Source organism: Sciurus vulgaris, assembly GCF_902686455.1.
Source record: "Sciurus vulgaris genome assembly, chromosome: 3".
Lineage (NCBI taxonomy): Eukaryota > Metazoa > Chordata > Mammalia > Rodentia > Sciuridae > Sciurus > Sciurus vulgaris.
This window is the reverse complement of record NC_136463.1, coordinates 72,064,175-72,136,263: the sequence shown is the minus strand read 5'-3', so window position 1 is coordinate 72,136,263 and position 72,089 is coordinate 72,064,175.

The following is a 72,089-nucleotide window of genomic DNA, read 5'->3' as shown; positions in this document are numbered from 1 at the left end:
CTCTTTCTACTGAGGATTGCTTTAGCTATTCTGGGTTTCTTATTCTTCCAGATGAATTTCATAATTGCTTGCTCTATTTCTCTAAGGTACATCATTGGGATTTTAATTGGAATTGCATTGAATCTGTATAGCACTTTTGGTAGTATGGCCATTTTGACAATATTTATTCTGCCTACCCAAGAACATGGGAGATCTTTCCATCTTCTAAGGTGTTCTTTAATTTCTTTCTTTAGTGTTCTGTAGTTCTCATTGTAGAGGTCTTTCACCTCTTTTGTGAGATTGATTCCCAAGTATTTTATTTTTTTCCCTGCTATTGTGAATGGGGTAGTTTTCCTAATTTCTCTTTCTGAAGATTCATCACTTATGTATAAAAATGCATTGGATTTATGAGCATTGATCTTGTAACCTGCTACTTTACTGAATTCACTTATGAGTTCTAAGAGTTTTGTGGTGGAATTTCCAGGTTCCTCTAAATATATAATCATGTCATCAGTGAACAGGGATAGTTTGAGTTCTTCTTTTCCAATTTGTATCCCTTTAATTTCTTTGGTTTGTCTAATTGCTCTGGCTAGAGTCTCAAGAACGATGTTGAATAGAAGTGGTGAAAGAGGGCATCCCTGCCTTTTTCCAGTTTTTAGGAGGAATGCTTTCAGTTGTTAACCATTTAGAATGATATTAGCCATGGCCTTAGTGTAGATGGCCTTTACAATGTTAAGGAAAGTTCGCACTACCCCATTTATTTCTAGTGTTTTGAGCATGAAGGGATGCTGATTTTATCGAATGCTTTTTCTGCATCTATTGAAATAATCATGTGATTCTTGACTTTAAGTCTATTAATATGGTGAATGACATTGATTGATTTCTGGATAGTGAACCAACCTTGCATCCCTGGGATAAAACCAACTTGATCGTGGTGCACTATCTTTTTAATATGTTTTTGTATGCGATTTGCTAAAATTTTGTTGAGAATTTTTGCGTCAAAGTTCATTAAGGATATTGGTCTGAAATTTTCTTTCCTCGATGTGTCTCTGTCTGGTTTAGGTATCAGGGTGATATTGGCTTCATAGAATGAGTTTGGGAGGGTTCCCTCCTCTTCTATCTTATGGAATACTTTGAGAAGTATTGGAATGAGCTCTTCTTTAAAGGTTATGTAGAACTCGGCTGAGAACCTGTCTGGTCCCAGACTTTTCTTTGTTGGTAGGCTTTTGATGACCTCTTCTATTTCATTGCTTGAAATTGATTTATTTAAGTTGTGTATGTCCTCCTCATTCAGTTTAGGTAATTCATATGTCTCTAGAAACTTGTTGATGTCTTCAAGGTTTCCTGTTTTGTTGAAGTATAGATTTTCAAAATTGCTTCTAATTATGTTTTGTATTTCACTCTTGTCTGTTGTGATATTTCCTTGTTCATTCCAAATTTTAGTAATTTGAGTTTTCTCCCTCTTTCTCTTTGTTAGTGTGGCTAATGGTTTATCAATTTTGTTTATTTTTTCAAAGAACCAACTACTTATTTTGTTAATTTTTCCTATTGTTTCAATTTCGTTGATTTCGGCTCTGATTTTAAGTATTTCCTGTCTTCTACTATTTTGGTGTTGGTCTGCTCTTCTTATTCTAGGGTCGTTTATTTGTTGATTTCTACTTCTTTTGTTGAATGTGACCCGTGAAATAAATACTCCTCTAAGTAGTGCTTTCATAGTGTCCCAGAGATTTTGATATGATGTATCTTTGTTCTCGTTTACTTCTAAGAATTTTTTAATTTCCCTCCTGATGTCTTCTGTTATCCATTCATCGTATAATAGTGCATTATTTAATCTCCAAGTATTGGAGAAGTTTCTGTTTTTTATTCTGTCATTTATTTCTAATTTCAATCCGTTATGATCTGATAGAGTGCAAGGTAGTATCTCTATCTACTTGTATTTGCTAACAGTAGCTTTGTGGCATAAAACATGGTCTATTTTAGAGAAGAATCCATGTGCTGCTGAGAAGAAAGTGTATTCGTTCTTGGTTGGATGGTATATTCTATATAAGTCGGTTAAGTCTAAATTGTTGATTGTGTTATTGAGGTCTATGGTTTCTTTATTCAATTTTTGTTTGGACGATCTATCCAGGAGTGAGAGAGGTGTGTTAAAATCGCCTAGTATTATTGTGTTGTGGTCTATTTGATTTCTGGAATTGACTAGGATTTGTTTGACATACATGGATGAGCCAATGTTCGGGGCATAGATATTTAAGATTGTTATGTCTTGCTGATTTATGCTTCCCTTAAGCAATATGTAATGTCCACCTTTATCCCTTCTGACTAGTTTTGGCTTGAAGTCCACATTATCTGAAATGAGGATGGATACTCCAGTTTTTTGGCTGTGTCCGTGTGCATGGTATGTTTTTCCCCATCCTTTCACCTTTAGTCTATGGGTATCTCTTTCTATGAGATGAGTCTCTTGCAGGCAGCAAATTGTTGGATTTTTCTTTCTAATCCATTCTGCCAGTCTATGTCTTTTGATTGATGAGTTCAGGTCATTAACATTCAGGGTTATTATTGTGATATGATTTGTATTCCCAGTCATTTGACTCATTTTTGTTGTTTGACATGATTTGGTTCCCCCTTTATTTGGCTATTCCTTTAGGCTACTTCCTCCCGTTGCTGATTTGCATCGTTGTTTTTCATCTCTTCCTCATGGAATATTTTGCTGAGAATGTTCTGCAGTGCCGGCTTTCTTTTTGTAAATTCCTTTAGCTTTTGTTTATCATGGAAGGATCTTATCTCATCATCAAATCTGAAAGTAAGTTTTCCTGGGTATGCGATTCTTGGTTGGCATTTGTTTTCTTTCAGGGCTTGGTAAATGTTATTCCAGGCCCTTCTAGGTTTTAAGGTCTGGATTGAAAAATCTGCTGATATTCTTATTGGTTTCCCCCTGAATGTAATCTGATTCTTTTCTCTTGCAGCCTTTAAAATTCTGTCTTTATTTTGTATGTTAGGTATTTTCATAATAATGTGCCTTGGTGTGGGTCTGTTGTAATTTTGTATATTTGGAGTCCTATAAGCCTCTTGTACTTGGTTTTCCATTTCATTCTTCAGATTTGGGAAATTTTCTGATATTATTTCATTGAATAGATTGTTCGTTCCTTTGGTTTGTGTCTCTAAGCCTTCCTCAATCTCAATGATTCTTAAATTTGGCGTTTTCATGATATCCCATAATTCTTGTAGATTCTGTTCATGATTTCTTACCATCTTCTCTGTTTGGTCAACTTTGTTTTCAAGATTAAATTTTTTTTCTTCAATGTCTGATATTCTGTCTTCCAGGTGTTCTATCCTATTGGTTATGCTTTTTATGGGGTTTTTAACGTGGTTTATTGTTTCCTTCTTTTCAAGGATTTCTGTTTTTTTTTTTTTTCAGTATCTCTAACTCTTTATTGAAATGATCTTTTGCTTCCCGTGTTTGCTCTTTTAACTGTTGATTGGTGTGATCATTTAATGCCTGCATTTGCTCTTTCATCTCCTCCTTCAATGCCTGCATTTGCTCTTTCATCTTCTCGTTTGTTTCCCTGATTGTTTTAATTATGTACATTCTGAACTCCCTTTCGGACATTACTTCTGCTTTGGTGTCATTGGGTTTTATTGATATAGTATCTAGGTTTGTTTGGGACATTTTCTTCCCTTGTTTTCTCATATATGTCAGATGTCAGTGGGACTCTGTGATATTGCAGATTTCCTCTATTTGCTTATATTGTCTGCATAGATTTCCAGTGTATCACCTCCCAGCCTTCAGTAGCCTGAAGTCTTGGAGTAACTTGATAATGCAGTGCTTCCGAAGAACGCTGCCCCTAGTCCACTACTGGTCCAGGGAGAGAGACCTGGAGAAGTCTCTGGCTGCCCTGCCCTGGTCCCAGAGGCTGCTTGAGGGTCAGAGTTCTCCGCTGGCTTGGAGACTTGTGGCTGGCTCTGTGTAGAAAGGCTCTCACTGGGCGGTCTGCTCCCAGAAGCTAGCCTAGAAAGGCGCTTCCCACCGGAGGGAGCCGGGCTGCTTGCGGAAGTCCCTGTCTGCCCTGTTGTGGTCTCTGAAGCAACCTGCGGGTGGGCTGGAGCTCGCCGCATGATGGTTCTGTGCAGAAAGGCTCTCACTGGGGGTCCTGCTCTGCAAAACTGGAGAATCTGGCCCTGTGTGTGGAGCCCACCGCCAGAGTGCTCAGGGCTGCCTGGGGGAGACTCTTATCTGCCCTGCCCTACTCTAATAAACCGCCGGAATCCAGGCCCGCCTCCCAGCTGAGCTTCACTGGGTTGGGGAGACTCACCCCGTGGTTCTGTTTTAGTCCGAGTCTCTCAGTGCCTCCCCTTCTTGAATCCTGGGTTCTGGAGTGACTGGAGATGCAGTCACCCTCTAGTCCGCCATCTTGGATCACCTCGTCAGATGATACATTCTTTTCAAACACACATGAAACATTGCCCAAACAGAAAAATATACACTATGAAACAATGCCTAACAAATTTAAAAGAACTGAAATCATACAAAATATATTCTTTTGCCACAATAAAGTTCTAAATAAATAACAAAAGAGTTGGAGAAATTCATAAATCAGTGGAAATTAATACACTTTAACTCACTATTAAATTGATTAGGAATTGTGGAAAAATTGGAAAGTACTTTGAGATAAATAAAAGTGATAATACAACCTACCAAAACTTAAGTGTTGAAACTAAAGCAATGTTTTGAGGGAAAGTTATGCCCATGAATGCCAACATTAAGAAGGAAGAAATACTTCAAGTCATTTAGTTAACATTTCATCTCAGAAAACCAGAAGGAAAAGAGCAAATTAAGCCTAATAAAGCAGAAAAGGGGAAATTATAGAGATGGGAGAAGAAATAAATAAAGTAAATTTTAAAATAAAAGAAAAATAATCAATGACATTAAAGGTTAGTACACTGGAGTAAATATCACCTTCAACAGCAGGTCTTTAGGTAGACTGATCAGTTTAAAAAAAAAGAGGACTTAAATTACTAAAATCAGGAGTGGAAAGAAATGATAGGATAACAATCCTATCAACCTTACAAAAATATAAAGGAGCATAAAGGAATCCTATATATGGCAACAATTTAGGCGGCATGCAGAAAATCCTGAAAATACAAAATCTATGAAAAATAGAAAGTGGATTCATTAGAATTTAAGATATTGAACTCTACAAATAAAAACTCAGTTTCTGATTATTTTACTTATAAAGTCTAAAAAATGTTTTAAGCATTAATCCTAACCTTAAGAACTCTTCCAAAAAGCAGAGGAGTAGAAGTCCCCTCCCAACTCTTTTTTTGAGTCTAGAACTACCCTGATACTAAAGACAAAGAAACTTTAAGAGAAGGTACTATAGGCTTTTCATCTGGGCAATACAAAAAAAGAAGTATTTTTTCTTTCTCTCCCTACTAGGTACAAGTATAAACCCTGGCATAATCCAAGAGGCTATCAAATGAAAAGTATAAAAGGTGTTAAGACACAGGTGGGCTGATCTGGTGCCCCAGAACAGGATCTATTTGGTTACAAGTTTCTCACGCTCCCCAACCCAACAGAGAAAGGCCACCCAGATACAGTATTTTATGAGCCCCCAATCCAGGAACAAAATAGGCACATTTATTCTCCAAATAACAGACAAATCCTTTTGGCAAAATCAGGGGAGCAACACTAAAGTAAAAGGAAGTCAGTTAGCAGTCCTCAAGAAAATAAGTGGACAGAGGCATGTATCTCTCTCCTGCTGGGCCTGAGGCTACAGGGCTGGTGGCAGGATGGACAGGTTGAAATATAAAAATGCAACATACAATTCATGAGCTGTGGCTGAAGCATTCTGAGGAGGAAATTAAAAAACTGTGTGTGTGTATATATATATATATATATATATATATATATGTGTGTGTGTGTGTGATTTTATTCAAAATGAAGAAATATTCAAACCTTGAGACACTGGAAGTTAGTGGACAAGCTAAGCCAGTGGGAAGGAAGGCATACCAAAAATAACAACAAAAACTGATGAAACAGAAAATAGAGAGAGAAATCCATGAACAAAGGCGATCCTTCAAAAAAATTAGTTGGTTACAAAACAAAAATATAGACCAAAAATCACCATTATAAAAATTGGAATAGAAGATACCACTTCATATATTACACCTATTAAAACTAAAATAGAGGGATAATATGAACAACCTTATTCTCAAAAATTCTATAGTTTAGAAGAAATGAACCAATTCCTCAGAAAACACGTATGACTGAAATTCAATCAAGATGAATTAGACAATCAAAATAGCAATCAAGCATCAAGGAAATTGAATGTATGATTTAATAATGCCTCAAAAAACAAAACAAAACAAAACAAAAAAAAACCCTTCCAAACCCAAATTGCTCTACTGGGAAGTCTACCAGAAGATATAAGAGAATTTAACATCAACTTTACTCAATCTGTTCCAAAAATATAAATGAGATAAGATCCATGTCCCAAATCATTCTAAGAGTCCAATATTACCCTTATATCAAAATCCAAGGTAGTACAAACAAAACTACAGAATAACATATTACATAAAAATTATATGTAGAATTCATCAGTAAAATATGGTAAACCAACTCCAACAAAGTATACTAAGATTTATTACAGTCAGGTGCAGTGGCACATGCCTGTAATTTCAGAGGCTCTGGAGGCTGAGGCGGGCAGATAGAGAGTTGAAAATCAGTCTGAACAAAAGTGAGGCAGTGAGACCCTGTCTCTAAATAAAATAGGTCTCAGCATGTGGCTCAGCAGTTGAGGTCAAGTGCCCCTGAGTTCAATCCCCAGTTACCCCACCACCCCCCAAAACAAAAGATTTACATGTTGAGCATGATCAAGTGAGATTTAATACCAAGTAGGATTTCCTAACTAAAGCTATTCAATATTTGAAAAATCAATCAATATACTAACCAAATACAATATGGTAAAGACAAATAATAGAATCACAATTCTGAGAAAAATTTTCAGCAAGAAAAATGGCAGGGAATTATATCACTCTGATAAGGAGCAGCTACAAAACTCTACAGCTAACATCATGGTTAATGGAAAAAGACTGATTTGTTCCCCTTCAAGACAATGAATAAAGCAAGAATGTCAACTCTAAGCCATTCTATTCAACATAATGCCTGAAATTCAAGCCACAGTAATTAGAATAATAATAATGACATTTGGAATACAAATTAGAAAGAAGGTTATAAAACTATATTTACTTCCAAATGACATGAGTGCCTATGCAGAAGTACAAACAAATCAACAAAAATACCTTAAAAGTAAATGATCTTAGCAAAGATACAGGATACGAAATCAACATGTCCACAAAAAGTCAATCACATTACAATAAGCTGATAGTGAACATTCGCAAGCAGAAATTTAAAGTAAAATAAATTCAATTTAAAACCAATCCAAAGAAACTTAAATACTTAGATACACACTTAGCAACAAAAATAGTGTCTACCTACTACAATTTACAAAATGCTGATGAAAGAAATCAAAAATAACAATTAGTGTGAATACTGTGTTCATGATTATTAACTCAAAATGTACATGTATCAATTTTCCCTAACCTGGGGAAGATCTATAGGTTTAATGCAATTCATATCAATATCCCAACCAATTTTTGTGCATATACATAAGCTTATTCTTTTACATAAAAAGACATTTTCATTTAGTAAGTAATCCTGCAAAGAACAAATTGGTAGGAGTTATTGTTATTCCACTTAATATTGAGTTTTCCTACATAGATAAGGTAGCTCTCAGTATTATACTGGCAGAAATACAGACACAAACCAATAGAATACAATAGACAAATATAAGTTCAAGTTATCTTCGAAAAATTAGTACCAGTTAAATGAAGGAGATACAGCTTTTGCACAAATGGAGAAAGAGCAATTGACAGATGGACATTCATAGATGAAAAAAAAAGTAAAACAAACCTCACACCTTTTACAAAATGTATTTTGAAAAGGACTGTAGATATAAGTGTAAACACAGAAGTATAAAACTTTTGGTGGGACAAAGACAAAAATCTTTGGAATCTAGATCTAAAAAAGTATTACCAAACTTCACGATTAAAAAAATGTCCCATGAAAGAAAAATAAGGCAATCCTTAATCTAAAAATTGTATCCAGAAAATAGAAAGATTGATTTAAACTCAGCAGTATCTAAATTAGAAAAGGGGGAAAAGAAATGAACAGAAATTTCAATGAAGATTATGTAAAGATAGAAAATGAGCATATTAACAAATATCCAGTATTATTAGAAATTTAGGGAATTGAAATGTTAAAATGTAAAATAAAAAACAATAACATTAAATTCTTGCAAAAGATGATGAAAATTAGATCGCTCTTACATTGATGGTGGAATCTGCATTCTAAATTGTAATATGATAGTTAAAATAAAAACATGCAACTACCAAGTGACCAAATCATTGCACTTCTGGACATTGATCCCACAGAAATAAAATCTCATGTCAATGTAAAAATATGTACATAGCCATTTTACCTTTTGTAACAGAAAGTGAATGTTTAAACAACCTAAGACACACACGATCACAATGAAACTGGGAGATGAGTATGATCAGTGAATTATGTGAAGGTAAATATTCTGTTTTGGATATTATACTACAGTTTTACAATAAGAAGATGCCTATAGACACAATATTCAACAAAATATAAGCATTGTAATATGGCCCAACCAAGTATAAATTTTCCAAGAAATGCAAATTATATTTATTATCAAATTTAATTAATGTAATAGTCCATATAAATAGAAGAAAATAGAAAAAATATGACATCTCAATAGATGCAGAAAAATTATGTGACAATATCTAACACAACTTTATGATAAAAATCAATAAATGGAAGGAAATGTCCTCACCCTGATAAAGAGCATCTACAAAAAAAAAACAATCAACACCATGTTTAATGGTGATTTCTACATAAGATCAAGAAGAGTGCAAGGATGTCTGTTCTTGACTCTTCTACTCAAGATTATAGTGGGGCCTTTAGCCAACACAGTAATTAAAGAATAAATGATCAAGAATGGGAGAAGAAAAGTAAAACTATGCTATTTGTAGAAGACCCAAAGTACTACGTACAAAATCTACAGCAATCCAATGGAACAAAAATACTAGAACTAACAAATGAGTTCAGCAGGTCTTCAGGATACAAAATCAATATTTAAAAAAATCAATAATGAATACTCTACAAATAAAATTAAGTCAAGAGCTTATGTGCAAAAGCATAGTGGCATCAAAATTATTGAATATTTAAGAATAAACTTTACAAAAGAAGTCAAGAACTTTTATATAGTTGGCTTCAAATAGTTGGAAGAAATTAAAGTTACAGTAATCCCCTTTGGTCTGTGAAAGGTTCCAGGACCAACAGTAGATGCCTAAAACCATGAATAGTACCAAGCCCTATACAGTCTGCATTCTTTATACTTATGTACCTATGACATTTTAATTCATAAATTAGCCCACAAAACATTAACAACAATAATTCATAATAAAATGGAATAATCATAAATTGCACTACAATAAATGTTATGTGAATGTTTTGGCTCCATATCTTTCTTAAAATATGCAATTTTTGTTTGTTTGTTTGTTTTGTTTTTTGATAGTGGGGATTGAAACCAGGGATGCTTTACCACTGAGCTACATCCCCAGTCATTTTTAAATTTTTTATTTTAAAACAGGATCTCATTAAGTTGCTTAGAGCCTTGCTAAGTTGCTGAGGCAGGTCTTGAACTTGTGATCCTCCTGCCTCATCCTCTAGAGTTGCCAGAATTATAAATCTGTGCCACCACGCCTGGTCAAGAAGAGACAATTCTAAGATAACTATGAATATTGATTTAGAAATGAACTTAAAGCATTTCAGATCTACAAAGACTATGAGAATGGGGTTTTTTTGGTGGTACTGAGGATCAGACTCCTCCAGGGTTCGCTCACATGCTAGACAAGCACTCCACCTCAGCCCTGCATTCTGTTTTTTGAGACAGGACCTCCCTAAATTTTCCAGGTTGGCCTAAACTTTACTATCCTCCTGCTTCAGCCTCCTGGATATATGGGATTACAGGAGTGTGCCACCACTCCTAGCTAAAGTAGGTGTCTTTATAAACTGCCAATCTGAATATGCTACTCTCCTCTTTTTATTTTCAGGCTGCAATTAACCAAGGATAACTAAAACTGAAAAGTGAATTTACAGATAAGAGGAGATGCTATTTAAATAAATAGAAAAAAAATCCTATACTTATGGATATGAGGGTTTGATGTTAATATAGCAATGCTCCTTATATGGCTCCATAGATTCTAACCTATTCGAATCCCAGCTACCTTTTTTTGTGTACATGTGTGTGCACATAACAAGAAGATGATCCTAAAATTTGTATGAAAATACAAGGGATCCTAAATTACCAATACTGTCTTGAATAGGGAGTAAAATGTTAGGAGAATCATATTCTTATTTTAAAACTTATTACAAAGCTGCAGAAATCAAGGTAATGTGGTACCAGCAAAAAAAGAGACACAGATCAGTAGAAGGTAATGAAGAGTTCAAAAATAAACTTTTACATTTATTATCAACAGATTTTTCAATAAGGGTACAAGAAAATGTAATTGGAGAAAACATACTCTTCAACAAATGATGCTAAGACACCTAGATTTACTTTTACATGTATGTAAGGAATGAAGCTGCAGGCCTACCTCACACCACACACAACATTAACTCAAAATTGCAGACATGAGCATAAGAGCTAATATTATTAAACACTTCAGGGGAAAACCAGGAGTAATCTTCCTGCCCCTGGATTAGAAACAGTTTCTTAGTCATGACAACAGAAAACAAAGATGATACCAGAAAACAATAAGTAAATAAATAAATAAAACTAAATAGTGCTCCATCAACATTAAAACTTTGTGATTCAGAGGATTCCACTGGGAAAATGAAATAGTAATTTAGAGAACAGGAGATGACTGCAAATCATATTTCTAGACTATATATTCAAAACAACTTTTACAACTCCATAAGAAAAAGATAAATAACCTGCTTTATTAAAAGAGTGACTGGGCATGGTGGTGCATACCTGTAATCCCAGTGACTCAGGAGTCTAAGGTAGGAGGATTAGAATTTCAAAACCAGCCTCAGCATTAAGCAAAGCCCTAAACAACTTAGTGAGACTCTGTCTCAAAAAAAAAATTAGAAAGAACTGGGATGTGTCTCAAAGGTGAAGTTCCTCTGGGTTTAATCCCCAGTACCAATAAATAAATTAATCAATTAAATAAAAAGATCACATGTGGAGAGTGGTGACAGAGGATGGGAGAGCAGTGACTGAGATTGGGGGTCTCATGTTTGTGGCATGCCTGGTGCCTGGGAATGTTCCTGTGGAAAGGCACAGGATGCTTAGCTGCACTGGCAATGCCCTGCATGAGGAGGCTCTGTGCAAGAGTCCTATCTCTGACCTTGATCTCAGGCACACAGCTCTTGGAATACACTCTCTTGATCTCAGGCACACAGCTCTTGGAATACACTCTTATGCTGGACAACCACAATGTTTCACCAGCTCCCTTTCTCCTGAGCCTGCCTCTTTACAGTAACTTTTTAATTTTAAAAAGTGGGCTTTATTTTTTTTAGAGTAGTTTTAGGTTCATAGCAAAATGAAGTGGGAAGTACAAGAAGTTCCCATATACTCCTGACCCAAACACCACTGTCCACATCCCACACCAGAGTAGAACATTTGTTATAATCTGTAATCCTACACTCTCACTTTATTATCCACCAAGGTACATTGTTCACATTGGGGTTCACTCTTGGTGTACTTTCTGTGGGTTTTGATCAGCATCTAATGATGCAAATCCATTATACTATCATACAGAACAGTTTCACTGCTCTAAAAATCCTCTGTATTCTATTTATTCCTTCCTCTTGACTACAAATCTGCAACTACAGATCTTTGTACTATTTCTATAGTTGTACCTTTATTAGAATGTCATATAGTTTGAAACATACAGTATGTGATCTTTTTAGATTGGTTTCTTTCATTTAGTTATATGCTTTTCAATTTCCTGCAGATTTTATCATGGCTTAATAGCTCACTTTTGCTTCTTTTTTTTGTTTTTTTGTTTTGTTTTGTTTTGTATTTGACTTTTATTTGAGTAGACATTTGAACAAAATTTTAGAATAATATTAGGTATTTATGACTTTACAAATTGTACCTGAACTTTTAACATGGACTTTCTTGAGAGTCACACAAAGTTCCTAACATTGCACTTTGCAACTGTGGATTGCAACTGCAGAAAAGCTACATAGATGTTCTAGTTTCTGTAACTTTCCTGAGTACAAAGAATAATGCTTGCAAAACCTTTAACCTGATAATAAGACACATATAAATAAAGATTGCTGGCGTAACTCTTTAGATCTGCATCTCCATTAAAGAGTAGAACTCCACCTGATTCCAGCTTAATCTTCAAAATCTGTGTTTGTGAGTATTTATTTTTCTAATCCCCCTTCGCCCCTTGTTGGAACTGTAAGTTTGACCACATTGGGTGCTAGGCACAGCAATCAAAGATCTAAATAATTTCTCTGCATACTATATGTCAATGACCATAAAAAGATAGTACATAAAAAGATGCTCAATACATTCTCTTTAAAAAAAATTCTAACCAAAATCAAAAGCACAATGAAGCACAATTTCAAACCTTCCAGGATGCTATAACAAAATAAAAATTAATAACAATTGTTGACAAGAATGTGGAGAAACAGGGACTCATGCATTGCTGCTGAAGTTACAAAATCATGCGGCTCCTTAGAAAACACTGTGGCAGTCTCCCAAAATTAAATATTGATTAACGCTATTTCCCAACAATTCCTCTCTCTAAGGATAGAGTCACAAGAAATAAAAACTTCTGTTTGCACAGAACCTTGTACACAAATATTTAAGACAGTATTATTTATAATAGATAAAAACTGGAAACAATATAAGTGTTCATTTGCTGTGGTCTGGATATGGTTTGAGTGTCCTGTTAGCTTTCATCTGTTGAATTTCAAATTTTCCATTTGAGGTATTAATTTTAATTTGACTATGTTATTTAGAGTGTGGGATCTTGAGGAAGTGTTTAGGTTCAAGCAAGATTATCAGGGCAGAGACCTGTAGGAAGCCATCCACATTTAACAGAATTAGGCTTGGTTGAGCCATGGGATACAGAGGTCTGACTCCCAGGAACTGGCAGCCATGAGAGACTTTCAGATAGCCGGGGAGTAGGTGGCCCTGTACAGAGATGGATCACTGTCTGAGGAAATGCTAATTCTCTAAACAAAAGGTTTCCCTAACTCCACCCCTTCCTGTTCCTCACAGAAGAAGCCCCTCCCAGTCTAGGCCCCTTTACCTGTGCTACTATAAATAAAGGTGAAGGTGGACTTCTGCATGTTGTTGGAGGCCAGATCTGGTATAGCCCCGTCTGCCACACCTCCTTCCATTTGAAAAAATTATTTGCTCTTGTGTTTATTTGATAAGTTTCTTGGTGATTAATTGATAGCCAACACCATCCAGTCCTCTGACAGAAACTCTTTCCCTCCACATAGAGACCCATGATGGAATTTTGTTGGCTTTATGAGGGGAGGAAGAGAACCCAGAATGAACACAGAAACATACACACACACACACACACAAACATACACACACACACACACACACACACATACACACACCCTGTCTCTCATCTACAATGCCCTGAACCACCATCAGACTCTGCCAGCAAGAGGCCATCACCAGATGTGGCACCTTGACCTTGCACCACCAGAATCCTGAGCCAATATAAACTTCTTTAGTCTCTTCTCTTTATACTTACCCAATCTATAGCACTGCATTACCAGAAACAAGAAATGAACTGATACACCACCAACTGAAGATGGAGCAATCAAAATGTTGTGTAGGAGCAGAGTTTAATATTATTTGACCATAAAAAGGAATGAAGCACTTTACATGCCACAACATAGACCATGGAAGAAAACTATGTGAAAGGATCGAGTCTGTTTTAGTCAACTTTTTCACTGGTGTAACTAAAATGCCTGACAAGAACAATTTTAGAGAAGAACAAATTTATTTGGGTTTCATGGTTTCAGAGGTCTTGGTCCATAGACAGCAAGAGGCTCCATTCCTCGGGGCTCCAGGTGAGGCAGACCATCTTGGTGGAAGGGTGTGGCAGAGGGATCAATTCAAATGATGATCAGACAGCAGAGAGAGACAGACTCCACTCCCAGACACAAAATATATGCCAAAAGGCATGTCCCCAATGCCCACCTCACCCACCTCCTCCAGTCACACCTACTCACCTTCAGTTACCACTCAGTTAATCCCCATCAGGGGATTAATTCACTAATTGAGTCAAGGCTGCCATAACCCAACCACTCCACCTTGGTATGTTCTTGTGTTATCTCACACATGAGCTTTTGAGTGACACCTAGTGTCTAAATCCTCATAAGGACACAAAAGACAACATAGGATTTCATTCATTTAAAATGCCAAAGTAGGCAAATCTATAGAGAAAGGAAGCAGATTAGAGATAGCCTAGACTGGGGATTGAAGTAAAAGCAGGGTAATTGCTTATGGTACAGCATTTCTTTTTGGAGTAAAGTGAAATGAAACATGAAAATGTTCTAAAATTTTATTTTAATGATATTTACATAACTCTGTGAAAGTGTTTTAAAAACTCGATGAATTATAAACTTTAAATTGATGAATTTTATGATATTGATTATATTTTAATTAAACTGTTTTTAAAAATCAAAATGGCCATTACTATTAGGTTCCATGAAAACAGCAGTACTATTCAAGTGATTTTAAACTATCAAATAAAATACATTGCAGTAATATCCTAACATTTGTGTACTGCTGTTCATTTTACTCTTACCTTAGAAAAAGTTATTTGGGGTATGGCATACAATTTACTAAGAATCATCCTGGGTTTGCTATTATATCTGTATTGATGATGTCTGATGGTGGATGCACTGAGAGAGATGCCTCCCTTGAAGTCCCAGCTGCCTTTTGACCCATTGTGATAATTGTAATCTTATGGTTCTGCAGTATCCCACTTGACTGCCCAGGGACAGGGACTATGTGCACTGCTGTCCTTCCCGGGTCCAGTGTTGCTCCTCCTCTTTCTGACGTCTTGCCTGTCTGCCAACAGCCCTATGCTGATGGCTGCTTGGAGCTGCTGCCTCACTCTTCAAGAACACCCTGTGTAATCAATACCTCTGACCAGGGACTAAGGGTATACATTCCTATTTCTGTTCGTATCATATTTCTTCTTTCCTTTCATTGCTTCTCCTGGTTTTTAAAATGCTTTTATTTATCCATCAGATTTTCTTCTTACTTATTGTTTGTTTTAATATTAGCTCAAATTCCATTTTATCACAAAGCTACCCTTGTTTAGTACAGTCTATAATGAGTCTGCAGTACATTATTTTTATTGCATACATTGTGGATTCCACTGATTTAACACTGACTAAATAAACTGTCACATTGTTAGTTTTACAGTAGTGTGTCAAGCACTGTGCTAAAAGTTTTACATCTGCCTGAATATTTAACCACTTGAATTAATCTTGGTTTCCTTGTCATTAGGCAAAAAAGTCATTTGGAGAACTTGCTTTTTTTTTTTTCCTATGATTCTGTGTACATAAAAATGCACACCTCCCAAATTCTATTACACCAGAGTTAGGGTTTAGTAAATTCTGGTGAATTGCCACTTTTTCTTTTTGTCTATGATAAAAGTACTTAAGATAATTGTTTCATTAAATATAATAAAAAGTTTGCTTTATTCACTGTTGTATTAATAATTTCAATATTGTTTATATTTTTAATTAGTAGATTTCTGTTTTAGAGAAGTTTTAGGTTTTCCAGAAAAAATGAGCAGTAAATACAAAGACCTTCCATAGAACTTCCCCCACAACCCCTTCAACTTAATTTTCCCCTATAATTAACATTTTCATTAATGTGAGGAGTCACTATTTTTAGCCTAACCTTATTACCTAAAGTCTTATCAATAACTAGCTTACATTAGGGCTCACTATGTTGCACATTTCAGGATTTCCACAGATGAATACACTGGCAGGAATCAACCATTACAGTATCATACAGACTACATTCATTACACTAAAAATCCCCTGTCCTCCACCTATTCACCTTTTCCTCCTACCCCTCAAATCCCTACTTTTGCTTTTTTCAGACTATTATACAGTTGGAATAATGCAGTGTATAGTCTTTGGGGATGGTCTTCTTCCACTCTAGAGTTTTACATTTCCTCCAAGTCTTTTGTGGTTTGATAGTTAATTTCTCATTGTCATTGAGTGATATTTCATTGTGTGAATGTACCACAATTTGTTCATACATTCACCTATTAAAAAGATATTTTGGGAACTCAAAAAACTTTACACCAAGAATACAAATAACCCAATCAACAAATGGGCTAAGGAAATAAACAGATACTTCACAGAGGAAGATATACAAGCAATTAACAGATACATGAAAAAATGTTCAACATCTCTAGTAATAAGAGAAATGCAAATCAAAACTATCCTAAGATTTCATCTCACCTCAATTAGAATGGTGATTATCAAGAATACAAGCAACAATAGGTGTTGGCAAAGATGTGGGGGAAAAAGGTACACTCATAATTGCTGTGGAGTTGCAAATTAGTGCAGCCACTCTGGAAAGTAGTGTGGAGATTCCTTAGAAAACTTGGAATGGAAACACCATTTCACCCAGCTATTCCACTCCTAGGCCTATACCCAAAGGACTTGAAATCAGCATACTACAGTGATGTAGCAACATCAATGTTCATAGTGGCTCAATTCACAATAGCCAGATTTTGGAACCAACCTAGATGCCCTTCAGTTGATGAATGGATAAAGAAACTGTGATACATATATATACACATACACACACACACACACACACACATATATATGTGTGTATATATATACATATATATTGGAATATATTATATATATAGGAATATATTATATATATAATGGAATATTGCTCAGCCATAAAGAATAATAAAATTATAGCATTTGCAGGCAAATGGATGAAATTTGAGAATATCATGCTAAGTGAGATAAGCCGATCTCAAAAAACCAAAGGATGAATGATCTCACTGATAAGTGGATGATGACACATAATGGCGGGTTGGAAGGGGACAAGAATGGAGGAAGGAGGGACTGTATAGAGGGAAATGAGGAGTGGGAGCAGAGGGGCGGGGGGTGGGAAAAAATAACAGAATGAATCAAACAGCATTGCACTATGTAAATGTATGATTGCACAAATGGTACGCCTCTACTTTGTGTACAACCAGAGAAACAAGTTGTATCCCATTTGTTTAAAATAATAATAATGAATACATTTTGATTGTTTGCAACTTTTGACAACTGTTAACAGAGCTTCTTATACATGTTTCCATGCTGCATACATGTTTATAACATCTATGCCTGTCTCTCTTTAAATGTACATTTTTAACTTATGTGTGGAAATGCCAAGGAGAACTTTTGTTGGATCATAATGAAAGAAGATGCTATGCTTTCTAAAAACCCAAAAAACCATCCTCCAAAGTTGCTACACCACTTATATTCCTACTAGCAGTGAATGAGAGCTCCTGTAGCAGGTGTGTTCAGTGTTCTTGATTTTTGCCTTCCCTGCAGCTTTGATTTTCATTTCCCTGATGACATATGGATGCTGAACATCCTTTTGTATCCTTATTCATCATCTGCACGTCTCTCTGGTGAGATGTCTGTTCAGATGTATTCCCTACTTTTTAAATTAAGTTAACTTCTTTCTCAGTTTTTAGTATTCTTCATATACTTGGACACCCATCTTTTATGATGTATATGTTTTGCAAACATTTTCTCCCAGTCATTAGTTTGTCTTTTATTTTCTTAATTGTCTCTCACAGATTAGGAGGCTTTGTTTTAATGAAGCCCAGCTCACCATTTTTTTTTTCTTTCCTCAAGCATGCTTTTGGCATTATATCTAAAAGGTTGCCACCAAACACACAGTTATCTAGATTTTCTCCTGTATCACCTTCTAAGAGTTCTATAGTTGTGCATTTTACACTATGATCCATTATGAGTTAGGATTTTGTGAAGCATCTTTGACCCAGCTATCCCACTCCTCAGTTTATACCCAAAGGACTTAAAATCAGCATACTACAGTGATGCAGCCACATCAAAGTTTATAGCAATTCAATTCACAATAGCTAGATTGTGGAACCAACCTAGATGCCCTTCAACAGATGAATGGATAAAGAATGTGTATACACACCATGTGGTATGTATACACAATGGAATATTATTCAGCCATAAAGAAGAATAATATTATGGCATTTGCAGATAAATGGATGGAATTGGAGAATATCATGCTAAGTGACATAAGCCAATCCCCCAAAACCAAAGGCTAAATATTTTCCCTGATAAGTTGGTGATGATATATAATGGGAGTGGGGGTTGGGGTTGAGAGAATGGAGGAACTTTAGATTATGTAGAGGGAAACAAGAGGGAGTAGGATATGAAAAATGGTAGAATGAGACAGACATTATTACCCTATGTACATGTATGATTACATGAATGATATGAATCTACATCGTGCACAACCATAGAAACAAAATGATGTACCTCATTTGTGTTCAATGAATCAAAATGCAGTCTGTAGAAAATTTTTAAAAAACTAAATTAAAAAAAATCCTGTCTAAATGTTTTTCTTTTTTCTTTTCTTTCCCCTTCCTTCCTCTCTTCCTTCCTTCCTTTTCCTTTTTACAAATGAGTGCTCGGTTGTTTGCACACCATTTGTTGAAAAATCTCTCTTTTGTCCATTGTATTGCTTTCGTGTGTTTGTCAAATATCAATTGCCTACATGGTTCTCCTTCTGAGCCCCTCTACTTCACTCCACTGATCTCTTTGTCTTTATTTCTTCAGCAGTTCCACACAGTCTTCATTTTTGCTGGATAGTGTTAGTTCTCTGACTTTGTTCTTATTCTTTAAAATTGTATTTGCTCTTCTGGGTTGTTCCCTCCCATATAAAGTTTGGAATCAGGCTATCAAGATCCATAAAATAGCTTGCTGAGATTTTGATAAGGATTGCATTGAACCTATAGATTAGTTGGAAAGAGGTTACATCCTAATAACGTTGAGTCTTCCTATCAACATAAGTGGGAAAGCTCTCCAATTACATAGTTCTCTGATTTTTTTTTCATCAGAATTTTATAGTTTTTCTAATGTAGTTCTTTATGTATTTGGTTAGCTTCGTGTCTCAGTATTTCATTCCTGGATGCTAATGGAAATAGAATTATATCTTTAACTCCAAATTCCAATTGTGCATTTCTGGCTATTAAAAATCAAATGGTTTTATATCTTAATCTTATATCCTGCACACCCTGCTAAATGATTTATTAGTTCCAAGAGGACTATTTCACTGTTGCTGATTAATTGTGATTTTCTTCTTAGAAAACCATATCATCTTGGAATAAAGGCAGATTATTTTTCCCTTCCCAATATGAGCACTTATTTTCTTTTTCTGGTTATCAATTATCTAGAATTTCCAAAACAATGTTGAATAGAAGTAGTGAGAAGGAACATCCTTACTTTGTTCCTACTGTTATATAAGAAGTGTCCAGTCTCTTATCACTACATGTGATGTTAGCTATAGGATTTTGCAGAATTTTAAATCTAGTCAAAGAAGTTCTTTTCTTTATCATTAAATTAATCTTGTTATCTTTTTAACAAGCTAATTATTATAAGAACTTGCTTTTATTATGATATATACCAAAACGACCCCCAATTTTTATTGTCACACAAAACTTACAGTTTAATAAAGTCTAATTATTTTCTAAATTACTGACATTTTTCTTTTCTCCTTCCCACTGGTCAAATTAATTCATTAAATGTTGTAAGATCCTTCTGTTTATTCACTGTCATGGCTCAGTGAATTTCAGTGATTTTTTTTTTCTTTGTATTTTTCTAAAACTGAAATCTCAAAGTTAGAATTTTCCAGTGCTGATTCTGAACATCCTAGTCCCAAGAGATGCATCTCAAAGAATACTGGGTAAGTCTCTCGTGCTTCTTGAAAAGACCTATGGTTGTTATACAAAAGGCTCTGAGAAATTCAAGCAGCAAAGAATTTTGAGTAATCCTGACGAATATAACTGAAACTTATTCTTCCCTTTTTAGCATCAGACATTCCACAGAGTTAGTCATCCACAAAATATGCCATCAGTAGCTCTGTCCCTAGTGGTTCTGCCCAGGTCAGGAAATAAATAAGACACAGATACATGTCTTTCTCTTATAAATACATCATCAGGCACATAAGGGAGATCAGTGCTTCCTGCACAGCCAACTTCTTTCTGAAATTATAGGTTAGTTTTAGTTCTCTTCACGACAACAGGATGTGTTTTACAACTGTTGATGCTGATGAATTGTGAATAGTGCATTTGATAGAACTGCTTTTTGGAAAATACTGGGTCCGCTCATGACAGAGGTCCTCAAGATTGGGATCATGTAGACTCAATGACAGCAGTGTCTCTGGGACCCACTCTGCCCATCTCTGGCTTCTCTGTAAGAGAGCCAATTTCCATCATCCCCACAGCTGTAGAGATTGATGGGTCTGCCTGCACCTTCATTCAGATGCCTTTACCACAGAAGCCTTCCCTTGGTCTGACTCAGCAAATGTGTGTTCCAGGGTTGGGACTGAAGGCTCCCCATCATCAGAATAGACCCGAGGAGCTACCATGAGGGAGACAAAAGACTGAGTTGAAACATTATATGTTGGGCTTTTTAAAGAGATTTTGTAATAATAATTTTAAAAAGAGAACTATGCTGTCAGTGTAATATCTAACTTTTCTTTTTCCTTTTTAACTCTATAAAAATACAAGATACCTTACAATCTGGTGATTTCTGGTAGAGTATGTATTATGATTTTAAAAAGTTTTAAGTGTTCTTTAACATACGGAGGTTATCATGGAAGTATTTATGGCAAATTATAAAGTAAGAGCCTCACTCTTTGGCGGGTTAGCTTAGTTATAGTGTCATAAAACAATAAAGCATAAAATTGGAGGGAAACTTAGAGGTCATTGGCCTGCCTTTCAAAGCAAAGGGGGCTCCTCCAAGCTTTCCTATGGAGGACACTGCGTCCAGAAAGTCTGGTCAGGGGCTCTCAGGCTCACAATAGCATGTTGAGGTGGCTGATCAGGAGGTTAGACCCTGGTCGTAAATGAACTCATTGCTCATTAGCACAGCTAGTTATAATAGTAGGTAGTATGAAACTCTAGCCTTTCCTTGAGGAATAGAGTCCAAAAAACACCTTCACAGAGGATTCAACATGACATCTACATCTACCCATACAAAACCTTCCTTAACTACCCATGCAAAGTCAAAACCCTCTTCCTTTTGATTCCCATGTAATCCTGCCCCTAGATAATAAATTCTCAAGATTGCAAAGCCTTTAAAGTCCTCCTGATCTAAGCACTTTTCACCTTAGTTTTGATTTATTAATACAAAATCTGAAAATTTCTACCTTAAGATTTCATCTCACTCCAATCAGAATAGCAATTATCAAGAATATAAGCACAGAAGAAATGTCAGAAAGGGAGTTCAGAATGTACATAATTAAAACAATCAGGGAAGCAAACGAGGAGATGAAAGCAAATGCAGGCATTAAATGATCGCACCAATCAACAGTTAAAGGAGCAAATATGGGAAGCAAGAGATCATTTCAATAAAGAGTTAGAGATATTGAAAAAAAAATCCTTGAAATGAAGGAAACAATAAACCAAGTTAAAAACTCCATAGAAAGCATAACCAATAGGATAGAACACCTGGAAGACAGAACCTCAGATATTGAAGACAAAATATTTAATCTTGAAAACAAAGTTGACCAAACAGAAAAGATGGTAAGAAATCATGAACAGAATCTACAAGAATTATGGGATATCATGAAAATGCCAAATTTAAGAATTATTGGGATTGAGGAAGGCTTAGAGAAACAACCAAAGGAATGAACAATCTATTCAATGAAATCATATCAGAAAATTTCCCAAATCTGAAGAATGAAATGGAAAACCAAGTACAAGAGGCTTATAGGACTCCAAATATACAAAATTACAACAGACCCACACCAAGGCACATTATAATGAAAATACCTAACATACAAAATAAAGACAGAATTTTAAAGGCCGCGAGAGAAAAAAATCAAATTACATCCACGGGGAAAACAATAAGAATATCAGCAGATTTTTCAATACAGACCCTAATAGCTAGAAGGGCCTGGAACAACATTTACCAAGCCCTGAAAGAAAACGGATGCCAACCAAAAATCTTACACCCAGAAAACTTACTTTCAGATTTGAGGATGAAATAAGATCCTTCCATGATAAACAAAAGCTAAAGAAATTTAGAAAAAGAAAGCCGACATTGCAGAACATTCTCAGCAAAATATTCCATGAGGAAGAGATGAAAAACAACGATGCAAATCAACAACGGGAGGAACTAGCCTAAAGGAATAGCCAAATAAAGGGGGAACCAAATCATGTCAAACAACAAAAATGAGTCAAATGACTGGGAATACAAATCATATCACAATAATAACCCTGAATGTTAATGACCTGAACTCATAAATTAAAAGACATAGACTGGCAGAATGGATTAAAAAAAAATCCGACAATTTGCTGCCTGCAAGAGACTCATCTCATAGAAAGAGATACCCATAGACTAAAGGTGAAAGGATGGGAAAAACCATACCATGCACACGGACACAGCCAAAAAGCTGGAGTATCCATCCTCATTTCAGATAATGTGGACTTCAAGCCAAAACTAGTCAGAAGGGATAAAGAGGGACGTTACATATTGCTTAAGGGAAGCATAAATCAGCAAGACATAACAATCATAAACATCTATGCCCTGATCATTGGCTCATCCATGTACGTCAAACAAATCCTTCTCAATTCCAGAAAACAAACAGAACTCAACACAATAATACTAGGCGATTTTAACACACCTCTCTCACCACTGGATAGATCATCCAAACAAAAATTGAATAAAGAAACCATAGATCTCAATAACACAATCAATAATTTAGACTTAACCGACTTATAGAATATACCATCCAACAAAGAACGAATACACTTTCTTCTCAGCAGCACATGGATCCTTCTCTAAAATAGACCACGTCTTATGCCACAAAGCTACTGTAGGCAAATACAAGAAGATAGAGATACTACCTTGTATTCTATCAGATCATAATGGATTGAAATTAGAAATAAATGACAGAATAAAAAACAGAATCTTCTCTAATACCTGGAGATTAAGTAATATGCTATTATACAATGAATGGATAACAGAAGACATCAGGAGGGAAATAAAAAAATTCTTATAAGTAAACGAGAACAAAGACACATCATATCAAAATCTCTGGGACACTATGAAAGCAGTACTTAGAGGAAGATTTATTTCATGGGGCGCATTCAACAAAACAAGTAGATATCAACAAATAAACGACTTAACACTACAGCTCAAAGCCCTAGAAAAAGAAGAGCAGACCAACACCAAAATAGTAGAAGACAGGAAATAGTTAAAATCAGAGCTGAAATCAACAAAATTCAAACAAAAGAAACAATCAGAAAAATTAACAAAATAAATAGTTGGTTCTTTGAAAAACTAAACAAAATTGATAGACCCTTAGCCACACTAACAAAGAGAAAAAGGGAGAAAACTCAAATTACTAAAATTCGGAATGAACAAGGAAATATCACAACAGACACGAGTGAAATACAAAACATAATTAGAAGCTATTTTGAAAATCTATAATCCAACAAAACAGAAAACCTCGAAGATATCAACAAGTTTCTACAGACATATGAATTACCTAAACTGAACAAGGAGAACATAAACAACTTAAATAAATCAATTTCAAGCAATGAAATAGAAGACGTCATCAAAAGCCTACCAACAAAGAAAAGTCTGGGACCAGATGGGTTCTCAGCCGAGTTCTACAAAACCTTTAAAGAAGAGCTCATTCCAATACTTCTCAAAGTATTCCATAAAATAGAAGAGGAGGGAACCCTCCCAAACTCATTCTATGAAGCCAATATCACCCTGATACTTAAACCAGAGAGAGACATATCAAGGAAAGAAAATTTCAGACCAATATCCTTAATGAACTTTGACGCAAAAATTCTCAACAAAATTTTAGCAAATCGCATACAAAAATATATTAAAAAGATAGTGCACCATGATCAAGTGGGTTTTATCCCAGGGATGCAAGGTTGGTTCAACATCTGGAAATCAATAAATGTCATTCACCATATCAACAGACTAAAAGTTAAGAATCACATGATTATTTCAATACATGCAGAAAAAGCATTTGATAAGACACAGCATCCCTTCATGCTCAAAACACTAGAGAAAATTGGGGTAGTGGGAACATTCCTTAACATTGTAAAGGCCATCTACACTAAGCCCATGGCCAATATCATTCTAAATAGTGAACAACTGAAAGCATTCCCCCTAAAAACTGGAACAAGACAGGGATGCCCTCTTTCACCACTTCTATTCAATATCGTTTTTGAGAAGCTAGCCAGAGCAATTAGAAAAACCAAAGAAACTAAAGGGAATTGGAAAAGAGGAACTCAAACTATCCCTGTTTGCTGATGACATGATTATATATTTAGAGGAACCTGGAAATTCCACCACAAAACTCTTAGAACTCATAAGTGAATTCAGTAAAGTATCAGGTTACAAGATCAATGCTCATAAATCTAATGCTTTTTTATACATAAGTGATGAATCTTCAGAAAGAGAAATTAGGAAAACTACCCCATTCACAATAGCATCGAAAAAAATAAAATACGTGGGAATCAATCTCACAAAAGAGGTGAAAGACCTCTACAGTGAGAACTACAGAACACTAAGGAAAGAAATTAAAGAAATCCTTAGAAGATGGAAAGATCTCCCATGTTCTTGGATAGGTAGAATTAATATTGTCAAAGGGCCAAACTACCAAAAGTGCTATACAGATTCAATGCAATTCCAATTAAAATTCCAATGGTGTACCTTACAGAAATAGAGCAAGCAATTATGAAATTCATCTGGAAGAATAAGAATCCCAGAATAGCTAATGCAGTTCTTAGCAGGAAGAGCGAAGCAGGGGGTATCGCAATACCAGATCTTCAACTCTATTACAAAGCAATAGTAACACAAATGACATGGTATTGGTACCAAAATATACAGGTAGATCAATGGTACAGAATAGAGGACATGGACACAAACCCAAATAAATACAATTTTCTCATACTAGACAGAGGTGCCAAAAATATGCAATGGAGAAAAGATAGCCTCTTCAACAAATGGTGCTGGGAAAACTGGAAATCCATATGCAACAGAATGAAACTAAACCCCTATCTCTCACCCTGCACAAAACTCAACTCACAATGGATCAAGGACCTTGAAATCAGATCAGAGACCCTGCATCTTATAGAAGAAAATGTAGGTCCAAATCTTCACCTTGTTGGCTTAGGATCAGACTTCCTTAACAGGACTCCCATAGCACAAGAAATAAAAGCTAGAATCAATAACTGGGATAGATTCAAACTAAATTATTTTCTCTCAGCAAAGGAAACTATCAGTAATGTGAAGAGAGAGCCTACAGAGTGGGAGAATATCTTTGCCACTCATACTTCTGATAGAGCGCTAATTTCCAGAATCTATAAAGAACTCAAAAAACTCTACACCAAGAATACAAATAATCCAATCAACAAATGGGCTAAGGAAATGAACAGACACTTCACCGAAGAAGATGTACAAGCAATCAAAAAATATATGAAAAAATGTTGAACATCTCTAGTAATAAGAGAAATGCAAATCAAAACTACCCTAAGATTTCATCTCACTCCAATTAGAATGGTGATTATCAAGAGCACAAGCAACAATAGGTGTTGGAGAGGATGTGGGGAAAAAGGTACACTCATACATTGCTGGTGGGGTTGCAAATTAGTGCAGCCACTCTGGAAAGTAGTATGGAGATTCCTCAGAAAGCTTGGAATGGACCCTCCATTTGACCCAGCTATCCCACTCCTTGGCCTATACCTAAAGGACTTAAAATCAGCATACTACAGAGATACAGCCACATCAATGTTCATAGCTGCTCAATTCACTATAGCCAGATTGTGGAACCAACCAGATGCCCTTCAGTTTATGAATGGATAAAGAAACTGTGGCATATATATACAATGGAATATTACTCCACCATGAAGAATGATAAAATTATGGCATTTGCAGGCAAATGGATGAAATTGGAGGATATCATGCTAAGTGAGATAAGCCAATCTCAAAAAACTAAAGGACGAATGATCTCGCTAATAAGTGGATGAGGACATATAAGGGTGTGTAGGAGGGGTTAGTGTTAGGGTTAGTGTTAGGTTTAGGTTAGGGATAAGGAGGGTGGTAAGAATGGAGGAAGGAAGGACTGTATAGAGGGAAAAGAGGGGTGGGAGTGGTGTGGGGGAAGGGGAAAAAATAACAGAATGAATCAAACAAGATTGCCCTATGTAAATTTATGATTTTTAATTAAAATAAATTTTAAAAAATGTAAAATGGAAAAAAACAGAATATAAGAAACAATAAGTGCTGATGAGGATGTGGGGGGAAAAGGCCCACTCGCACATTGCTAGTGGGAATTCAAATTGGTGCAACCACTATGGAAGACAGTGTGGAGAATCCTCAGAAAACTTGGAATATAACCATCATTTGACCCAACTATCCCACTTCTTATCCTATACTCAAAGGACTTAAAATCAGTATACTACAGTGACACAGTCATTTCAATGTTTATAGCAGCTCAATTCACAAGAGCTAGATTGTGGAAGCAATCTAGATGTCCTTCAATAGATGAATGGATAAAGAATATGTGGTTTATATACACAATGGAATATTACTCAGCTGTAAAGAAGAATAAAATTATGGCATTTGCAGGTAAATGGATGTGTTGGAGAATATCATGCTAAATGAGATAAGTCAATCCCAGAAAACCAAAGGTCAAATGTTTTCTTTGATAAGTGGATGCTTATACATAACAGGGGTAGGGGAAGATTACACAACAAGGCTAAGAGAGGACTGGAGGAACTTTAAATTGAGCAGAGTAGAATGAGGGGAGGGGAGACAGTTGAGATGGTAAAGAAGGTGGAATGAGGTGGACATCATTACTTTATGTACATGTATGATTGCATGCATGGTGTGACTCTAAATCCTGTACAACCAGGGAAGTGAAAAGCTGTATTTCATTTGTGTGCAAGGAATCAAAATGCATTCTGCTGTCATGTAGAACTAAATAGAAATAAATTTTAAAAAATAAAAAAAAATCTATTTTATGTTTCAACTTGTACTTATAAACACTGTTAAACTCCTTTAAGTAATCTATAGCTGTGAAACATAGTGATATTTATTCAATAAAGGTTTATCATGTCCCTACCAAATATTCAACACTGTACAGGTCCACAGTATAGAATATAAAAAAATAGATATGTCCCTGTATTCTTTTGGCAATTTAATTTTATGTTCCATTGTTTTAACTGAGATATATTGGTGAAAAAAAATCACTGATCAAAAACCATGCTAAAGCTATCTATGTTTTGACATAAAGTATCTTATGATTGTTCAGAATCACTTAGCATTGCAAATATACAGTGGTGGAAAACATACAAGCTCATGCAAAAACAAAAACAAAAAAGACAACCTGAGTTGAGGTCATAGGGACTACGGGGAGGTGGTTTAAGCTGAGCAGGCTTTTGGAGAATACGTGATGCTGTTCTACAGCAGCCTGAGATCAAAGGGCAAGTATCCTCTTCAACAAGGACTTCAGGAGTAGAGGGCATGGCCTCTGTCTTCATTTCTAATCCACCACAGTGTAGTGTTTAACACAGAAAGGGCACTCAGCCTGTGTTGAGGGATGGATTAATGATGGATAGATGAATGAATAGGAAGATAAGAGAAGGGAGTTTAATTTTCATTAGACCTCAGATTCTCAAGAATTTTCAGTTCTAATATCAAATTTGTCTCTTAAGTGATTAAGAAAAAAATAATATTGTGCTCCTAATTCTTATTCATAAAGGAAAAGTAGAACCCAATGGAAGATGTAAAAAGTGAGGTCGTGGGGAAAAAGAGATGGTGTCACCTTAGAACCAAGGTGTCACCAAGATTGGTTTTGTCTTGGACTGTCATCCCCATCCACATTGTTTCTATTGTTTCCAGGAAAAAAATCTTCTGTTTTATTCTTCAGTACAAAACCAGAGCACAGAAGAATTAGGAAATACTGAATGAACAATTATTGAATGATGACCCTACTCAGTCCCTTTTCCATCTGGCTATTTCCTACACACATTTTGAATCTTAAACTTTGTTGTCACCCACTCGTGAAGTCCTTTATAACCTCAGGCTAGAAGGAACACACAGGAATTACTTCCATCAGGATAATTATCTCTCTGTGGTGTATTATCTGTCCCCACAATTAAAGGACAGAAATTCATGCTTACTCCACAATTATTACCAATTACCATTACAGAGCCCAGCATAGACTTAGTACCAACAAGTATCTATGGGATGCAAAAACCGATCCTGCATAGAGACTTGGCACATATCTGCATAGTTTGTGTTTCGAAATAGTGTAGAATGGAAAAAAATAAAAAATAAAAAGATCTTGGCTGAAGTGACCTGAGAGTTACTTGCTGCCCCCCCACCTCTGCATGGAGGTGGACTGTAGAGTTCCTCTATGCAGAAACAGGGTCATTCTTTGAAATCTCCCCTGATCTGCTTCAATGATCAGACAGGCCCTCACTTGAAGCCCAGAGTCCTACTATTCTGGCAATAGATCATTTGTCCTTTATCTCTGTCTTTACAAGGACACTGTTATTTCGCTCTCTGATACTTAGAGGTCTGAGTCTTATGTCATGAAATAACAATTCATAACGAACAAGATCAATCCTAGTAAAACAAATAAGACACTTCAAATAACACAGGAGTATCCAGTGTGTGGTCACAATGCATTCATATTTTTCCATAAACATTTGCTGAATGCATGACAGTGCCAAGGGGTGAACTAGACACTGCCCATGAATGAACACTTTGTTCTTTAGAATTCTTTGGAGAGGTAGATAGAGATCATTACTCCTGATTTAAAGTTAAGAAACTGAGGTTAAGTCAAGTTAAAAAAAATGGCACTGGATTCAGAACTCTATTTTGTATGATCCCCAAACCTGTGCTCTATTCACCAAAACCCTCTCAAAGACAGGATCAGAAAAACAATTATTCTTTTAACCACTACAAAACATTTTTCATTAAAACCACGAATTATATCCTGATTTGAGCCAACTCACATCATTCTTAAATCTCCCATCTCATTCTCTGTGCACCTCTAAGTCCTGCAAAGTCTCACTCAATATGTTCTGGGAGTGTTTGAGGACAGTCCCACCATACTCATGTGCCACATACTCCTGAGTTACTGCCATCTTCTGCCAGAGTTTCCCTTAGTGTGCTGGGGAGAAGGTAGCTTCCTTTGTCAGTACAATCACACTACTTGTGCTTCAATGTTTTTGTGAAACTGTAATGAAACAGTTCTCAACCTTAAGTTCAGAACCCCACACTCTATGAGTCCTGTATTAGTGAGTTCGGGCTGCTCTAACAAAATACCCTAGACTTGAGTCCATTTCGTTGCTACAGTAAAATACCTGAGACTGGGTACTTTATAAAGAAGAGAGATTTATTTAGCTCATAGTTTGGGAGGCAAACAGTCAATGAACAGACAACCCCATGTGTTTGGCCTCATGGTAGATGATATCACTATGATAGGAACACCTGTAGGAACAAAGGGATCACATGGTGAGACATGAAGTCAGAGAGATCCAGACTTACTCTTTTTATAATAACTTGCTCTTGGGAGAATCCCAAAATCCCACAAGAACTGCATTAACTCTTCTCAGGGCAGCAACCCCATTACCTAATTATCTCCCAGGAGACCCCCATCTCTTAAAGATTTAACCACTTTAACACTGCACACTGAAAACCAAGCTTCTACCATATAAGTCCTTGGGGACACACTCAAACCATATCCAAACCATAGAAATAACTTATAAATGACAAAAACTTATTAACTGCTCATCTAGAAGTCAGGAAGTCCAAGATGGAGGCATTGGCAGGTTCCTTGTATAAAGAGGGCGCCCTGCCTGGTTCATGAATGGAGACTTCACTGTGTCCTCACATGGCAGGGGGTGGAGGAGCTCTCTGGAGCCTCTTTTATAAGGGCACTGCTCCCATTCATGAGGACTCTGTGTTAATCACCTCCCACATGCCATTGCTCTGCAGGGGTAGGATTCAGCATATGAATTTGGGGATGGGACACAAACATTTGGTCCAGAGCAAGACCCAAACTCAAACCCACAGGGAGCACACCTAGGAGACATCTAAGTTACCCTATGCCTGTACCCCGATCTGCCCCTTCCTGTGTCACTAGAATAGCCTCACTGTGGCTCTATCTTTTCTTCCTTCTTCAGTAAACTCTTCAGTCATCCTGAAAATAGATTGCTCTTGATCCATCCCTGTGGTCCCTTTCAGGGTCCATCATCTTAATTTAGTTGAGGTTCCCACCTAGGTTCTGTAAATACTGCCAAGCCCTGACAGGAAAAAATCTATTTCTACCACACTCTGAAAGGGCAATAAACTAAATAGCTACGTTTGGGGTTTAGCCCCTGGACTCCACTTCTTCCTTCGCAGGGAGACCATGCCATGGCTTTGGGAAGTGATAAGCTTCCAAATTGTTCCAGCAGTTGAGTGGTGTGACCTTCTCCCTCTTGTCTAGTAGCCCATGGGCATCTTCATGTGATTGCTACTGTTCCACAGGGCACTCTTCTCTATCTCTGCTCTGGGAGACATTTTATATGTTGGCAGCCACCTGCAGTCAGGAAGAGTCAGTGTGTAGAATTCATGAGTGGCCCATCATGTCCACTCTGTATCAATCCCTTTGAGCATGACTGTGACATTGCTGGCACCTGAGGCAGGTGGGTAGGAGCTCCCAGCCCTTCTTCTGAAGCCCACTTGAAAGACTGGAGCACTGGGCCAGCAGCCTTGCAGAGGGAGCAGATGAGAAGCTGTTCTGGGAATCAGTGAGAAGATCTGCAGGTGCAAGGAGTGAGGACAGACTGCATCCTGCCAGGAGAGGAAGTGTGGGACCAACTCCTCCCCCACAAGTCAGTTACCTAGTGGAGCAGAGTCAGGTGCTCATACATTCTGTTTACCCTGATAAGGTTGCTCCTTCAATCTGGGGGCTCCTTCAATGCTGGTTGATACTGTCATGAAGACATTGCTGCTGATGACAACCAGTGACACAATGTCTGTGGGAGCCCTATGGCATCTGAAACTCTTGTGCACATAAGCACGCAAGGGTGCACACAAACACACACACATTTTATTATTTTCAGCATTAATGAATCCCTGAAATAAATAATCTATGTTCTGAAGCTTAATTTGAGTTGGAGATGTTTAGAAGTCTATAACCACTATCTAAGAAACCCATTAAATGTTCCTGATGCATTTATGGTGTTTATTTGAATATTTAATAGGAGCTGCTGGAAAATTTTTTTATCATGCATGACTCAGACTGGTAGGTGGCTTGCTGTTCTATTTGGAGCATGAAGTACTTAGTGATCTTGCTTTACATAAAATGTTTTCCTAGAGAAGATATATTTCATCCAAAATGTCCTGGGGTGGGGACTGTGATGTAAGAGCATGGTGTGGGAATTCAAACTGAAAGACAGGAAATGGTTGGATTACTGATAAATTCTTGCAGATAATCACCTCTCCAGGGACCATTTCTCCCAATTCTCAATTGTACATTTGTTTGTGCCACAAAGGTGCAGGGTCCCTTATGAAAAGAGGTTCCCTCTTGTAAAAAAAAAAAAAAAAAAAACTCACTGGAGTTGGGCAGAGCCATGCAGTAGCCCTAGAAAACCAGAAAAATGAGACAAGGTATGGGGGTTGGGGTCTGGGAGAGACAGGAATTACGATTTCTTTGTACTATCCTTCTCTGTTACTTCATAATAGGAACAACAAAATCCAAAAGCTATCAATACTAGGATGTAGGTGTAGGGATAATGCGGGAAGAAGACTCCTGATTCTGCCCTTTCTGGGACAAGATTCAGGAATCGGAACTGTAGTGCCTAGTGCCTTACATTTTATAGAGTGTACCTTTTATAGAGTGTGCTTGGGAACCTGGCTGCGTTTAGCTTGTTGTGCATGAATCTGCACAACACATAACTGGGAAAGAAAGGCGGTAGCCATGGTCGGAATAGGTGGAGATCTGGGGAGTTCTGGTTATGTTTGCCCATTACGTCATGACTGATGATTAGTGTGCTTGGCAATCACACGGCTCTGTTTTAAGAAAGGAACACTGAGAACACAGATTTGTGGAGGATGGAGCATCTCAGTGTTTGATGATCATGCAAACATGATTCTCATCTTGATCTTTTTGAGACAGACATATAAAGAAAACAAATGCTTGAGGAGTGTGGATGGATGGAAGGTGTGCTGTGGTTCCTGGGGCTTACTGGAGAATCCAGTGGAGGCACCATCAGGGCTGGGAGGTCAGTGCTGGTATTGGGATGAGCAGCGTGTTTCTCCTGATGGGAACCCTTTCTTGCACCAATGAAGCAGACAGCTGCTTGGAAGAATATTCATACCAAAACCTGCTGGGGAAAGACCCAGACCTCAACAGATTGAAACATAGAGCTTCCTGCAGTCATGGGGCTTCCTTCCCCACATCTGCTTCTTCCAGATGTTCTTGTGGGATCCTCATTCCTCATTGTTCTCTCAGTACATACTGATGGTTCATGCCTGGCCAGGTCCTGTTCAGGACATGGGACAGTGTGACAATACAAAATGCCTGTCCTTTTGGACTTTCTAGTCTAGGAAGGGATATTTTTTAAAAAAGCAAGGAAATGAAAGTATAAACATGACATTTTAGATCAAGATTAGTCCGTTGAAACAATGAAATAAGGTAGCATGACTTATATGCAATCTTCCCAAAGTCCTGAGTGTCACGGTGGACTTCTTCACATTGCAGATTAAATAACTGCCAACTAAATCATTGTATTTTACATTACACTAAGAGACTATGTAACATGTGGTGCTGGGGCAGCCTGGAGGGCTTCACATAACAGATGGTCTCAGGTGATTATTCCTATCCTGTGTGCCCTGGCAATGTTGGGGAGGGGATGGATGGCTGTTCTGCAAACAAACAAATCAATTTTACAGCAAAATAAATATGTGTGTTTGTATATATACACCCACATTACATAAACAGGATTATTTGTATGTATTTTTATATTAACTTACACTATAATCCTTAGACCTCCACTATATTGGATTGATTTTTTAAATTACAATAAAAATTCTGACAAAGGAACTTTATATAGTTCTCTTTTGTGGAGGTTAACAAATGTCTGTTTAGTTATTAATGCATCAATAATGGAACACATGATTGGGGTTCTTGCTTCCAGCTGCAGGGTGTAGTTGCTACTGTTTCTGAGATCTCAGTAACTCTTTCTCCATTATACCCTGCAATCCCCCCAAGTCTTCCCACCCAGAAAATCCAGAACCCCGCTGGGTGTTTGTTTCCAAATGCTCTAAAGACCAGGGCTCAGCCTTTCCCTGCCGCATCTATTTCCTGCCACTCAAACATTTGACACATTTCTGTTGGAGTAGAGGATCCGACACTTGACACAGTTCTGTTGGAATAGAGGACTCAACACTTGACACGGTTCTGTTGATCATCCTCCCTCTTGGGGGCCGTAGGCGTGGCATGTCTCTATGTGTAGTTGCTTTTTTTTTTTTTTTTTTGTGGTGCTGGGGGTCGAACCCAGGGCCTTGTGCTTACAAGGCAAGTACTCTACCAACTGAGCTATCTCCCCAGCCCTGTAGTTGCCTTTTAATATTAATAATCAATATATCATTAGAAACTTATTGGAAAAACATTGGGAAAGTTTTACTGTATTGGGACACAAAATAGTGCACAATGAAAATTTAGCATGGATAAAAAATATATGAAAATAAACAATTGTAGCTGTGCTTGAGTTAAAAGGAGACTGTGATTGCTTTAGTATAATAATAGATGGATACAGAGGCATTCCTCTGAGCTTGGATGTGGTATTTAGCCTTTGTTGCTTTCTTAGTTTTAATAGTTGATTCTAGAGATACTTTACATAATAAAAATATTTAGGTTAATCATAAATATAATTTGTATTTTTCCTATGTTTAGTCTAATTCTTTGAGAAACAGAATAAGATTGTAGTCCGCCATTATATGAAATAGAATAGACTAAATATTAACTACAAGTTGATTTCTTTGCCCTTTAATAATAGTAGAAACTTTTCACTGTTAAACACTGGAGTTCATGGTGGGGGTGGTTTCTCAGAAAATCTAGTGATGTGTTTGTTCTGAAGGTTGAAGGCTGGCAGATCATGGTGCCCTCAGTTTAGCTGGGAGACAAGGTTGTTTTAGTTTAGCTGGGAAATAAGATTGTTTTGGTCTGGGCTGTCATACAGAGAGAATGTGTACTTTGAGAAGAGGCATAGATTGTACTTTTGAGGGTTTTTCTTATTTTAAACTAACCATAAAATGATATAATCATTACTAAAGAAAAATACCTATAAAAAGGCTGGCAGAAAAAATAAAGACAGATTCAGCCTCAGAACACTTAGTGTCTCTGTGTGCTGTTTCTCCACCACGCCGATGCCTCCCATCCACCTAGGACCCCCAACCCCTGCTAGGGCTGGACCCCGGCATAGCCCTTCATGGTCACCCTATCACAATCTGAGTGGGAACCTTTAATCAACAAGATGCCACAGTCTATGTAGGTCACCCTGGAGGGTTAGGGTAGGAGGAGACATTCCATAGGCAGCACCCAACCTCCAGTTCATGCAGTTCCCCTCCTGATCCTACCCCCGTCATACCCAGAAAAGGTGAAGCCAGGTCTGTCCATCCAGGCCTCAAGCACCCCTCACCTGAGCTGACCCTCAGGCAAGATAGCCTATAACATCACCACTCTTTAGAAGCACATTGATCCCAGGAGGCACATTGTGAAGAACCCCTGGCTCCAGGCCCAGACGGTTTTTGGTCCTTCTGCAGCCCACCTGCCTCCCCCATTTGCTTTTAAACTTCTTGAGTCCTTCTCTTTAGTGACTTTGTTGATCTCCATGCACCTAGAATTTTCACAGTGTCACCTCCATCCTCCAGGTTACTGAATACATGCCAGTCACTTTGGACCCCAGGGAAACCAGGGAGGGTCTGTTCTCCCTTCCCTTCCCAAAACACCAGGCTCTCGAATTCGCCCACCATTCCCTAGCTAGCTGCATGGTTTGCATAAAAATAGTTTCTTGACAAAGAATAAAGCATTAAGAACAGAGATCAAAGACTTCCCTACTATATTTAAAATTAGACCTGTTCTATTTTATTTTATCATTTTTAACTACCTAATTCCCTCAAGAATTTTCATCACGTTCTTTAAAAAGGCAATGGGAATTTTAAAAAGAGTGATTATTTCCCATTCCATAACCTGGGATAGTATTGGGAGCTGAGCAAACCTGATTCCCTTGCTGTGGATGTCATACAGTGCTGACAGCATAATAAACCCCATGGCTTGAAACCTGACCTGACAGACAGAGGAAGGCCACCCGGATACTCTAGGGTCTCGTTGACCACATAGGGTGATTTCAATGCCAGTGGATATGCCCAGATTTATTGCCTATAGCCTGGAGGCGAGGACCACAGCTTCAGGCATTTTATTGAGCATTCCCTTGGTATCCTTTCGAAAATTCCAAACAAAATTCAAAGGACAAACATGGAAAAATGCATGTGGAAGTGCTGTGTCAACCGTAAAACACTAAATAAATGCAAACTGCAGTTAAGAGTTATTATTACTGATCATACCCTGGAGAGGTCAGGTCTTCTCAACAGTCTGCCACTTTAAAAAACACAGGCTAATTTGAGACCCAGAGGCTTGCTTGGCTATTTGGGCATGCACAGCACTGGCTCACCAGTACCACTTCCTGTTTCTTCGGTAAGGCAGAGTTGTTCATCTCAGTTTCCCAACCTTGAAGCAAGTGTTGCCACCCTTATCCCCAGGGTCCTCATGGTCAATGCTTGCTGTGAGCTTGCACAGGGCCAGTTCTGTTCTTAGGGAGCAGGGAATGAATGCATTTTCACCGGAACCCTCTGAGTTGCTCCCATTATTACCATATCCCCATTCTATAGAAGAAGGAACTGTGAAAGGTAGCACTGCCCAAGGATTAAATGGGGAAATACATGTGCAAGGAGGAATGACTGTCAAAGGAGAACTCAAACTCAGGTGTAATTTCCACTGTCATCAGAGCTGCTCAAGTCCCGTGTGTGGTCGGATCTGAAAAATATTAGCAGATGGCGTAGAGCAAGGTGATCTCTCACCTAGGCCTCTCCACCCATGAGAAACTACTAACCCTTGCCTCCTGACTTTTGACATCTGCTTTTTTCTTTCCTATGACTTGTATACAACATACATACCCCAGAACACCTTACCTGTGCCTGAATTAAGTACTCCTCCTCTGTGCTTCTAGGTACCTGCAGAGCACATTACAGGGTAATCCAGACTGCAAAACCTAAGAACAGTTATGGTTCTCTGTGAATGTCTGGAAGCCAAAGCTCAGCACAAGGCTCTTCTCAGAAGAGATGTTATAGTCCACTTTGTGTTGCTATAACAAAGTACCTGAAGAGAACAAGAAAAGGCATTTATTTTGCTCTCAGTTTTGGAGACCCAAGACATGGCACCAATATCTCTTGCTCCGGTAAAGGCCTCCTTGCTATTTCACGGCATGGCAGATGGCATCATGGCAGGGCTATACAGGAGAGGGAAAGAATCATGTAGCAAGACTTGAAGTCAGAGAAAGCTGAGGCTCCCATACTCACTTTACAATGACCCATTCTTGCAAGAAAAAAAGCACTCTTTGAGACCAGCATTAATCCCTTCTGGGGTCAGTGTCCCCATGATCTAATTACTATGCTCCACCCCTTAACGGTTTCTCCTCAACTCACCACTCTGTGGACCAACCTTTCAGCCTATGAACCTGTGGGAGCTGCACTCAAACTACATCCAAATCATTGAAAATTATTTTTTACTTAAATTAACTGATGCTTGGGGGAATAAAGAGGATATAGTTTTAATTCTTCATAACTTTTCATTGATTAGCTTGATATACATTAGCTTGATATACGTTGAGCCATTGAACTCTGAATGTGTCCTATATAGACTTTTTTTTTTTTTTCCCAAGTGGTGGTATTTTTTTTCCAGGAGATACAACTAGAAAAACAATGACAGAGAACATTTGCAAATTGCTTGAAAAACATAACACGAGGAGAATTGCTATTGCTGGCATGAACCACAGACGTATGAACCACATTGCTATGGAAACTAAAGGAAGTACAAAATTAATTTAGACCAATCATACAAAGTCACAGTTCTCCTTTGGAAGAACGATAAAAGACTATAACTCATTACAATGCATTGAGTTTCTCATTCTAAAGAAAATATTTCTCTTCTTTGCCTTGTTCTTCCAACTGTCTCCCCATTGTAGTAGGGTCAGGTATTTCCATTTGAGAGAACACAGCTAGACAAGTGTTGCTGAATGGTACCTGTATACCTCAAACCTGGCCAGGCTCTGGAGCACACAGAGATAAAACAGAAGATCAAACCCCCTTCTTTAGACAGACCATAATGGTTGACAATCTGTTTTCCTGCCACCAAAATTCCAATATGACCAGACACATGCCTGTAATCCCAGTGACTCAGGAGGCTAAGGCAGAAGGATCTTGAGATCAAAGCTAGCCGCTGGGAAAGTGAGGTGCTAAGCAATTCAGTGAGACCCTGTCTCTAAATAAAATACAAAATAGGGTGGGGGTGTGGCTCAGTGGTCAAGTGCCTCTGAGTTCAATTCCTAGAATTGCCCCCCACCAAAAAAAATTCCAGCTTTGCCCAGGCATAAGATGACCATAGGCATGGGTACAGCATGTGTTATCTCTAGCTCAGAGAATTCGCCTGGTTTGGTCTAAACAAATCATGATGATCAATGCCCACACTAGAGACTGAGTTAGGCCTAGGTTTCTGGTTATAACTTAATTATGAACAGTTCAGTTGGATTTCTGCTAACGGTTTTCCTCAATTAATAATATGAAGGGCACAGGAGAAAATCTTCTTAATTGCTTCACTTCACTTGAAACTGGTCTCAGAATCTACTCCAGCCATTTATCTTGTGACATTGAAGAGGGACATGATCCACCAATGCTATAGTTTGGATTGTAAAGTTCTCTAAAGTTCCTTGTTAAGGCTTCTCTCTGGCATGGTGCTAGTAGGAGGTGGTGGAAATTTCAGGAGGTGGGCCTTAAGGGGAAGGTCTTCAGGTCACTGGGGTTGTAACCCTTGAAAGAGATTGTGGGACCCTGATCTCTCCCTTCCCCTTTTTCACTTTCAGACAATGAGGTGAGGATTTTGGCTCTACTGTGCACTTCTGTCATGATGTGTTACCTCACAATAGGCCTATAAGAAACGCAGACCTTAAGTTGAAACTTCCAAAACTGTGAGCCAAAATAAACCTTTCTTCTTTTAAGTTATTTATCTTAAGCATTTTATTATAGTGACAAAAAGTTGGTAACACAACCATTTAGTGAGGCAGAGCAGAGAGATGCAAGATGCCTCCTAGAGCCCTTTAAAGATGTTGCTGAATTCCCACTGCTGTTAGGTGAGATAAAACTTTCCTTCTGTGACTGCTTTCATTGGGTTTTCTACAGCTCATTATTTAAAAAGTACCCTGAGATCAAATATGCCTACCTTTAGAAAAGAAAGTGTATAATCCTCCAAGGATCTACCAAATGTAGCTTCGCAATTCAAAGTTTCCAGAATATCATATTTCCACCATAAAATCAAGTTCTAGTTTAGAAGTTTCCCCTAGTGGATTGTGTCTTTGCTACTCTCCTTCAACCCAAAACGCCTGTGCATATTTCTAACATAGTACTGATCATACTGCCTTCTAATGCTTTTTCATATCTATTTCTTCCACTAGATAGGCCATAAACTTCTTGTAATCATGGATTATTTTTTCGACCTTGAATTCCTAAGGTAGTTCCTGATACCTAGTATATGCTTAGTAAATATTTGTGGATAAATTCTTGTTCAGTCTTTAAAACATACACATCTATTGGTAGATCCCCTAAAATATTTATCATAGTTTCTGTTAAATGAAGGTAATTTAGACATTTATGTACATCCTTTCTTCTTTCTTGATCCTATGACCAGGGGGAGCAGGTTAAATTGGTTTGATTTTTCATCTACACTTACTAGCAATTCTAGCTTGCAGAACTCTCTAATACATAATCTAACATATGTGGGAAATAAAAAAGAAAATTCAAAGAACCCACCCACTGCTGATGTTACTTCCCAAATCTTAAAATATCTTCTGCTCTTCTTTTTCTTTTTAACTTTCAAGTTCTTTTACGGTTGGCTGTTAATTATTTCCAAGGGCTTTCATTGTGTTTACAGGAAAAAAGTCAGGAAAGAGATAGAGAGATCACCTTGTTCTAGAACCTGTAAATACTTGTTTTTTTACATATTTTTTATTTTATCATCAGTAATATCAGAAAAAATATATTAAAAGGAACTTTAATTTGTGTACCTATACTGGGAAGACAAGGGCACCAATGTCCTTAGCTCTTTCTTTGAGGTGGTGACAATAACGTTGAGGTTTTATAGAAAGGGGAATGAGAGCAAGGGTTGGGGATTTGCATCACTGGGGGCTTTCATAGTGGCCAAAGAAGATGTTGATCAGGTGAGATCCATCCATTGTTATCTCAGCATTGGTCAGGTGGGGTCTTATCCTCCAATTAGAAAGTGGCTGTTACCTCAGAGGATAACTTCAAATATTTATTGGCTCAAACTGTTTCTGAAATCCAAAGAGACTGGGATCAAAGGAGTTAGAGGCAGAGATGCCAAGTCTTTAATTCTGCTTGTATTCACCCATCATGCATTTGCATTTAAAAGTAATGAGTCTAAATCCTCCCCTCTTCTTCCACCTTTTGTTCATTCCTCAACTGAGGAAACTATGGTGTCAGCCAATCTAGCTTTACAGGCTTCTTGTTCCAGTGATAACCAGTCTTTAAACAATAACTGAAGCAAATAAATGAAAAGGGTTAGATGTTTAAACCTAAAAGTAGAAGTACCATTATAAATTATAAAGCAGAATACAAAAGGGAGTCAAACTCTAAAGATATTCAGTTAAATAAATCACATAGGGGGTTCTTTCTCTTTTTAAATACCTCCAAAAATATGGACTACCAATAAAGAAAAAGACACATTTGGGATCAGAAAAAAATAGTCATTTTCTTGAGAAACTAAATGAATTTAAAAAACAAAATAAAATAAAATAAGATCCTTTTAGTTTCTTTCTACCTCCCTGCAATCATTTGGAGACCCCAATGGAAAGGCTGGAAGGTCACCAAATGGGTGTCCTAACTCTCTATCTAGGGGCTTGCTGGGCTCCATGGATCCATTCTTTGTATGGGTGAAGCTGTTGCATTAGTATTGAAGGTCAGAAGTGAAGTTGTAGGAAGGAGTGAGGAATAGCAGTGAAGCAATTCTATTCAGGATTTATGCTCTAAGATTCACCTATGATTTATGCTCTGACAGAGTAGCCCAAACAGGGAGGGTGCTATCATCATCCCCATATGGTGAGTTGTCAGTATCATCAGTGACTTTTTGGACTGCATGCTCCTTGGGTTTAGAGGGCAGACTTTATTCTGACTTGTATCTCCAGACCCAAGCTCCAGGTCTAGCACAAAGTAGGGTCTATTGCACATATTACCTTTTGCTAAAGTGGAAGTTTCTATTGAGATACCATGATAGAGCAGATACAGACATTACCAAGGAGCTGTCCAAACATGTGCAGAATTTGTGAAGAACACTGGTTATATGACTCCTGAGACTTCAGTCCCATATTTAGATTACTGATAGCTTGATCATTAAGAAAAGAGGGAACTTGTGTAAAGGATTTATTTGTAGACAGCTTCCAGAATATATGAGTCCAGTTTCCCACCCAGAAGGAAAAAAAAGAGAGAGAGAGAGAAGCATTAGAGAAATATACCATTTGAACTTGCCCAATGGAACAATTGGAGAAGGAGGATACAGGCAAACAAGTCTCAATAAAATAAAAAGCTGGAGATAACCCTTGGGTTAGTGGGGACTGAGAAAGTAAAAGCAAACAAACAAATAGAAAACATTTGAATATGTGCTACGAACAGTCATGCAGGTCCAGGAAATCACAGGGGAAAGACCCCTGGCAATGTGGTAGAAGTAGTATCAGGAGAAAGTAGTTTGAGAAAAAGATTCAGTGACCCACCTTAAATATCTTCCAGATCCAGAGCATAAGGTCAGTTTACGCCATGCAAATGACAGAGCAGCACTCCAGCCTCCTTTCCTCCTCCTCCTCTCAGGCCCCATCTTATATCAAGGTGGTGGAAGAAGGGTGCTTAGAAGGGCAGAAGGCATGAATGAGAATATGCCTCACTTTAAGACAGCAGATATGCATCTGCAACTGGCTCTGGGAGGGAGCCGAGGAGACATTTTATTTTAAAATATAGTCAGAAGTTTTGATTAATACATGAGATTGTAAATTTTTAATTACTGAAATAGGCAGTGTTGGGTAACTTAGAATGACTGTGAGGAATCTCATTAACAGAAAGTGACAGAGAGATCGTGGGCTGTCCCAGTGGCGGGTGGAAATAGCTCCATTGCATAAATATAAAAGGGAAGTAAAAGAAAAAAGACTGATGCTGAATTCTGATCATGATGAAACTCAGATTTTGCCATTTTGCCTTGCTCTGCATTCTGTGCCACTTACTCAGGGCCTGCCATGCTTGAGCCACCACACTAAGAGCACACGATGTGAAATATCATTGGCTCCTAGAAACCCTTCTTTGTCAGGGACAGATCCCAATATCAGAGAAGAGTCAACAGACTCCATGACTTTGTGTAACTTGCCTAAGATCTTACAGGTAAAATCTTACAGGTAGGAAGTGACAAAGTAAACCTTCAGACCCAGGTTTCTTTGACCCCAAAAGGCACCCAGGAGGGACTGGCCTCCCCACTGCCTTCCAGGAAACTAGTGCAGGACGCTTCTGAACCACTGGAGCTGTGATGGTTAAAGTGTGGAATGGGAGGCTCCTGCCGTCGACTTCATAAGAGGAAAACAAATTTCTGAGCAATTTCATTTGTCTCTGCCCTCATCAAGTGAAATACAAACTTCCCTCCAGGCCACTATGTCCTGCCACATAATGAGCATGCTAGCCAGAGTGGTTTGGAAAACAAGAAAATAAAATCAGTGTTATTAAGAATATACAGACTGCCAAATAAGAGAAGAGATGAGAACATAACAAATGTGACTTTGCTTAAAATGAAAGCTTGTTTCGGGAAGATGTTAGGACGAAAGGAAGGAAGGATAGAATGATACATTATTGCAAGGTGGGGAACAGCAGTATCCATGGACTCCGCATCCATGAATTCAACCAACTAAAATAGAAAATATTCAGGAAAAAAGATTGTGTCCGTACTGAATAGGTACGGACTTTTTTCTTAGTCATTATTCCCTAAATGATATGCTATAACAAATATTTACATAGGGTTTTTATTAAATTAGGTTTTATAACCCATTTAGAGATGACTTAAAGTATAGGGGAGGATTATATAAGCTATGTGTAAATATCATATTATTTTATATGAGGGACCTAAGCATCTGCAGGTTTTAATATTTGCTCAGGGTCCAGGAATCAATCTCCACAAATATCAAAGGATGACTATATTTTGTCATTCTGATACAGGTAAACAAAAATACATGCTTATGACTCTTTAAAAAAAAATTTTGATTCCAGAATTAAGACCAAAGAATTTGGGAAGATCAAGCTAGGAAGACTGCAGGATTGATATCAGTAGGTATAATGCCATTCTTTTTCATCCAGCCAGATTCATTCATAATAGGACTAAAACAGGTTGATCAGGATTACATTTTTTCCTAACAGATTGAGTTGGTGTAGTGTATTTTTGGTTGTCAAATATTAAGGATTTGTGGGTAAGCATGACACACACCATGATCTCAGTCACAGAAAACAGGGTGTTGTGTATGTATATGCAGGACCTGGAGGGACACTCCAACTAAGTGGTGGTGAAAGATAACTCTTTTTTTGCTTATGTTTTCCTGTTTCCTTTAATGCACAAATTAACTCTTAAAAAATTAAAGCTAATTTTTAAATCTGGGGGAAAAAAAGGACACATATAGGTGCCATAGAACCTAGGTTTTGTGTTCTTAATACACAAAAGGAAAAGGGAAATCCAAGAACACTAAAGAAAGAAATTGAAGACCTTCTAAGATGGAAAGATCTCCCATGCTCCTGGATAGGCAGGATTAATATTGTCAAAATGGCCATACCACCAAAAGTGTTATACAGATTTAATACAATTTCTATTAAAACCCCAATGACATTCTCCACAAGAATAGAAGAAGCAATCATGAAATTCATTTGGAAAAATAAGGGTCCCAGAATAGCCAAAACAATCCTTAGCAAGAAAAGTGAAGCAGAAGGCATCATAATACCAGACCTCAAACTATACTTCAGAGTCATAGTAACAAAACTGGCATGGTATTGGCAACAAAACAGACACATAATAGAAGACACAGTGACAAACCTGCATAAATACCTGTATCTCATACTAGACAAAGACACCAAAAACATTCATTGGAGAAAAGCCTATTCAACAAATAGTGCTGGGAAAACTGGAAATCTACATGTAAAAAAATGAAATTAAGCCCCTATGTCATACCCTGCATGAAACTCAATTCAAAGTGGATCAAAGACTTAGGACCAGACACCCTGTGCCTAATAGAAGAAAAAGTAGGCCAAATCTTCACCATGTTATACTTTCTTAAAAAGACTTCTCAAGTGAAAGAAGTAAAATCAAGAATTAATAAAGGGGATTGATTCAAACTAAAAAGTTTCTTCTTAGCAAAGGAAACAATCAAGAACATGAAGAGAGAGCCTATTGGGAGAAAAATCTTTACCACAGTACTAATTGCCAGGATATATAAATAACTCAAAAAATTCAACAGCAAAACAAAAATAATAATAATAACCCAATCAATAAATGGGCTAAGAAACTGAACAGACACTTCACAAAAGAAATACAGCTGATCAACAAATGCATGAAAAAATGTTCAACATCTTTAGCAGTTAGAGAAATGCAAATCAAAACTATGCTTAGATTTCATCTCACACAAGTCAGAATGGCAATTATCAAGAATATAAGCAACAATTAATGTTGGTGAGGATGCGGGGAAAAAGGTACATTCAAACATTGCTGATGAGATTGCAAATTGGTACAACCACTATGGAAATCTCCGTATGGAGATTCCTCAGAAAACTTGGAATGGAACCACCATAGGACCCAGGTATCCCACTCCTTGGTTTATATCCAAAGTACTTAAAATCAGCATATTACAGTGATGCAGCCACATCAATATTTACAGCAGCTCAATTCCCAATAGCTAAACTATGGAACCAACCTAGGTGCCCTTTAACAGATGAATGGATAAAAACAAGTAATATATACATATATAATGGGATATTACTCAACCTTAAATAAAAATGAAATTATGGTATTTGTCTGTAAATAGATGGAGTTGGAGAATATCATACTAAGAGAAATAAGCCAATCCCCCCAAACAAAAACCTAATGTTTTCTATGATATGTGGATGCTAATTAAAATGGGGGATTGGTGGTGAGGGAAAGATAGAGTTACTTTAGATTAGCTAGAGGGGAGTGAAGGGAGGGGGCAGCAAAGATAATAGAATGAAGCAGACATTATTTACCCCATGTACATATATAACTACATGACTGGTGGGATTCTACATCATGTATAACCAGAATGAGAAATTATACTCTTTATATATGATGTATCAGGTGCATTCTACTTTCATGTATAACTAATTAAAACAAATTTTAAAAAATAATAGCAAAAAATAAAATAAATACTAACAATAAATATGGGGAACAGATTTTTTAAAAAAAGGATTTTTGTAGGACATGAAAATACTTCATTTTCACCTAAAATTTCACCACTGCTTAGAAGAATGTTACAATTAGTTTTTAAATTTTCTAGGTATCAATTCCTTTTGTATTAGCTATGGATAATAATCTCTACCAACAGGGTTTCTGCTTAGAGAAAAGAATCTGTCCAGTCAGATTCCAGTACTATACTATTACAAATGCAGTGGACATAGTTGCGCTGTGAAGTGTGCTATGATTATCTCTTTAAAATAAGGTTAAAAGGGAAAACTCTCGTGTGGCCTTGGTAGTCAGCGTGAAGTCACAGGTGGTGGTTTATTAGAAGATGTGTGCTTCCCTGCAGATAATGTTGTCTTAAAACTTTTCATAAGCTTGTAGTTTCAGGCACAATGGAATAATGGGAACTGGATTTACCCTCCTGCTTGATAAAATAAATAACTACATTTGAAAAAACAGATGAATTTTAAGCAGGGCACTTCAAAGCTTCCAGATGCTGGCCAGTAGACAATGAAATCTGGATTATACAGTAGGTAGAGTAGATATTTGCTTAACTTTTTAAGAAACTGTCAGATGTTTGCAAGATGGTTGTACTATTTTCTTGTTTTCCATCTAGCAGTGTATTAGAGTTTGGGTTTCTCTACATCCCCACCCTCTCTTGGTATGGTCAGACTTTAACCATAAGAATAGGCCAGCAGTGACATCTTGTTGGGGTTTAGTTTGCATTCCCCTCATAGAGCAATTTTTGGTGTCAATGCTAAATGTATCTTTACCTACCCAAGGTCACACAGATTTTCTTCTTGTTGTCATTTAGCAGTTTTGTACTTTAGGTTTGATTTGCATTAGATCTATGATCCACTTTGAGATAAACGTCATATATGTGAAGTAAGGATGTTTTACTCTATTGTTGAATTCCATTTGATAAGATTTTGTTTAGATTCTTTGTTTATGGAGAATACTGGTTTATAGTTTCCTTATTTTCAAGGCAAAATATTTTATTAGAATAAAAAGTTGATCAATTTCCTGCATTCTATTTCTTGAGAATAATAATTTAGTTCTAAATTAAATTCAGATGAAGACTATCGTATTATTGGTATTTCTATTTTAAATTTTTTCTGGAACAAATTCTGTGTCAACTTTCCTCTCTTTCCTCTCTTTACCATGGTTTAATTATAGCATGTTTAAATTTGTTCTAAATTAATGCAAGTATATATCCTGAAATATGTTAATAAAATTGAATTCAATGTGCTGGAGTAAAGTAGTAATTTTCTTTGGATGGAAGGCACAGTATAAATCTGGATTCCCCCAGATTGACATTTACACTTAACAAACTAAGTGTTCAGTAATGAGTGGCTGGTGCCGGAGTTTTGAAAAATGATCTGTTTAGAGCAGTATGTGTGTGTTGCATTCCAGCAACACACAACAGAATAACAGATTAAACAGATTCCTCCGTAACAGAATAAACAGATTCTGGAGAGTAGAATCCACACTTACCTAGAAGCCAGACTTCTATCTGCAGAATTACAAAGGGAGGAGCAGCAACGTAAAGTAAGGTCAATGTAATGTAGATAAATCAAACTTGAAATAAGGCAACAGTGAGTGCCATCTCTTGATGCTCAGCATAATGAAGAGAGGCATCCAAGTTATTTATTCTTGTTCTGGATTATTTCTCTGCTAGTGAGCTGGTGATTGTCCCTGCCCTGTAGAGACGAGCATACTCAGATTTCATCCCAGAGGGTGCTCGATGCCGTGGAAACAATGGTATGTGTGTCCTCCATGCCATTGCCATCAGGCAAGCAACTGCACCACCCCAAGTGCCTCTTCTCAACTGACAACTGGAAGCCATTCTCCGGCCTCACTACCCTGGGTCTGGTATATAGCCAGCCTTCATAACCCCCACTGCTGCCTAGTAACCATGTGTATCTACCTCACCATATAAGTCTGCATAAAGGCCTCCTGACACCTGCCTGCTCCTTCATGACGTTGTGCAGGAGAAACTCCAGAGTCCCTCCATCATGAACTAGGGATCTCTGGCCTCCAAGCTCACCTGTCACCTGTTACTGGTTGAGAAGCCCAGACCTATCTCCATGGTGGGCCACTATGGAGATACTGAGATGTGGCCCCTAGTTTTAAAGTGATTTTTATGAGCAGTTCAGAAACAAAATTCTGGCGGAAGGAAAAAAAAATGTATAGTTTTGTAGATCTTTACCCTAGAAATAAATAAATCAAGCTTCCCTCCTTGGGAATAGCATGAAAAATGCCTTTGCTTTAGTGAAACCTTGTAATAGCAGTCTTGGCTTTTTGCCATCAGCAGATGTTTATAAGCTAAGGTCTCAGACAGAGATGAATTGATTATTTTTTTTAACTTCAAAAGCTTCTTAAAAGATAGCGTGTCTGAGAGTTAACTGGCAAAACAGGATTTGTCTTTATTTCTAAAGTTTTATTATTTAATGACACCCAATTTAAAGCCACAAGTAATTGTTTTTATGTTTCATTGACTGCCTTTGATTACCATGCTAATTATATTGTAAACAGCCACTGAAGTCCTCAGAAAGTAGTGACTCTATGTTATTTCAAGGTAAAGGACTTGTTTAGAGAGCGTTAGAGCAGGACTCAACTCTCCAGTGTGTAAAAAAGCAAAACCATTCAGGGAAGACCCTGCACACTAATTTCATTCTCACATTTGCAAGACTAACAGCCAGGAGATTACCACCTATACAACTATGAAAATCCAGCAGCAGTGTGTGTGTGGGGGGGGGTGCCTGTGTGCACATGTGCATGTGCATGTGTGTACCTGAGTGCATGAAGGGTGAGGGAACAGGTGCCAGGGCTTGGAAGACTGCTCTGAAAGCCGTGGTAGTCCACTTTACCCCACTTTGGATGCTCATTCCACCCCTTCCCCAAGGAGTCTCCGGGCTCCCATATCACTTCTAAGATTCCCTAAGTGAGTCACGGAGATGTCTCCAACATCGGTATCGCAATATCCACAGGGATGACAAACCAGAAATTGAAAGAACAACCTCTTTCCTGGACTTCTCAGTCCCAGTCCTAGGTTTGGAAGATCGAGTTTGGATTTCATCCCTGCCTCCCTGCTCTGGGGTTCCAGGAGACTGTTTTCTTCCCACACTTATTTCTTGTTGCTTCTTTCCATGATTCTCATCAATGGGGAAAGAAGTGTGACCCCAGGCATGCTCAAAAGTATGCAGTGGTTCTTTCCACTTGTACTGAAGAGACAGACTGTGTACATGGAGAGGAGGATCAGATGCTCATGATGCCCAGGTGTTTGACTCTTCTATCTCAACATTATGACATTATGACCAGGTATCACCAGACCTAAATCTCAGGTTTTATCTATGGGATGCTCTGTGTAGCTCAGCCTCTTTGCCTTTTCATTGATGAGGTGAAGAGGTCCTGGACCTTGAAATTTTTGATAGATCAGCAAAGATCCAAAGGTTATTGCTCCCTTTCCTTTGTGAGTAGTTGCAGCTGGAAAGTGTTGCCTTGTCAAACACTGACCTTCTGGCTCTTGGCATCTAGGTGTGGTCATGTCCCTGGGGTTTGCCATGGATGCCAGTGGAAAGAATGTGTGTCCCCTGTGGGTTGAGACCTTTAAGCACCAGATGGGAGAGCTCCCCCATTCCATCTCTTTCCTCACCCAGCAGTTGAATGATGCCAAGGGAACAGAAAACGTAAAATGGTGAGGCTACTTAGAGAGGCAGCCTGAGCAGGGGCTGCTAGTCCAGTAGCACCCACCATGGACTTTGCATAAGTGAGGAAGGAATTCTTTTCTGTTAAGCTGCTGAGATTTGTTAGATGCTTACAACAGTTTATGGAAACAAACTTGGGGAACACATGAACAGATTGCTCTAAATTAGAGTCTGGGCTTTGTTCTGCCTCCTGTGAACTTGGCTTAGTCTTTATCACCTATGAGCCTATATAACCAGGGTATGATATAGATTTGTAAAAATAATATATAATGGATTAAAGAAAAACTAATAAGATTGTGCTGAAAATGTGAGGTGTTGGCTCTCAAAACCAAAAGAAGTATTAACAAGGAAACCACTGTAAGGGCTGGGAGAACCTCCTGCTAGAGTGACCGGGTTCGTGACATCAGGGTCATGCTGATATCCCTCAATTTTAACTCTACTTCTGGTTTTTGCTGTCTTTAGCACCACTTGATTTCCATTCACTTAAGTTCATCTTTCTTCACATAGCCAAAAATATAAAATTACAGCTGCAAACAACAACCATGTCTTATATCTTATAACTTCCACTTCAGGAAAGGATTGATTTGCTATCCAGTTTCCAAGTTCCAAAGACAGAGACAGGGGTCAGAGTCCTGAGGCTGTGATTGGAGGCTTGTCAGGGGACAGGACCGTGTTGGCAGCATGGAAAGACAGGTGCTCCACCATGGCCATCTACTCCATGCAGCCAACATATGCGGACAAGCAGGAGCCTGAGCAAACTTCACAGCCCCAGATCCAACTGCCTAGTGACTGTTCAGCAACCTGTATCAAGGTGAGCTTTGGTGCTCCAACCAGCTGGATTCCTGGGACCCTACTCTTACCAGAAACCCCACATCTCAGCCACTAAAGTTCAAGACCAGAAATTGCGTGCACTTTATTCCTGTCAGTCCACAAGTCTTCCTTGCAATCCATAGGTTCTTCCTGCATGCTTGAATAGAAGCTGCCTCTAACCGCACATGGCTGCCCCCTCCTTGGAATGCCCATCCTTTCTTCCCTCCATGGTGAGCTCCGCACAAGGGATTCCAGGAGGCCCATCATTGTTCCAGGCTGCCTGATGCTGATTGTGGGTATCCATGATGGGAGGTTCTCCTGCAGTGTGTCTGCTTCCTGCCTACCCTGGTCACCCACCCTCTAAAGGCAACATGGCAGCTGAGCCATCACCTGTGGCCGTGTTTAACCATGGACATGACATGTGCCCTGGAATGTCTGTTAAGATGAATTTAATACTAAGAGAGCAAGTGGGTACATCCATAGCCTTTCTCAAGTCCCTCCCCACATGTCTCCCTCAGATTCTGCTGGCCAGTTATGGCTCCTTTAGTAGGACTCTCTCCACACAGCCCCGTCCTTACCCCAAGCTGAGCTTCACTGGTTCTTCCTGGAATGTACCTGGTTTAAGAATTTATGGAGGGGGTGGGGAGTGAGAGAAGAATGGAAGAACTTTGGATTGTGTAGAAGGAAATGGGGGGGTATGAAAGATGGTGGAATGAGACAGACATTATTGCCCAATGTACTTGTATGATTGCACCAATGGTATGAATCTACATCATGTACAACCATGGAGACCAAATGATGTACCCCATTTGAGGACGGTGAATCAAGGTGCAGTCTGTAAAAAATTTAAAAATAAATAATTAAAAAAAAAGAATTTATGGAGTAGGAATTGTAGCAGTTGAATATGGGACAGTTCATAAACATAACTTGTATTTGTAGAAAAACAGATCTCGAAGCAGGGAGGTGACACACTGTGATAGTAAAAGGCATGGGATTTCAGGAATGATATGAGCACTTTCCCTTTTCTGTTGAATAATGTTGGTTTACTCTGAATTTCAGTGTCACCTCTGGTGAGATTGATAATGGGGTTTAGGGAACGGTACAGGGTAAGTGGCATCATGGTTGTGGGATCAGCACCAGGTTCCAAGGCACAGGAAACACTCAAAACGACCTATTGTCATCATCACTGCCCCAGAATGACACCTTTTACTGCAATAAGTAATGTTAATGCTCCATAAAAGATGAATAAATACACTGTTAATGATTTTACAGCATGCAATTATGAAGAGTAATAATAATTACTAATACAGACAGTAGGTCTATTCCAAACGTTCCACAAAAATAGTTTGAATCCTCACAACAATTCCAGAAGTGAAACTATAGATAGTCTCCAACTTACGATGGCTCAGTTGACCATTTTTAAATTTTATAATTGTGCAAGAGTGATGCACATTCAGTAGAAACCACACTTTGAATTCTGAATTTTGATCCCTTCCAGGCTGGTGATATGTGGTGTGTTCCTGTCTTGTGAGGCTGGGCTGCAGCAGCAGCAGGTCATGGCTCCCTGTTAGCCATGTGTTCATGAGGGGCAACGCCTGATTAGTCTACAATGTGCTGTGCTGCTGCACTAGGGTGTTCAGGTTGGGTGCATTACTGCATTTTCAGCTTGTGACATTTTCTACCTATAATGGGTTTGTTGGGGTGCACCTGTATCTGGGAGCATCCATATAGCATCCCTATCCTACAGATAAAGAAACTGAGTCACACAGTAGTTTAGTCATCTGTCCTAAGTCAGCCAGTTTTATGAGACAGAGATAGAAATGGAACTCACCCATGAAGTTTCCAACTCAGTGATCCTGAGTGAAACAGTGTGCTCTCCTCCTCATGAAAGTAGCCATCATATCATTGAACAGCAGGTCTCATTTAAAAAATTACTGCATGATATGAAGATTGCTCAGAAGACTAGGAATGGACACACCATATAACCCAACTTATCCCACTGCTTGGTATCTATTCAAAAGAATTACAATTGGTATACTATAATAATACATGCTTACCAATGTTTATAGCCAAGTTATGGAATCAACCTAGGTGTCCTTCAATAGACAATTGGATAAAGGAAATATGGTTATATACCACATTGGAGTTATACACATGGGGTTTTACTCAGTCCTAAGAAAGAATGCAATTATGTCAGTTCCTGTTAAATGGATGGAACTGGGGAACATCATTCTGTGTCAAATAAGCCAGACTCAGAAAGTCAAGACCCAAAGGTTTTCTCTTATATGCAGATACTAGAGAGAAATAAGAAATGAAAAAGTGTGGGGGTGACAGTGGGGAAATCGCACAAAAATAGAAGGGAGAACAGTGGTACAGGGAGAGTTCAAGGGGGAAGGAGGAGAGATGGGGAAGAGGAGAAACAACAGAACGAAGTTCACCAAGCTGTTACATGCATGTATAAACATATCACAATGAATTCTACTTTTATATATACCTATAATGCACCAATATTAAAATAAATTGATTAAAAATAAAAAAAACCACCGCATCACCTAGTATGCATGAAGCCCAGGGTTAGATCATCATTCACCACTTAAAAAGAAAAATAATAACTGCATCTGAGAAAATAATGGCTGTTTCACATCCACAAAGGAAGAAGCACCATCCCTGGATCCTGGGTCAACAGAAACAAAGTCAGGGAGTGAGGGAGGCTGAGATGGGAGCAGAGGGGTGCCCTAACTCTCTGTGTACCTCAAACTACCCACTGTGCTCATGACTCTGGTGAGAGTTGGAACAGGCACATGTAGAAAGCATGGTCTCTTTCTAAGTCCCACCATGGCCTAGGGAGGAACTGAAAGGACAGTCCTTCACACCGTTAATTCTCTTGCAGAAAGCCTTTTTAAATCTCTCTGACTTTGATGATACTGATTTGGTGACAACACTAGGAACATCTGTGCACTTCTCCAGGTAGGATACAAGGAACTGTGTGTCCCTGGTGAAATGACGTCGCTGGCCTCGTGGGGATCTGCTCATACACAGAGTATATGTCCTACCCTATTCTGCTCATCTGCACTGCCTGCAAAATGCACAGTGCTCTCTCTTATCCTTTGATCTAGATGTTGAGAAAGACTTTTTTTTCTGAAATATTTTCTAGACTGTTATGCAAACAAGACATACTACTTCACCTCTGCTTAATGGAAAGGGTGTGCGTACAATGGAAGAGTGTAAAAAAACATGCCACCTCAACATCTTCCCAGATGCCAAGTGTCCAGTCTTGTCTTAGAGAAGGCTGGCAGTTTTATCTCTGGGTCGTAGTGGGAAAGGACCGAACTTCAGAGTGGGACAGGTTCTGCCCCCAACTTTTCTACAGTCTCTCATTAGCATGAACAAGTCAGGCTAACAAGTCACATAGCATTTCTAAATTTCAGCTGATTCAATTCAAAATTAGAATTGCCTGTCCCCACCCCAGGATTGCTATGATAATTAAATAATTGAAAGTGTGTCACAGGTTTAGACCTATGCTGAGAATGTAGTCCGGTGTCCCACAGATGCTGTCAGCCTTGCACATTTCTAGAGAATAGATCGCCTGTGGTGCCCTGAGCATCCTTCCAATTTACACCTAGACGGTGTGATGTTTGTGCACCTTAGAGAATGATGGGCTGCGAAGGGTTCACTCCAAGGGCACACAGCCTCCTTAACTTGATCAGAGATCCAGGTATATCCTTTCTGCCAGCAGAACTCTGGATGCCTCCAAGATGGGTGCAGGCCCTTGTGTGCTGAAGGACACACTGCACACAGATGGCAGAGCTTACTCTTGATCAGTTATTTTGTGTAGTTATTTTGTGTATGTGTTTATGTGTGTGTGGTGCTGAGGAGAGAACCTAAACCTCATCATGCTACGCAAGCAGTCTTCCACTGAGCTACATCCCTACCCTAGTTCTTTGAATAGCTTTGAAGTTAACCATGCAGCCTGTCTTTCTCCTAAGGCTCTTGCCTCTTGATATTCTCCTGTCATGTTGTCACCTGCCCATCCATTGCATGTCACTCAGACTCCTTGAGGCCAAGTGGGAAGGTATGGGGTGGATTATGCAAGGATGGGAACCAGCAGCCCCTGGCTCCATTCATACCTGTCACTCATGGAACACCTTCATTGGTATGGATTTTTATGGACACATTGGATTTTAAAATATTCCCTAGGCTACAATCAGATATTGTACACAGGCATTCACAAATTCAGGTCAGCTCACATCATGCTCCCAACCTTACCATCCATGTAAACATGGCAGGCTAAACTGCCCTTTACTAGATATTGGAACTTCAGACTGAGGTCCTGTCCAGTTAGTTTTTAATTCAGAAAATGATGCAAGGAGGAAAAGGCTAGAAGAAAGATATGAGTTTTAGTGCTATTTCCATCTAAAAAAAAAAAAAAAACAACAACTTTTTTCAAAGAGCTTTTATAGTACAGGTGAATATTTCTTATCTGAAATGCTTAAGCCCAGAAATGTTCCAGATCCTGGAATTTTTTTTTTTTTTTCAGATTTTGGAATATTTGCAAATGCAAGTCTAAACAGGAACTTCATTTATGTTTCTTGTACACTTTACCCGCATAACCTGAAGGTAATTTCATACAGTATTATTACTTCTAAAAATGTTGTGCCTGAGACAAAGTTTTATGGTGTGGAATTTTCTACTTGTGTCATCATATCTCAGCTTAAAATTTTTAAATTTTAGAGTATTTTTGATTTTTGGTCTTCAAATTAGAAATGATCAACTTACAATAAAATTTCTTTTTAATTTGATATAACTATATATATTTATGTGGTATAGTGTGATAACTTGGTACATGTATACAAGAAGTAATGAAATCAGGATAATTAATATTTGTATTAGAATTTCTTAAACTCCAGGACTGAGGCCTATGAAGAGAGTAAGGAAATATGGCCAAGCTTTGGAGTGTCAGCTGTACAACCTGTCCCAGGGCAGTAGATCTGATTTGCCTAGATCTCACTGCTTTACCTGAGTCTGAGTGGCATTGGTCACCAAGGCTGTCCTCTGCCTGAGCACAGGAAGGTATAATACTGAATGCTAATTGCAGGACAGAGAGGAGCAAATGTAGAGGCCCAGTCTGACAGCCAAGGGGCTCAGGAAGGTTTCATCTGTGAGCTGGAGATTTTTCTCTCTTCTAGGTCCCTACAAGGATTCAGAAAGCATCTTACAAATTGTGACACTTTCATGTGAAGAAAGAATTTAGACACAGCCCAAAAGAGTACACTAAGAATAAAATTGTGGGGAACACATTTTTTTTTATTACTTAATTAGTTATTTTGCTGGTGCCATGTATTGCCTCATGCATGCTAAGCACATGCTCTGCATGGTGCCACATCCCCAGCCTCTATTCATTAGTTTATTCATATAAAAGCAGACTCTGAATTTAGCAGGCTTCTATTCTGGGCCAGTGCCTACATTAGAAGGTAAAATGATAACCCAGATGGGGTCTCTGCTTAGAATCCAGTGAGGGAGAGGAAAGTAACAAGAAAGGGTAGGATTACGAAGGGATTTTACTGTTGCTTTTGAATGCTGATGACACGATTTGTACCAGGCCCTTGGCGACAAACAGGAGAAGGGTCTGTTTGTTGCTCTCCCAGTATAGAAACTGTGATTTCCTGGGGGCTCTTAAAACATAGGAAGGGAGCTGTCAGCCCTAGGATAGGCTCAGTTGTCAAGGGAGCTTTCATGGGGCCAAATCTTTACAGGGAGTGGGGAGTGGTAGAGTAGAGAGATGGAAGGGGAGGGTATTTCACAAAAGTGGGCCTATTGTGCAAAGGTCTGAAGGCACTAATCACTAATAAGGGAGACTGGGAAGCTGTCTAGCTCCAGAAAACTCTAGAGTGAGCTGGGTGGATTGACACCTTGGCACCCTGAGAGTCTTTGACTGGTGAACTTACCTGACCTGTCCTTGTGGTCAGGGTCTCAGAGATGCAATTTTTTCCAAGAGAGGTAGGAGGAAAGAGGCAGGAAGGAGGCTAGAGTGGCACCTCCTGCCACCTGCTCTGATGCCTCCAGTATTTATGACACATGCTAACTAGTGTTCTACACTGCCTCCTGTACCAGACGCTGCTTTGAGAAGAAATCCATCTTATGTATCTGTAAATCCTAGCTTTGCCGCAATATGTGCCTTAGATTCTGAGCTGCATAAAAGTTTGTTGACTGTGAATTGAAAACTGAACAACTTGGCATTCTCACTGAGTATCAGACCCTTGGACAAGTCCTAAGTCATTTAGGAAGAAAATACATCTCAGATACAAAATTACCCTTTCCTCATGCAAATCAAACTACTTTAGGGAAAGGCTGCCCAGAAATTAGACTCTGAGGAGTCAGAACAGAATTGCTTCTCCATCAGACCAGGCTTGTATTATCAGGGGTCCTTGTTCTATCAACACTTACAGGTTGAAAAGTTAAACACTGGAGAAAATGAAGAAAGATCTTTAAAGTTTTCAAAGTCATTTGGAGCTAATATCCAAAGGCATCAAGTGGCTGACATTTCATAGCCGTGGAATTAAACAAATGTAATTTGCAAATCCTCTACAAGGTTTAGTAATGAAAGGTAAGTTTAAATATTACAGTCCCCTGAGAGATCCCACCATTTCTATGTAGACTAAATTAGATAAAAGTATCCTGGATGTCTCATTAATTTTTATGTACCTGAGAGACAAGATTTCTTTTGACATGTCTAAAGGATTTCAGTTAATGTCATTGGCTTCTCAGGTGCCCTTGGTGAATTCTAGAGTTGGCTTCATTCTGACCTATGTTTCAGATGGCTCTGATGGTCTTTACGATGTGAATGTGTTCTGAGACATGTGAGACTGCTGTAATGTGTCCCAGGAGAAGAAAAGGTATTAAATCTTAACTAGAAGTCTGCAGTCCAATGGCAGGATCAGGCCTCCAGGGAGAGCAACAGGTGTGGTTCTTCATGATGTCTTAGGTTGTTTGGACCCATTGCCAGACCTCCAGGCCACCACAGGCAAAGTTTAGGTTCCGTTCCAGGCAGGTGAGGTTCTGGTTGAAGCACAAATTCCCAGCCAATTTGTAGATTAGTGAGAAAGTCAGTGCTTACTGCTACAGGTCTCTACTTTTGGGGGTAGTTCATCATTCAGTAATAGCCAATGAGCAGTTAACTCTGAGCATTTGTAAATCACATGACATTTATGGCCCAAATCTGTGGATTGCTATACCGAGATCTAGCATTGATTAGCTCTCCAACAAACAGCAGTCACTGTACCTGTTGTGTTGCAATCATACTCAGATTGGCCTTTCTTATCCTTCTCCAATTCAAAATAATTCTTCCTTTGCTGTCTGATAAAGTTCAAATTCACTAACATGCTGTTTAAAGGAGCCTGCCCCACATCTATTTCTCTATTTAATATACTCTATTTCCACAGATGATAACTTTGCTTGGAGGATATTGATTATTGAAGGAGACATGAGAATGTGCATTGCATTTGCACATACATGGCACTGTTTTCCAAAAGCAGGGCTGGATGTGTTATGTACATGGTCTCACATACTCCTTTCTCCTAGGTCGGTCTCATCATGTCTATTTACAGGAGAGTACACTGAAGCTTGGTGAAATTAAGGATCTATTACCAAATGTTCTGGTTGATTTGGGGCTAACCTGGTGTTTGAGCACACAATTGTCTGACTTAAATGTAGGGATTCCCAGTGATTCCTCAAGATTAGGAGAAGTGAGCCTTAAAACATTGATAAATGGAATCTCAGCCCAGAGTGTGGGGACAATAAAAGCAAAACTCAAAACATACCACTTGGAAATAGCACACCAAAGGTGAAATAGGGGATATGTCCAACTGATGTTAAGGCTGGTGCTCATCTCAAGTGTCAACATGTATGCTGAAAAATAATTCTATTGAAAAGACATGAAAAATAAATCAATAAGGACCTGTATTTTTCTAGCTTGGCGTGTGGGTTTCCAGAAGGGAGCGTTATAATAGAGGGGTTCAAAATGCTGCAGGAGATCAACATTAGAGCTTTCCTCTTCCCCTTGTGTTCTTACCTTCCCTAACAAAGAACAAAAAGCAAAGAACTTTCTTTGAAATAAAATCACAGTTTTCTCTCATATGAAATAATTGGAGTCATAATGTATATGAAGGTAGTAAAAGGTATAAGAAACATCAACACTATTACATTTTTAATATTTAAAATAAACTTTTATTTTGAATTAAATATAATTTCACAGAAAAATGCAAGAGTATCAGGGAGATTTTGTGCACCCTTCACCCAGTTTCTCCCAAAGTCAACATCTTGTAAAGCTAACAACTAGGAAATTAACATAGACACAATCCATGGAACTTATTCAGATTTCACTAGTTGTACTCATGTGTGTGTGTGTGTAATTTTATTACCTGTGTGGCTTGTTTAATCACCACCACAATTAGCCTATTAAGTATACAATGCCCACTCTACCTCATACTACCCCTACACAGCCAGACCTGTACCTCAGTCCCTAACCCCTTGGTGGTTCATGTCTGCAATGTTATTTCATCAATGTCCTATATAAGGATTTGTATTATTTCACAATATGTATTATTTCGAGATTGACTTTTTCCCCTCAGTATGACTTCTGTGAAGTTTATCCATGCCATTGTGTGTATTGATAATTTGTTCCTTTTCACTGCTAAATAGGAAGTAGATCATGGTATAGATGCATCACAATATATTGAAACATTAACCACGAAAGGACAGTTAGATATTTTCTAGTTAAGAATATTTACAAATAATGCAGCTATGACTATTTATGCATAGGTTTCTTCCAGGGAATAAAATTCCATTTCTCAAGGATATATGCCTAAGAGGGCAATTGCTGGGTGTTAAGGAAGTTTCATTTTTACTTTTGAATAGAACTGCCAAACTATTTTATGGTTTATATTATTTTATATTCCCACCAGCAATGTATAACAGTTACCCAGCATTCTCACCAGCATTTAGTGTTATAAATATGTATGCTTTTTTTCTGCCATTCTGGTAGTTATATACTGATATTTCATTGTGCTCTTAATTCGTATTTTTCTAATGTCCCAGTGAACATCTTTTCTTGTGCCTATGTGAGATCTATATGATCCTGAAGTGAAATGTCCGGACATTTCTTTGCCCACTGGTTTTTGAGGTTTTTGAATGATTTGTGCTGTACTTCTGAGCTTTGAAAGTTTTTAATATGAATTCTAGATATGAGTCTTTTATTGGATAAGTAATGAGCCAACATATTCCACCTGTCTGTAATTTGAATCTTCATCTTTTTAAGAGGTTCTTTTGAGAATTTAAGCTTTCAGTTTAGAAGAGGCCCAACTTATTTTCTCATTATATCCTATATGTATAACTTCAAGTTTAATGACTTCTGTGCTTCATTCTTTCTTTTTTCTTCTTCTCCTTTGATTAATTTTTTTAATTTTAAGATAGGATCTTGCTAAGTTACCTGCAGCCTCACTAAGTTGCTGAAGCCAGTTTTGAACTTGAAAACCTCCTATCTCAGCCTCCCAAGTCACTGGGATTACAGGTATGCACCACTACATCCCCACTTGAAAAATTTTGTGTTACATTTAATACATGATGATCCATTTTCAGTTAATTTTCTTGTAAGTTATGAAGTTTAGGTCACAATTTTATTTATTTATTTTGTGTATGGCAATCCAATTGTTCTTCATCATTTATTAAAAAATCTATTCCTCCTCAAGTGAGCTTGGTTTTACTCCTTGTGGAAATTTAATGGGGCATATTTGTGTAGATCTATTCCTATATACTCCATATTCTCTCATTGATTTCTAAATATCCCTCTTCCAATGTAACAATGTTTTGTAGTTATACAACAAGTCTTAACATTAAAAAAAAAAAAGATTCCTCCCACTTTACATTTTTCAACTCTCTTGTGGCTATTTAGGGAATGTCTGTTTTCATACAAATTTTAGAACACACTGAACATGTCTACCAAAACATCCTACTCTAATTTTGATAGAAACTCTGTTAAACTTATAGGTCAATGTAAGGAGAATTACCTTCTTTACTATTCTAATTCTTCTAATTCTGGGATACTGAGTATTTCATGAAGAATTTAGGTCCTTGATTTATTTTATCAGCATTTTAAAACTTCCATCACAGAGATCCTGTGCATGTTTTATTCTTTTTATACTTCAATACTTCATTTTTGAACTAGCATTACATTTTTACACAGGTTTCTGCTTGTTCACTGCCAGTAGTTAGACATGCTATGAATTCCTGTGTGTTTATCTTACATTTTATGACTTTACTGAACTCACTTGCTAGTTCTAACATGTTTTGCTCTTGTTCTTGTTGTGATTTTTGTAAATTCTTTAATTTTTTTAAATTTAACTTAATTTTTATTTTATTTTTTGGTACTAGGAATTGAACTCAGGGGCACTCAATCACTGAGTCACATTCCCAACCCTTTTTTAGTATTTTATTTAGAGACAGGGTCTCATTGAGTTGCTTAGTGTCTCACTTTTGCTGAGGCTGACTTTGAACTCTCCATCCTCCTATCTCAGCCTCCCAAGATGCTGGGATTATAGGCATGAGCCATTGAGTCCACCTTTGATATTTTTTATGTAGACAGTTGTGTTATCTACAAAGGGGTATATTTTATTTTATTTTCTAATTGATCGACTTTTATTTCCCATGCCTTATTTCAGTGGCAAGAATTTTCAGAAACATTCTCATTCAGAGTAGTGAAACAGGACCCTTATTTCTTCCTAACATTAAAAGTATTGTCTGTTAATATGGTGGATTATATTGATTTATCTTAATATTAAACCAGTCTTAGATACCTGGAATATATCCTATATGGCAGAGGACTTATAATACACCATTGGATTGGATATGGTAAAATTTTTTTTTAATTTTTTAATTTTTTATTTTTACAGACTCCATTTTGATTCACTGTACATGAATGGGGTACAACATTTCATTTCTATGGTTGTACATGATGTAGATGCACATCATTCATGTAATCATACATGTACATACGGTAATGATGTCTATCTCATTCCACCATCTTTCATACCCTGCCCCCTCCCCCTTCTCATTTCCCTGCACATAATCTAAGGTTCCTCCATTCTTATCTTATCCCCTACCCCCCACCCCTATTATATATCATCATCCATTTATTAGGGAAAACATTCGGCCTTTGGTTTTGGGGGATTGACTTATTCACTTAGCATGATATTCTCCAATTCCATCCATTTATCTGCAAATGTCATAATTTTATTCTTTTTTATGACTGAATAATATTCCATTGTCTATATATACCAGTTTCTTTATCCATTCATCTATTGAAGGGCATCTAGGTTAGTTCCACAATCTAGCTATTGTGAATTGAGCTGCTATAAACATTGATGTGGTTGCATTACTGTAGTATGCTAATTTTAAGTCCTTTGGGTATTGACCAAGGAGTGGGATAACTGAGTCAAAAGGTGGTTTCATTCCAAGTTTTCTGAGGAATCTCTACACTGCTTTCCAGAGTGGTTGTACCAATTTGCAACTCCACCAGCAATGTACAAGTGTGTCTTTTTCCCCACATCCAAGCCAACACCTATTATTGTTTGTGTTCTTAATAATATAGCCATTCTAGTTGGAGTAAGATGAAATCTTAGAGTTGTTTTAACAAAAACAGCATGGTAGGGGCACCAAAATAGACAGGTAGACCAAAGGTACAGAATTTAAAAAGTGGTACAGCGTCAGAGACAAACCCACATAAATACAGTACTTCATACTAGACAAAGGAGCCAAAAACATACAATGGAGAAAAGATAGCCTGTTCAACAAATGGTGCCGGGAAAACTGGAAATCCACATGTAGTAAAATGAAATTAAACCTCTATCTTTCACCTTGTACAAAACTCAGCTCAAAATGGTTCAAGGACCTAGGAATTAGACCAGAGACCTTGCACCAAATAGAAGAGACAGTAGGCCTGGATCTTCATCATGTAGGCTTAGGACCAGACTTCCTTAACAAGACTCCCAAAGCACGTGAAATCAAAGTAAGAGTCCATAAATGGGATAGATTCAAACTAAAATTATTTTTTCTCAGCAAAGGATACAATTAATAATGTGAAAAGCGAGCCCACAGAGTGGGAGAAAATCTTTTCCACATGCACTTTAGATAGACCACTAATCTCCAAAATTTATAAAGAATTTCGCACCAAAAATTCAAAGACCCATTCAATAAACGGGTCAAGGAATTAGACAGAAACTTTACAGAAGATATACAGGCAATTAACAAATGATATATAATGGGGGTGTGAGGTTGGGGTTAAGAGAAGAATGGAAGAACTTTAGATTATGTAGAGAAAAATTGCAAGGGTACGAAAATGGTGGAATAAGTCAGACATCATTACCCTATGTACATGTATGATTACATGAATGGTATGAATCTACATTGTGCACAGCCATAGAAATGAAATGATGTTCCCCATTTGTGTACAATGAATCAAAAGGCAGTCTGTAAAAAATAAAAATAAAAAAACTTTAAAGGAAAAATAAAGGTAAAGATGAATTTAAAAAAACAAATATATTAAAAAGAGTTCAACATTTCTAGTAATTAGAGAAATACAAATTAAAACAACACTAAGATTTCATCTTACTCCAATTAGAATGATGAAATTTTATTGAGAATTGTTGCACCTATGTTCCTGAGAGATACTGTTCTTTTTGGTGTGTGTACACATATGCATTGGTACGTGCATGTCATGTGTGTATGCTGTTTATCTTGGTAACAAGGGCATTCTTACCTCACAAAATAAGTTGGGAAGACTTTCCTTTTATTTTCTAGTATATATTGTGCAAAATACTGTGAATTATTTTTTAAATAGTTGGTAAAGTTCTGCACTGAAATCATAAATCTGAAGATGGGGGTCTAATTGCAAATTCCATTTTTTGGTGTTTATAAGACTTCTCAAATTATCTTTTCGTATTGATTGAGTTTAGGTAATTTGTGAGGGGGAATTAATACATTTTTAAAATTTTTTCCAGAATTAACAATTCATCAACAGACATCTGTTCATAGTATCCTTTATTATCTCTTTAAGTTCTCCAAGCTCTGATGTGGTAGCTCATATTTTATTTTTATACTGCATGTGTTTTCTTCCATCTTTATCAACATTTTTTTAAATTGTAGAACACACTTTTTGCCTTGTTGATTTTCTGTATTTTTCCAGCTTCAACTGCATTCATTCCTGCTTTTCTTTATTGTTTCTTTCCCTTTTCTTTGAGTGTATTTCTTCATTTTCTAGCATTCAGCTTTGGGGTAGGAAATTACTCTGTTGACTTGAGGTCCCTCTTCTTTCATAATGTAATTATTTAGTGATATTTCCCTTTCGGTACTGCTTTGGGAGCTTTTCAGTTTAGGTATGTTGTACTTTATTTCCATTCCTTTAGGGGCATATAGTATTTCCTTTGAGACTATAGAATTCTTAGACGTATGTTATTTAATTTCCAAGTATTTGGGATTTTCTTTTTGTATTTGTTTTTTAATTCTAATTGATTTTTACAACATCAGGGAAGTTATTCTGTATTACTTCAAATGCTTTTTAAATCATCAAGGTTTGTTTATGATCAGGTCTAACTTGTTGAATGTCCCTTGGTGGTTAAAATAGGCAAGCATTCTGTTGTTGGGTATTGTGTTCTTTAAATGTTGGCTAAATATTGATGACTCAGTTTCCTGTTCTTCCATGCCCTTGCTAATTTTCTCTACAGAAGTTCTATAATTGCTCAGAGCAGAGTAGTGCAGTCCCCAACTATGCACCAAGATTTGACTGTTTCTTCCATCAAATATGTTTCATGGATTTTGAAGCTCTATTGCTTGATACATTCACATTTAGGGTAACTGCATTCTCTTGGTAGATTGATACATTTCTATCATTATACAATGTCCATGTTTGTTGTGAGTAGTTTTCTTTGATCTTAAGTCTTCGGTGGATATTATTATAGGCACATCTGCTTTTCTTTGATTAATGATTGCACTTTCTATCCTATTTCAGTCAGCCTCTTCACCACATTTGAGTCTTGAACATCTTGTATACAGTATATTACTTGGTCATGTTTTCTTAATCCACTCTGCCAATCTGTTTATTTTAATAGATGTTTTTAGGACACCTACAATTGCTGATGGATTGAACTTAACAACTCTTATTTTAGTAATTGTATTTGTTTGATCTTTTTTTATGTCTCTACTCTTTTGCTTCTGTTACTTGAACATTTTGGAAGTTTTATTTTGATTTATTCACAATGATTCTGAATGTGTTGCTTTGTACAGTTATCTTAGTGTTTTCTTAAGTCATTATCATTCATATGTGTAACATGTAACAACTTTTTGGTTGAGGTTCACATCTTACCACTTTGTATGAAGTACAGAAAACTGATTTAAGTTCCTTCATTTTGTCACTTTTAAAATTGCTTTGCATCTTCTATACATTGAACACGAGATAATTTTTGACACAACCCCAAACTATTATTGAAGGAATTCATTAAGAGGGATCTTGAATCACGTATACTTTCATTTTCATACATTACATTGTTATTCTTTCCTTTCTGAAGTTTTCAGGCTGCTTTTTTTATCTTTTCCAACTTTTGTTGGGAAATCTTCCTTTACTCATTTTTTAAAGGTAGGTCTGCTAGCAATAAGTTCTCCTATCATTTCTTTCTGGAGAATAACTACTTCCCTTAACTCCTGAGGGATATTTTCATTGCCATAGGATTATTTTCTTTAAGCACTTGAGAAATGTGGCACCACTTCCTCTGGACCCTGTTATTTGAGATGAGAAGTTTGCTGTCATTCAGATTATATTTTCCTATAAGGAATGCATCATTCTTCTCTGGTTGTCTCTAGGATATTTTTCTTTATCTTTGACTTCCAGAAGTTTATTTATGAGGTGTCATTGTATGAATTTCTTTGAGTTCATCTTACTTGGAGTTGTTTCAGTATCATGGATCTATAGCATGTCTGGTGCTATATACTTGGGAATTTTTGAACCATTATTTTATAAAATATTTTTTCAGCCACAAATTTGTACTCTTCTCCTGCAGGTTTGATGGTACAAATATAGATCATTGTTTTAATAATCTCACAAACTCTCAAGACTCCATTCATTTTTATTTCCAGTCTCTCTTCTCACTCTTGTTCTGATCAAGTATATATTATTTATCTAACTTCAGGTTCACTGATTCTATTGCATGTCCTCTTTATTGAACTATTTTGTTCATCTGCAATTTCTTTCATTTCAGTTATTTGATTTTTAGTTTCATAATTTCCATTTTTAAATAGATCATTGCTGTGTTCTTATCTGCTCCAATAAATTTGTAATGAATTATTGAACTAGACTTAAGATGGAAACTTTAAAATCTTTGTCATAAGATTCAACCTCTGATTCTTTCTGGTAGTAGCATGATTCTCATTTTCTTTCTGCTTCTTCTTGTAGCTTCCTGGTACTCTCTGTGATAAGTGACTATTCTGGGTATTTTATACATCATATCTAACATATTGGGAGACCCAGGACCTAGTTAATCTCCTGATTCAGTTGGTCGTTGTCCTGTTTATTCCTTCTTGCTTCATGTTGTAGTGGTGTTGGTACTCCTTCTCATTCTCTGCTGATGACCTCTGCAGCGCTGGGTGCTGCTCCTCTGGGACTCCTGCTGTCACCCAATGACGGCGGGGAAAAGGAAGGCAGAGGCATTGGACCTGGGTTGCTCGATGTCACCGTGCACAGAGCACTGCTGTCACTACCACTACAGGTAGATCAGTGCTCCTGCCAGCACACTGGTTGTGTAGCTTGGCCTGTGGGGACCAGGACAATGGTGGTGCTGCTGCTGTTGGATTGGACCCAGGGCCTCCATTCTGGAGTGAGCAGGTGGCTGGGCCAAGACTGACCATCCACCAGGGCTCCAGTTTTAAGCAGCGTTTGGAACTCCACACCTGCTCATGGTTAAGTTTCCCTGTTCTCAATCCATTGGATGGAGAAGTCAAGCTTTCTTCTTTACTCTTTCATTTTTGTTTTTGTTTAGTTTGTTGGATGATTGGAGGAAAGGTGGTTTCAGGGGTCTCCAACACCCAATCCAGAGGAATATGGGAGGCATAACGAGAGCTCCAGTAACTCTTATCAGTGGGGTAGCTCACATCTCCTGGTCCTCAGGCAGTTCACCGTTTTTACTGAACTCAGAGTCCTATCTCACTGCTTATTTTCTAATTTCAAAAACATAGATAGTTCCTGACCTATGATGGTTTGACTTATAGGTGTTTGAATTGATCTTGGTATAATAACAATATGCATTCAATATAAATTTCCATTGATTTTTCTTTCATTTTATTTGGTTCTTCTTTTATTTGTTCTAATTAGTTATAAATGACAGTAGACTGCATTTTGACACATTAGACATAAATGGAGTATAACTTCTCATTCTTCAGGTTGTACATGATGTACAATCACACCAATCATGCAATCATTTATGTACATAGGGTAATAGTGTCTGATTCATTCTACTCTTCTTCCTACCCCCACTTCCTCCTCTCCCTTAACTCTTCTCTACCTAATCCAAAGTACCTCTATTTTTCCCTGCCCCACATTGTGAATTAGCATCTACATATCAGAGAAAACATTTGTCCTTTGGTTTTCTGGGATTGGCTTATTTCTCTTGGCATCAAGTTCTGTTGCTCCATCCATTTACCTCCAAATGACATCATTTAATTATTCTTTAAGGCTGAGTAATATTTCATTGTATATATATATATACATATATATATATATATATATCACATTTTCTTTGTCCATTTATCTACTGAAGGATATCTAGGTTGGTACCATAGTTTGGCTATAATGAATTGAGCTTCTGTAATGTGGCTGCATCGCTGTAGTATGCTGATTTTAAGTCCTTTGGGTATAAACTAAGGAGTGGGATAGCTGGGTAAAATGATGGTTCCATTCCAAGTTCTCTGAGGAAGTTCCATACAACTTTCCATAATGGTTGCCATAATGGTTGCACCAATTTGCAGTCCCACTAGCAATGTATGAGTGTACCCTTTTTATTCACATCCTCACCAACATTTATTGTTCCTTGTATTCTTGATAATTGACATTCTGACTTGAATTAGATGAACTCTCAGAGTAGTTTTAATTTGCATTTCTCTAATTAATGAAGATGTGAAACATTGTTTCTTGCATTTGTTGATCAATTATATTTCTTCTTCTGTGAAGTGTCTGCTCAGTTCCTTAGTCCATTTATTGATTGGGTTATTTGTTTTTTTGGTGTTTTTTGAGTTCTTTATATATCCTTGAGATTAGTGCTCTACCTAAGTGCTGTGGTAAAGATTTTCCCCATTCTGCAGGCTCTCTGTTCATGTTCTTAAAGTTTCCTTTGCTGTGAAGAAGCTCTTTAGATTGAGTCCATCCCATTTATATAAATAAATAAATACACGTGCTAGATCAGTGCTCTACCACTGAGCCACAACTCCAGCCCCCAGCCCATTTATTGATTCTTGTTTTTACTTCTTGTGCTTTAGGAGTCTTGTTAAGGAGGTCAGTTCCTAAGCTGAAATGTTGAAGATTTGGGCCTACTTTTTATTCTATGAGGCACAGGATCTCTGTCTAGTGCTTAAGTCTTTTATCCACTTTGAGCTGAGTTTTGTGAAGGGTGAGTGGAGATATGGGTCTAATTTAATTTTGTTACATGGATTTCCAATTTCCCCAGCACCATTTGTTGAAGAGGCTGTCTTTTCTCCATTGAATGTGTTTGGTACCTTGTCTAGTATGAAATTACTGTATTTATGTGGGTTTGTCTCTGTGTCTTCTATTATATACCATTGGTCTACATGTCTGCTTTGGTGCCAGTACCATGCTGTCTCTGTAGTATAGTTTGAAGTCTTGGTATTACCATGCTTCGTGCTTCACTTTTTATTGCTAAGGATTGTTTTGGCTATTCCAGGTCCCTTATTTTTCCAATGAATTTCATGATTGCTTTTTCTATTCGTGTGAAGAATGTCACTGGAATTTTAATAGGAATCACATTAAGTCTGTATAATGCTTTTGATAGTGTGGCCATTTTGACAATTTTAATTCTGCCTATCCAAGAGCATGGGAGATCTTCGAATCTTGTAAGGTCTTCTTCAATTTCTTTCATTAGTGTTCTGTAGTTTTCAATGCAGAGGTCTTTCCCCTCTTTTTTTAGATTGATTCCCAAGTATTTTTTTTTTTAGGCCATTGTGAATGGGGTAGTTTTCCTACTTTCTCTTGCAGTGGATTCATCATTGATGTAGAGGAACACATTTGATTTATGGGTGTTGAGTTTACATGCTGCCATTTTGTTGATTCCATTTATTAGTTCTAGAAATTTTCTGGTAGAATTTTTTGGATCCTCTAAATATAGAATTATGTCCTCAGCAAGTGATAGTTTGACTTCTTCTTTGTCTATTCATATCTCTTTAATTTCTTTGGTCTAGACAGACCAAATTGGCTTTGGCTAGAGTTTCCAGGACTATGTTGAATAGAAGTGTTGATAGAGGGCATCCTTGTCTTGTTCCAGACTTTAGAAGAAATGCTTTCAATTTTTCTCCATTTAGAATTATGTTGAACTTGTGTTTAGTATAGATAGCTTTTACAATGTTGAGGTATATTCCTACTATCCCTAGTTTTTCTAGGGTTTTGAACATGAAGGGATGTTGTATTCTGTCAAATCCTTTCTCTGCATCTATTGAGATGATCGTGTCATTCTTGTCTTTTAGTCTATTGACGTGATGAATTACATTTATTGATTTCCATATGTTGAACCAACTTTACATCCCTGGGATGAATCCCATTTGATCATGGTGCTCTATCTTTTTGGTATGTTTTTGTATGCAATTGCCAGAATTTTATTGAGAAATTTTGTATCTGTGTTCATCAGGGATATTGGTCTGAGGTTTTCTTTCCTTGATGTGTGTGTCTCATTTTGGCATCAGGATGATACTAGCCTCATAGAATGAATTTAGAAATATTCCCTCTTTTCCTATTTTATGGAATAATTTGAGGAGTGTTGATGTTAATTCTTCTTTGAAGATCTTGCAGAACTTGGCTAGAATCTGTCTGGTCCTGAGCTTGTCTTGGTTGGTAGGGTTTTGTTGTCATCTTCATTTCACTGCTTGCAATTGGTCTGTGAAAATTGTGCATGTCCTCCTGATTCAGTTTGGGTAGGTCACATGTCTCTAGAAATTTGTTGATGTCTTCAATATTTTCTATTTTATTGGAGTATAAATTTTCAAAATAGTCATTATCTACGTATTTTAGTAGTGACCATTGTGATATTTCCTTTTCTTCATGAATTTTAGTGTGGCTAAAGATTTATCAATTTTCTTTATTTTTTCAAAGAACCAACTTTTTGTTTTGCTATTTTTTCAGTTGTTTCTTTTGTTTCAATTTCATTGATTTCAACTCCAATTTTAATTGATTCCTGTCTTCTCCTCTTTTGGGTGGTGATTTGTTCCTCTTTTTCTAGGGCTTTGAGATGTAATATTAGGTCATTTATTCATTGATTTTCTATTCTTTTAGTGAATGAGCTCAATGCAATGAACTTCATAGTGTACCAGAGATTTTAACATGTTGTATCATTGTTCTCATTTACCTCTAAGTAATTTTTTAATTTAGTCCCTAGTGTCTTTTGCTATCCATTCATCATTCAATAGTGTATTATTTAGACTCCAGATGTTGAAGCAACTTCTATTTTTTATTTTATCATTGATTTCTAATTTCATTACATTATGATCTGATAGAACGCAGGGCAGTATCTCTATTTTTTGCATTTGCTAAGAGTTGCTTTGTGGCCTAAGATATGGTCTATTTTAGAGAAAAAGTCATGTGCTCCTGAGGAGGAAGTTTATTTAGTAGTTGAAGATATAAATATTCTATATGTATATCAATTAAGTCCAAATTATTGATTGTATTATTTAGTTCTAGAATTTCTTTGTTTAGTTTTTGTTTGGAAGATCTATCCAGTAGTGAGAAAGGTGTGTTATGTCACCCAGTATTATTGCATTATGGTCTATTTGATTCTTGAAATTGAGAAGTGTTTGTTGGATGTATATAGATGCTTCATTGTTTGGGATATAAATATTTACAATTATTGTGTCTTGTTGATGTATGATTCCTTTAAGCAGTATGAAATTTCTTTCTTTGTCCTTTTGGCTAACTTTGGCTTGATGTCCAGTTTATCTGATATGAGAATGGAAACCTCTGCTTGTTCACATCGTTCATGTGGGTGATGATTTTTCCCATCCTTTCACCTTCAGTCTGTGGATGTCTTTGCCTATGAGGTGAGGTTCCTCCTATGAGGTTTTTTAGTCCAATATGATAGTCTATGTCTTTTGATTGATGAGTTTAGGCATTAACATTCAGGATTATTATTGAGATATGATTTGTATTTCTGTTCATTTTGGTTCACTTCTGGCTTTTAATTTGACAGTTTCTCCTTTGATTGTTCTTTTCCTTTAATGTAGTTCCTCCCTTTGCAGGTTTTCACCTTTTTTCTTTCATTTCCTCCTCATGGAATATTTTGCTGAGAAATATTCCATATCTGTCATGCAGGCTTTCTAGTTGTGAATTTTCTAGTTGTGAATTCTTTCAACTTTTGTTTATCATAGAAGGTTTTCATTTCGTCCTCAAATCTGAAGCTTAATTGTGCTGGATATAGGTTTCTTGGTTGGCATCCATTTTCTTCCAGAGCTTTGTATGTGTTGTTCCAGGACCTTTTAGCTTTGAGGGTCTGGGTTGAGAAATCAGCAGAGATCTGAACTGGTTTCTCCCTATATATATGATACTTTTCTCCTGTGGTCTTTAAAATTATGTCATTATTCTGTATGGTAGGCATTTCATCATAAAGTGCTTTGGATCTGTTGTAATTTTGTACATTTGGGGTCCTTTAAGCATTTTGTATTTGATTTTTCATTTCATTCTTCAGTTTTGGAATTTTTTCTGATATTATTTCATTGAAAACATTATGCATTCCTTTGGTTCGTATCCCTGAAACTTCCTCTATCCTGATAAATCTTAAATTTGGTCTTTTCATTTTATGCCATAATTCTTAGAAGTTTTTTTCATGGTTTCTTACCAAAAAAAGTGGTCAACTTTATTCTCAAGATTATATAATTTGTCTTCATTGCCTGAGGTTCTGTTTTCCAAGTGGTCTAGTCTTTTGGTGATATTTTCCATTGAATTTTTAATTTGTTTTATTGATTTCTTCATTTGGAGGATTTCTGCCTGATTTCTTTTCATAATCTCTTTCATCTCCTGAAATTTTTCTCTGATTTCACTCCTTACATCATTCTTTTAGTCATGGGCCAATTAAACTTCATACATTCTGAACTCCTTCTCTGACATTTCTTCTACTGTGTTTCAATGGTTTCTATTATTAACCTCTTATTTGTTTGGGATGCCTTGTTCCCTTGGGTTTCATGTTGTGTGTGTGTCTTCCCATCTATCATCATGGATCTGAGGTAGAACAGTTTCTACCCTATATACTTGTAGTGTCCCTGAAGGTTTCTAGTACCTTACCTTTAAGGGAGAGATCAATATTAATATCAATATTGAAAACAATATACAACCTTAAAGCAAATAGCTCTTATTAAGATATTAGGCACTATTCTCCCCAGGTGGTCCTGAGGGCTGAGCCGAGGACCTGAGAGCCTATTAAGAAGAACTGTTCTGTATTGGGCAGATCAGGACCAGGTGCTGACAGCTGCAGGCCAGCCATTTCACTCTGAGTGCTGGGCTGGTCTGATTGCTAGGGAGGGTTAGGAGACTGGGGATTGGGGAGCTGGAGGGCCCTGTTGAGTGCATTGGTCCAGACCAATGCAGGACCTGGTGGGAACAGAGAATCAGTGGATGGCATACTGGGGCAGGAGTCAGGGACTGACCTAGCACCAGGGTCCAGCGAGTATCAGCCTGAGTGGGCCCCAGGAACTTGGTGGATGCCAGATAGGATGACTGGGCCAACCAAGAGCAAGATGCCCTCATCTCCTTTGTCAACCATCTAACCCACTGTAGCCAAACCGTCCAACCCCACATGCCCCAGCTCTCTCCTGCTTCTTCAGCAAGATGGTGACTATTTGCACACCCAGCAGGATGCCTCAGGTGTAACCAAACCTGCAGGTACCTTGAAAATGGACTTCCAGGCCCTGGCTGGTGTCCCAAGATGGATGCTGCTGCTTCTTGAGATGGTGATGCTGGTGGCAGAGATGTCCCAAGATGGAGGTGGCAGCATTCAGACAGGGGACAGCGGTTTTAATTGGTTCATTTTAGTTATGCATAACATCAGGATTCATTTTG